The sequence below is a fragment of the Aplidium turbinatum genome, chromosome 1 (genome assembly GCF_918807975.1).
Source record: "Aplidium turbinatum chromosome 1, kaAplTurb1.1, whole genome shotgun sequence".
NCBI classification, from domain to species: Eukaryota; Metazoa; Chordata; class Ascidiacea; order Aplousobranchia; family Polyclinidae; genus Aplidium; species Aplidium turbinatum.
The window spans coordinates 56,403,833-56,463,632 of NC_137472.1; the positions used below are offsets into that span (position 1 = coordinate 56,403,833).

General features: G+C 35.9%; 3 protein-coding genes across 4 annotated transcripts; all 3 read right to left on the reverse strand.

Annotated features, from left to right (window-relative positions):
- Positions 1-8,903: 8,903 nt before the first annotated feature.
- On the reverse strand, positions 8,904-22,834 carry LOC145783542 (uncharacterized). Of its 2 annotated transcripts, XM_082595446.1 has the most exons (9): positions 22,697-22,834; positions 22,011-22,265; positions 19,434-20,759; positions 18,902-19,006; positions 16,170-16,238; positions 14,003-14,071; positions 11,634-11,899; positions 11,218-11,400; positions 8,904-10,876 (listed from the first exon to the last, which is right to left on the reverse strand). In XM_082595446.1, the coding sequence occupies exons 3-9, from the start codon at positions 20,386-20,388 to the stop codon at positions 10,817-10,819; spliced, it is 1,707 nt and encodes a 568-aa protein (XP_082451572.1). In that variant the 5' UTR covers positions 20,389-20,759; positions 22,011-22,265; positions 22,697-22,834; the 3' UTR covers positions 8,904-10,816. The 2 variants fall into 2 exon arrangements, with proteins under 2 accessions (XP_082451572.1, XP_082451577.1); XM_082595451.1 differs by lacking the exon at positions 16,170-16,238.
- A 9,831-nt stretch (positions 22,835-32,665) lies between these two features.
- Positions 32,666-33,748, reverse strand: LOC145767561 (uncharacterized protein F54H12.2-like). The gene has a single exon (XM_082579409.1). It carries the CDS (start codon positions 33,746-33,748, stop codon positions 32,666-32,668), a length of 1,083 nt encoding a protein of 360 aa, XP_082435535.1.
- Positions 33,749-34,887: 1,139 nt separating this feature from the next.
- Positions 34,888-47,515, reverse strand: LOC145783533 (deoxynucleoside triphosphate triphosphohydrolase SAMHD1-like). The gene is made up of 13 exons (XM_082595434.1): positions 47,383-47,515; positions 47,009-47,169; positions 46,499-46,614; positions 46,223-46,326; positions 45,218-45,397; positions 44,261-44,308; positions 43,178-43,411; positions 42,616-42,707; positions 40,248-40,491; positions 39,425-39,643; positions 37,944-38,006; positions 36,297-36,431; positions 34,888-35,861 (listed from the first exon to the last, which is right to left on the reverse strand). The coding sequence occupies exons 1-13, from the start codon at positions 47,407-47,409 to the stop codon at positions 35,760-35,762; spliced, it is 1,725 nt and encodes a 574-aa protein (XP_082451560.1). The 5' UTR covers positions 47,410-47,515; the 3' UTR covers positions 34,888-35,759.
- Positions 47,516-59,800: the final 12,285 nt, after the last annotated feature.

Genomic DNA, 59,800 nt, shown 5'->3' on the forward strand with positions numbered 1-59,800 from the left:
ACTGTGTTGAACAATATCGTCTTGTAAATGAACGCTAAACAACTAATGGTTCGTGCTGTGCTTGCCTCTAACGGGAAAGCCCAATAGTCCTCCAAACCTTTGAAGACTTCTTTAAAGGAGTTGTTTTTTTCCTCCTGGATAAACAATATGCAAAAGTTTCAGAAATAAATTTTGAAAATGTTGATACCAGTGAACGAAGGTATACCAGGGCCAGAGTACAGGCTACCCAAACAGGAAAATCCGTCATTTTTACATTGATTCAACGTCTGCGGACCTGTGACCTTTGTGCATGTGCAGTTTGTGTATTATTTCGTTGTTTTGTTTTGGGTATGGACACTGGACAGCTTTGTCTGACGCAAATAAATAATAGTAATGTAAAAATGACAGATTTTGTTGTCTGCGAAAGGGACATAACATTACCGTACTAGCTGTTCCACATTTCCGGCCATATTAGAAGGGTCAATTGCTAATTAAGCAATTTTGTTATGCCTCGTTACAAATTGATTTCAACAAAAAAACTTAAATTACTTAAAAATCAACTTCAGTACATTCAAAAAGCCCATACAAGAAAATAACCCTTCTAGTGTGGCAGATAAGCCGTAAATGGATGTAGTTTCGCAACCCTTGATCTAAAATCCTCGTACCGGCTTATATCATGAAAATCTACAAAAACAATGGAATAAAAAAACATAGAAGTCTGACTATTTGCTTCAGAGCATTGCACGATGCTGTAGTATTTGCAATAATATTTTGGAAGTACTGCTGATTGCATTAAGCACAAGGAATGTTTGATATTGACCGTAGCCACTTCAGCATGTTAATTCCCAGTAAGATCCCAACTACAGAAACGACATCAACAACCAATCAATAACTTTAAAAAAATGTCCACTTGTTCTTTTCACTGCTGGTTTAGTAAGCAAGGCAACAAAATAAACTATATTTTATTTGACATTTTAATATACAAATGGAAAGTCTGAAATGAAAAGTCATAAATCATGTAATTGACTTACTATCCACATATCAACCTTTGATTCTACAGTGCTAACGTCTTCACTGTTCTCTTCTTTGGACACTTTGTCTTCAGGAACCTTTTTAGATCCGATGTAGACATAATAGTCGTGATCGAAAACTTATCTCATCATTTCTCGAGCTTTTCTCCTTGCTTCTTTTTCGTCATCTGAAGCATCATTTGGGGCGCTTGAATAATACATTTGATGGATAATCTAAAGTACAAAATCATCTTTTCATTCAATTTAATTTTTGTTTGTCTTGTTTCGCTGTATTGTATAATGCAATGCATTTATGTAAATAATAGATGTATTTTAACACCTGTAGATTTTGCTGCGGAAAATCCGACATTTATGGTGAGCTCTCGGACCGCATGCAGCTCAGGTGCCAAGGTTTGGACCACTCTCCTCTATTTCATTCCTATAAGTGTTATAGAGGGATACCCTATATTCTATTTTCTTGTATTGGTTATTATCAGGGTTAAGTTAAATTTAAAATTAAAACTTTCCCTACTTAAACGTTTTGAAAATTATGTGGGAAATAAATGCCGCCTGATTTTCAACGACATGCGTTCAGAATACTCAGATTAAGTTTGTAAAGTCACTCAGTCAGTCTGAAGATAAGTATTTGTACTGCAAAGCAAACAAAGGTATCGTAATATTACATTATCCGTGAGCTTTTCAAAAGCTTCCATGTCGTTTACAGACTCATCTATTGTCAATTCTTTTCCATCTTCACCCTTCAGCTTCATGTGGTCATTCACCAACACCATAGCATCAGATATCCTGTTATACAAATATGCTGAAAATAATTAGTTAGTTAGTGCCGAAGGCTTAGTACAATGAGAACCTTATCTACTCATCCCCCGATGCTTGAGTCAAGTATGGGACCCACCTTTACCTTACTTTTTTTTAGTTCTGCCAGTCCTTTAGAGATAAATTAGAAGTGTAGTGTAACTTTTTTATCCCCAATAACTGTGTCTTTGAAGGTTGCATAATTATGAACAGCGAGCTTTTGATAAATTGCTTTTGAATGGAAAGTAGCTTTCTTTGGTAATGTAATTTGTTAACTACTATTCATTGGCTATACAGTAGAGTAATTATCTTGCTTAAAGAGATAGCAAGAAGATTTTTGGGAAATATCATAGTTGTTGAATTCCTAAACAATTTGCAGATGAAGCCGCTCCAAGCTATTGAGTCATAACAATATGTTGATTTGGACTTTTGGAATTGATTTATTGTTTATGACGTAAAAACTTTGGAATGAATTTAACAAATTTGTTATTCAAGAATTTCTGCTTTTTGTTGAAAATTTGGAATTTTAAACCAAGTGGAAATCTGTTCATTATGAGCCTTTGCATGAAATTTTGCCAGAAAGTGCATATATCTAAGAGTTGGTGCTTGTTTTATGCAATGATAAACAGTTTTGGTGATCAACTGGTGTGACAACATTTTGTTAGCCAGTTCTAAATCTAATTTGTAGGCTACATCTAGAAGTTATAATTAGAATAAGCTTAACCAGTTTTAAAGACTGCTTCATGTTATTGAGTTGTAACGCATGAGAATTGTGTCTGTTTGGCTAACGTATGAGAATTTCAGAATGTTCGTCGTGTGAGCCTCTCAGGCCGAGGGTCTATCCATTTACCACCCCAGATTCACGTTGATACGATACGTTACCTGTAGCGCACCCAGCATGGGGCTAAGGGGGCTCAAGCCCCCCCCAAACCCGCCACCAAAAATCAAGTTTTTGTATGTTCCCCATTTATACCTTTTGCTTACAGGTTAGATATGAATAAGACACAACAATATGACAGGGCTGATCATTATAACAATATATTTTACATATTTACAAATAGTTTTAACACCAGAACGTTTTCGGCTTTACTTAAGCCCTCATCAGGAACCTGAAAATGTTTGTAAAAATACAATAAATTTCAACTATTAGGAAAAGGCAACTACATGAATAACTACAAAAAAATTTGCACCACAGCGAACGTGATACCTACATCAAGTAAATGTTGAGGAGAATAGACGAGCCTCCAGCAAATAAGTTAATTTTTTGTTTAAATTTGGGTTGTAGCTTTTGATTAACACTGCTTCCTGAATTTTGATATCAAATTGAGATTTGCCTTTGCGTAAAATTTTAAATGAGTCAGCAGAGAATTTTCGATCGGTACAAAAAGAACACTCTATGATATGGTCTTTGATGGCACTTTTAAAGTTCAGATGCTCTCGTCGTCAAATGTCTGGTGGGCATAGCCTACCGATGTACCGTACGTCAATGCTGAATCACACGGACATGTAAAACTGTATACGTAATTTGAGCAGAAAGACGAAGGAGTTTAGGACTTTTTATTGAACATACGAACTAATTTTGAATGTTTTGTAAGTAGGAAAAACGTTTACATCAAATTTAATGTTTACAAATTAGTGTTTTGTTTCAAACTGTTTTCGTGCTAGTTGTTGTTTTCGCACTTATTTGTATTGGCAAACAGAAAGTTAATTCTATCTTGTCATACATGAGGAAAAAGTCAAGATCTATACAAGATTGCGAGAGTAGACGTAGGAATGAGGATGCTAATGGTGCTAGTAGCATGGGGTTCACTCCCCGGGGTTCACTAGGCCAACTTGTAATCTCGTTGAGAGAACAATATCGGCAACCGGTGGGTTGTGGGCCGTGAGTGCCTTAAATATTAATCAAAGGGATGGGTATTGGCCTATTGTCACTGTCACTCAGGGGAGTATCCTCAATGGAAGCAAGGGAAGCATTGCTTCCCCTACCAAAATTGAAAAAAAAAAGATAATATTTTTCAGTAAAACGATTTCGTAATTTCTTTACCTGAATACGAATTAGAACAGTTTCTATCTCATGTCCCCGTCTAGATTTTAATTTTAAAAAAGTTGGAAGCTTACGGAAGCAGAGATTCGTACCGCATCCATTGTTCTCGTTTTTGCTATACGAAGAAACAAGGTGAGAAACAAAGGAAAATACCAAAGCAAAGTTTACACGATTTACGTTCTATTAACTAATCTGTGGAAGCAATCTCAGAGTTGCTTCCTGTTGGGTATTATTCCGGTGCGTAATGAGAAAATCTAAGGCTTTGAGGTTATCTGCCTCGCAAGGAAAAGCTTGAGCCTAATGTTAGATTTACACTGTTATCCTGGCTACTACAGCAGTAGGTAGCTGTAACTGAGCAGTTAAGCTGAATTTGTGGTGTTCTCTAATTTGAGCCGCAGTTTTGGCCCGTTCGTGTAAGAGCTACCTTTCATTTTAAGTTAATAGCTGTTCATTTGCTAATAAATTTTATACAAATATTATCCTAAAAATGTTTCCAGAAAGCACTATAATCCATTATTTGAGTGTAATTTTGCAAAAAATTTTCGGGGAGGCATGCCCCGGACGCGAAATTTTTTTCCCACGAGATTTCTGTGTCATTGATTCTAGTCACTCTAAAAGTAAGATTTTCCGAAAGTGTTTTGAGAGATTGGTTGATTCAGATTGTGAAATAACTATTTGCCAATGAAATTCTGCAATGATAATAAAATATAAGCTTTAAATAACCCTACTTTTTTTGCAAAGCTCTTGTGCACCGCAAAAATTAATTTAAAGAAAAAAAAAGTCTGACTTCGACGGGCGTCGAACCCTCGTTCTCACGATCACTAGTCAGAGAATGAAACCACTGAATCAACCGTGCCAACGTGAAAATGAAGCATACACACGGTTTTAATACAAACTTTAACCAAAATATGTAGCCTAAATGAGACAGAAATCTCGTGGGAAAAATAATTTTGCGCCCCGGACCCCCTAGAATACGCGTGTCTTCGGCACGCTTTTACCCCCACGACTTTTATTGCTTTACCCCCACGACTTCTCTTGCTCAACCCATCAGGATACGCCACTGCTGTCACTATTGTCGCAAATCACTCAGCCGACATTTCTGATGTAGCCCCCCCCTAAACTTTTTTCTGGGTGCGCTACTGTACGTTACTATGCTGTTGCTACACTGTTGTCAAAATTCAACCAGCTTACTTGGCAATGAAACGGTATATAAACGTATGAATTGTTTTATGGTTTACTATTGATTCAAATGCTGCTATTTCCTGTCGTTTGTGCTTGGCAACTACTGGATTTGTGCTTATGTATGTTATTTTAGAAAACCCTTTCACTTTCTTCTGCTGCCGCAAATGTTGACAACAGATGGCAAGCTGCAGTGTAATTTGTTTCCAATTCAATAAATGATTTACAGTATATTCATATTGACAAAGTCAGATTATTTTGTAGTCAGTCTTCTGATAGGATAATGTCATATGTACAAAATAGTCTGGAAAAGTTACAACAAAAAGCCGCCAAAATTTAATTTAAAAAAAAGAACATTTTAAATGAACTTGTGTCGTATGGAGTCTCATCTATCATTTCTTTACTTTGCCATCGCGTAATTGACCTCCTATAAAATTTTGGCTCTAGAAACGAACGTACTATCACATGCGTCTTCTCTCCATATCCAAATTAAAGAAAACCGCTCGATTAAAGACATTTTGGCATACAAAGTCTGCATCTCAAAAACGCTACTACAGTTAGTTAGCTATTCGGTTTAGAAAAACAAAATTTGATACATCAAACTACTTGGCCCAAGGCATTCAACTACTGACCTTTTGTGGCGTTATATTTTCATTTACATGCACTCCACTACGTTGCTTATTTTATGCTTGGAGGCTCGGCGATACAAGATATCTCCTGTGTGAAACATCTCGTAGAGGTTACTGCATTCCTGTTGTACGTTTAAACATAAATAGACAAAGTGGTTATTGCCACTCTAGTAAGAAAAACTTCCCAAGTCAAGTAACACAATTTAACTATGCAAGTTTAAAAAGACGTTTAGTTTACGTCATCAAACACTTTGTTGTAAAGATTCTTCAAAATATAACAAATTCTGAATGTGATCAAACGCTTTAGGCCAGGGGTTCTTAACCAGGCGTGCACGTACCACTAAAGAGTGCGAGACCTGTGCCTAGGCGGTGTGGGGGATGCTGAGTTATCAAGGTTTGTTATGATATGACGTAAGAAGCAAAGTTGTTTTACCAGGTTTCAACAAAATTTTCGACCTGTAGGCGACTATTAGTTTCAGCCAATCCTAGGAGGTGGTGCGAGAACTGATTGGTAATTTCAAAGTGGTGCCGACAAGGCAAAAGGTTAAGAACCGCTGCTTCAGGCTATCTTGGTCAGTTCGCAAAATAGCAAACGCTTGTTAGTTGTCAGTATTATACTTTATTACTTCAGCAGCAAGCAATCTAATAAGTACTCATCACTTACCTTGTCTCTTACGCATATCTGATAGTCTACATTTCTCTTTTCTTCCTCATTCTTGCCATTGATTTCAGCGCAGTTGAGCACCTTCATGTTCTTCATAAATCGAACATGATCGAAGCTGTTTGCGACGCTCAGTTGGTGGCAGCCGCGGGCAAAGTAATTCCACTTGTCAACGCCCACTCCATTCCGTTTGTTTGCAACGACCTGAAAGATGGAAAGCTGGTTACAGGCAGAAGTGATTTGCATGTGACGAAAGAAGGATATCAGTCTCTAAAGGCCAACTGCTTTATTGCAGGCTTTGATCAACTGTTAACAGCTTTAAAATATTTGCCGCTTCATATCAGTAAACTGTGAACCCAATTAATCGAACTGTGTGAAGTGTTCCGACGGACATACTGTACCAAGGTTTGATATTATTGTCTTTTACGAAGTTTTAACATTTGTAATACTCGTTTTAAACTAAATCAAAAACCAGACTTAAACTTGTCTGTAAAAAACATAAATCCTGTAACTTAGAATTGTAGCCAACACAAGCCCTTGCAATAAAAAGTATGAAAAAGACCTTTTAGAATCAAAATGGTTGGAACACCTGGTCAACGTAATAAAAAACAAGAAACCTAAAATGTAGATACTAAACTCATGTTCAGCAAACATTCAAAACCTACACTGTTTTTATTTGCAGTGTCATTATTTTTTTAGAATATCTCAGAGCAGTATATTTTTAACATTTAATCAGCAACACGTACAATTTAGCTGCAGTATTTTTTCAGTAATGTCAGCTATGTTTCATTTTGAAGCAATAGTGCTCGAGATTAAGACAGCATGACTTAGCCTACTATGCATTGTTTCACTAGAGAAAACAATTGCTAATAAATGCCATCATAAACCAATCCTTTTATCAAGCATTTACCTCGTAGAGAAATCCCTTTTTTATATCCCGTGCTTTGTTTCTCCAAATCTGCATATACAAGACCAGATTTAAATTCACAGAGACCCTAAGCTGCGAATTTTGGAGTTGATTTTGTATTGGTTGATCTATTTGTGCTAATTTGCTCAAAGTAAAATGTTCAAAATGTTCAAATTATTTCGTTTTGAATTTCATTGTCTTGAAGTAATAACAATGATAGTAAGCTTTGCTAGAGCATTAATTTTCTTAACAATTTAGTTAGCCTACCCTCTTTCCAACAAGCTTTTGTTCATCGTCTTGGAAACCAACTTCCGATATTTGTCCATTATTCATTTTCTGTAGATAATAAAAACATGAAATATTTTATGTTATTTTCATTGAGGCAACTCACACATATTATAATAATAATTACATGCTGCGCAATGTAATCACAGTTATTTCAATGTAATTACAATATAGAGATACCGAATCAAATATAGCCTGCTCTCATGTTGGGATTTCACTACTGTATGTGCCAAGCATCACGGTACAGCAGCTTTCCTCCCAAGCGGTGTCGAACCGCTGCTCTCCTTCCATTGCAACACCGTACTTTTTGATAAAAATGACATTTTGATGATAAGCAAACGTAAGCTCTGCCTTCGTCGAGATTTAAAAGTTCAATAAACTTTATTCAAGGATTTTTTCAAATTTTATCAGCCTGTAGTTCCTAATTTGGACAACATTGATTTCTTCGCTTGAGCATTCGGGGATCTAGGGTGTAGGCTAGGGTTTCTAGCCTAATTGGCGATGACTTTTCTGACTAAATTGAGAGGCTGCTATACTGTGGAGCAGGGTATCTCAACTAATCTTAACAAAGGTCCAGTTTGACAAGACTATTTTTAGCGGTTTGGTGAATAAGTTAATTTACACGCAGCCACAAAAGTTAAACTATATATACCCAACCACTTTTTTAGGTAAAATGTAACTCGAATTGGATTTCTGAGAAAGTGTTGGAGAGTCTGGGAGTCGAAGTCCCCTCAGCAACTAGGATAATCACAGTAAAAATTGTTTCTTTCCAGTAGAAATCTGTTTAAAGAAGCCCTGAAACGTGGCAGTGAGGTTATTCTTCCAAAAGCTCATAGATAACGTTGATACAACGTAATGTACTCTACAATACATTTACATCAACAAAGCTAAGTTCGAACGTCACTTTTATTGAAGATAGTGTCCAACAATTTGATATATTGTATTTAAAAAAAAAAGTAGCCCACAGTTTCCAAATTAATTATTTTATTTCACAAAGCCACTGCAAGTACTGATATGATAACCCAGTTCAAGCAGACCGCTTTCACGTACAAAACCTAACCTAGAATCGCGTATTGTGTGGGGGGATGTAAACATCTTTACATGGCAATACAAGTAACCGGTAGACTACAGGAGCACCGCCTCAAGCCACCATAGTCCATATGCGTCCATGAGGATTCAACACAGCTCCGCTTTTGGCATCCAGATCAGCAATATAAGCCTCTTCTGGATAAGTCTCCCGGCAGAAAAACAATAAAAAAAAACAATGGAAGAAGGAGGAGGGAAGGTGACATCCCCCCCACTGGCGCTGGCACACAGACTCGGCACCCTGTGGCACAAGATACCGTTTTAGAATGAGGAACAAACTGAATATTCTAGAGCTGCAAGAGACGTTTTAGATCGTTTATTCGTTAAGCAACCAGCAGTAGATTCATATGTTCAAAGCGTTACGTTATGCAAAAGAAATATGAGATCACTAAGCGCTTCAATTGAACAAGATCTACTCAGCATAGTAAAAAAATAGATAAAGTTGTAATCGTTGCTAACATGCAAGTGCCTTGAAACTTGTGAGGAATCAAGTTAGAAAACTTTTAACCAATAACTGACAGTCGAACATGTGGCATCGGATACAGTTTCTACACATCAGATCACTTCCTTTGCTTGCAGTTCTCAAATGCTCACTTGCTGCATACTAAGCTCCCGCATATAAAATATTTTTTTAAATTTTTGTTAGTGTAGATCTATATTCAATTATTCATACTTCTGTTGTGATTGGTTAAGCTCCGTAGGTTGGTAGTAGTTCACAATTACTTCATGCTTATATAGTTTCATGACGATTAAACCGAAAAGTGTGCTACTTTGCCTTGTGAGTTGAGTGACCGGTTTTCTGTCCAACAACGTGGCTGCAAGAAACTTGCAGCCAAGTTAACATGCACAGAGTGCACGTACTGAGGATTTTATACAGCATAGGGGGGCCCACGTAAGGGGCCCTTTAAAATTCGGGGGGCCGGAGCACCTGCCCCCTCTGCCCCTCCCTAAATCCTGGCCTGACCACTCCACGAGTTGGTCAAAGCGCGAAGAAACAGAAGCCATGGCCTGATCAGTGAGAACAAGAAAAAATTGCGATTTGAATTTTTCTTCAGCAGAAAGACGACTCGAATCATCAACACATTCGTAACCAAACATTCTCTTCCTACGTTGTACCGTGTTCTTTGAAAATACCTGCTCAATACCAATAAGCTCTGCTATTTCGCGTGCATTTATGACCACGTGGTTATATCCTATATTTCAATAGTTTTCCAAAATCTTCGGCGGAGGGGCCCTCATTTCTTGCGGGGCTCCCTCCGACCGGAGGGCGGTTGCTACGCCTCTGAGCCTATATATTTTCACAATATATTCATCAATACAGTGCTTATTGAAGCAAAACACGGATGACAGTTTTGAAAAATGCATTTTTTCTTTTTAAGTTGTAGGCCTATTCACGTAATTGTTCGTTGTGTCGTAGTTTCAACTCGATAAAGTTTGCTAAGATCGATTTCATGTTTGAAGTCACAAGAAACCTAACGGACGTTTGGATCACTCTTGAAATGAGAATAAACATTCAAACTCGCATTCGCTACCACGCGTTTTGACTTTGAAGTTGCTCCGGAAGATAAGCCGCCGTTAGCTCAGTGGTAACGCGCCGGCTCATGATCACGCGGCGCAAGTTCGACTCTCGGGTGTGCTCTTGAGCAATGCATTTCAGGACTGCTCTCCATTCAGCGGCACCTAGTGAATGGAATAATTCCCCTGCAACAAGACTTCAACAATCGAAAAACGTCACTCTGCCAATCTCGGTAACCGACCCTGTGTCAAGAGCCTCTACAAGTATGCGAAACTACCAGGAATAACCAATCAAAGCTTTATCAGTCCGAGGATAAAGATTCAAACCAACCAACCAACACTAAGCAGTGTGTGACTGTGAGCGTGCGTGCCGTGCGCATCTCAGTAGTAATTCACGTTCCAGAGAAAGTCATGCGATCCGCTGCTGTTTTGCGGGGAAGAGCAACGTAGGCTGTTTTTCGCTTTCTGCATTTTTTAAGTACGTTTAAATGATCTAAATCTCTTTCGCGAAGTATTTCATCTTTGAAACACCAATTGTAATAGCCATTTTTGTTGCCCCGCAACCACAAATTTACGGGGGGCCGCCCCCCCGGAAGTCGGCGTGTATGTTTACGTTGATACAACGTCGTCGTTGTATAACAATAAACAATAAACGGATAACATTAATTTAACAAAAAACGACATCAAATAAATAAACAACAAAATCTTTCAATCTTCTCGATCCTTGTGGATGATGACGTCATCAATCCAAACCGTGATCTTCAACTTCTGTAAAAGACGAAGCGAATAATTAAATTAAAGAAGTTACCAAACTTGGAATACTTTGGATCCTTTCAACTGTTGACCTTGTGCATTGATGGAACGTCGTTGAATCAATGTAATGTTAATGCAAATACTTCACGTTGATTTAATGTTTATTGACGTAGAATCAACGATAGAATAACAAACCTTGGTGAATGTAAGCTAGCTAGGCTACAATTACCAGAAGTAAAATATTATGAACAATTCGAGGTTAGAGTTTAGTACATGTGACGTTAGATAACGTTGATGTACAACGTAATGTACTCTACATATTATGTTAGATAACGTTGATACAACGTAACTTTCACCTTGTTGTCCGACCCATCCAGAGCTTCCTTCAACATGGATCGTTCCATCATGTTCACAACTCTCCTCTCCCCATCACCATCATCGAGGCAATCCCTCATCACAACTTCCTCCTCAACTTTGCTCATTACCTCGATGACGTCATGGGCAGATAAGAAGTTGCCTTCGAGATCCATCCAAACAATCTAAACACAAATAATTATGATGCAACAATTATGCAACAACAATTGTTGTTTGTGACGTTTTGTTTATTTGTAGAAGTTTAACAAAACTTAAATAATTAAAATTAAAAACTGGAAACTGATTTGGAGTCGGACGATAAAACAATGTAAATTAACGTTAAATCAACGTAACAACCGATGTTAATGCAACCATGGATCAATGTAAACGTTGGTTATAAAAGTTAAACATGACTTACGGATCCAGGCATCGAATTGATCGCCTCCTTCCATGGACAGAATTGGTTGGAATTCATTTCGCATTCGTACAGATCAAGCTTTCCAATCCGCCCTGGCATCGATTTGAGGAATGACGTCACCGCATGAATGTCATTCTGAGCGTCGGAGGATTCCATCCGTATCCTCCCTCCATCAAAATGACGTCCTGAGGCCATGGTCACATCCTCGTCGTTGCCTTCTCTCAGGATTCTGCTGATGGCGATAATGGAGCGATCATCTTTGTGTTCTAATAATGAAGGAATAATATCAATCAATATTAGCTCGGCTAACCAAGTTGTAATCTAAAACCACAGTTTGGTTCTAACCATAAAATAATCGAACATTGAATCCAAGTTGTTTACTTAAGAATAAAACATGAATTTATTTACCCCTAAACAAAATGCAAACAAATATTTTGAACAACAAAGTGTTTATCATCAAAAATCACAGTTTCGTGACAAGTGTTGCCAGAGTTGGGGTTAGAAATGTTCTCTGTGTCTGTTATATTGATAACAGTACCGTCTATTAATTTGTTACTTACTATAATAATTTCAATTAGTATAATTCGGTAGATGTTCATTGTTATGGCTGTTTTACTTTGAACATTAAGCCTGTTCATAAAACACTTAAGCGAGTAATGTCGGTCTGGAATCATATGCAAGAAATTGATTTTCTGATATCTCTGGATTTATTAATATTCAATTGAACACTGAGAATATGTTTTTATAACCTTTGTAATATATGTAATGGGTTTTAAATTGTATTATAACGTTGTTATTACGTGTTCAAACGTAGTTGCACTGATGAGAATTTATTATTCGAAAACGCGTTATGCAACATTGCTTTGCACGCTCCAATGCCTGATGGTAATTTCTTGTAGGTTTCCATCACGCGTTGAAGCAGTGTCTCATCATGTGTTTCGTTTTTCTTTGTTTATTGCATTAATCGGTTAGTGCAGTGGTTCTTAACCTGGGCGCTACCGCCCCCTAGTGGGCGCTGTTAACTTTTAGAGGGGCGGAAATATTCAGGGGGCGTTATAGGGGGCGCTACATTCAGAAGGTGTAACGATATTTTCCTCACTGCAAATTTGCTTTAGTAGTTCTGCTGGGGGTACGAGAATCCACCGAGGATAAGGAGCTATATACAGTATAGAGATTGTGTTTAACAAGGGAAGTAGTGATTCTCTCTCAGAGCATTCTATGTTGGCCTATACAGCACAATGCACAACACCATCCGACAAGCGTGGACGTCGGATGGTGTTGTGCATGGCCTTTGTTGTTGATAATGGGCATTGTTTCCCTTTCCTTGTAGTAAGTAAATGGCATTTTGTGGTCAGCTTTTGGCAGGGACAGCGGGCAGGCAGTGCAAGCAAACCATAAGGACTGGTCATAATAATAGTCAGTCAATAATGGTTATTAGTGTAACTCTTACTAACTACTAAAAAATCAGCAGAGATGTGCCTTAAGACTTTTAAGTTAAGAGCCTTAAGGCACATCTGTGCTGATTTTTTAGTATTAAAACTAACATCTGCTTAAACTAGTTTTTTCTTACTAACTAATAACTAATTACTACTGGCTGTAGGCTAGCCTTATAGTCTTGGAAGAAAATGTCATTAGTAGGCTACAGCCCTTATATTATGGTGGGCGCCAGACTATGGAAATCTCTGAAAAGGGGCGCTGGGGAAAAAAAGGTTAAGAACCACTGGGTTAGTGCCTGCTTATTTGCAGACATTTCTGAATAAATACAGTTTGTTTGCAATGACTAAAGAAAAACAACAAGTCGAAGAAACAGAAGTCTCCATCTTCCAGCAATCTAATTAGTCAGACTTGGAATTTCTCAATGACAAGCGAAAAAAGTTTTCTCCGCTTACACGACAGTAAACGGTAGTTTTCTTATATCAAATATTTAATAACTTGTGTCAAGTTCGGTCTTATTAGAAAAATCTGTTTGAGTTACTTCAACTTTAAAAGTTCTTGCTGCCTTAAAGAAATGAGTACCGTTGCTTGAATATGAACTAGAGATCACAATTTTCCACTTTATTTTGTATAAGCTACAGTTTACTTGTTATGCTCTAGTCTTATGCTTACCGTGCTTACATTCTACACTAATATTTTAGTGATATTTTCTGCTAGAACCTTTGTTTCCTAACCTGGCTGATTTTATTCACTTGGCAATTTTTCATCTTTTGATCGTTTTTAAACTGAAATTTAAACATTTTTATAAAAAATTTACTTAAAAAAAACAACGATGCAATATTGGTTTTCAGTTGCCTAAATATAGGCCACCTCAAAATTGGTAAAACATCCTTAGCATAAAACACTGTGTTGACTAGGTAAAAACATTTACTTACCAGCAGCAGCTTTTCGGGGTTTTTTATACAGCTCTGAAAGAAATACTTTCCGTTTTTGCAATTTTTCACCTGAAAAAGATTGAATCTCTCATGTAAAACATATTCATTTTTTTATCACGTCCTATTTACGTTATTTATCACTGCTCGAGTGAACCAGCTCAGGGGCCAAATGGTTTTGCTTTTTGCTCTGATACTGGTGGATCTGATTCCCATTTTGTTCAGACAAAATTATCCCGACAGCAAATCAACCGTTTTTTTGCATTTGCAGACATCGAATCGAAAAAAATTGGTTGATTTGCTGTCTGGGCATAACATTATTTTTACTGATGGACATAGGTCACAAAAGCGCACACACGCTGATTGACATCGCAGGAACAAGTCTTGAGGTTTCCCCGCAGAACAGTGATCAATATTTTGAGAGTAGCTGAAAGATACCCTCAAAGAATGAACAATCACATTCTTCACCTTAACTCAATTGGAGATTATCATTTCATCTAAATTGAAATGTTTCGGTTCCTCTCAAATTAGATCAAAAATATTTTTGCAAAAAGTAAAGAGCGAATTAAACTTTATTTTTGAACGTCTATACGTACATGCGTGACATTTGCAGTCTCAGCAGAAAAACATCGTGTAAATCGACCATTTCGGTGCTTGAGTTAATGTCATTCTGTACTTCCAAGAAAATGAAAAAAAAAAACGAAAAAAAATAACCGATTTGAAGCGATTCTTCTCAGTTCAAAGTTTGCGACTTTGCAACTTGTACGTAAATGCTTCACCGAATTTGAAACTAAAATCCATGAGGCTTTGCTCATAAAATCTTGTAATCCTCGCCTCAATAGGCAGCTGTTTCCTATCTGCTAAATGTCTTCAAGTAATTTTTGCGTCATTGATTTGTGGTTTTTGTTAGGCAATTAAGCGTCATGTGATTTTCCCTCTCCTCTGCCTTGCCGTTTCATGTTTATGCGTTTCTTTTTTCGATACTCTGTATATAGATCAGATCTGTAATTTCAATTTATGAAGAACATCAGTCAGTTGGTTTTGCCGAAAACGTTTGTAATTTTTAGTTTATTTTCATGTAATTATGTTAAATGCCGTCTGGTGGTTAGGTATTTTTTTGTGTAATATAATGCTGTTAATTTAATTTATTAAAGTCAACGTATAATAATTAGTGGGATGAAACGTACAGTATTTGGTTTGTCTGGTCAACTCCACTGCGGTAGGTATTGGTACGATATAATAATCATTTGGTTTACTAACACTTTAACAATAAAATTGATCTGCATTTTTCTTGCGTGACACACTAGATAGAAAAATCCGTCATTTTATATTGCTTCAACGTTTGCAGGCGGTAAATTAATACGAAATCTTTGTCTGTTGGTTGGTTTCACTTCGTTTGAATAACTGTATTATATCAATGTGAGAAAAATAAAATCTTGTCAGTGGATGTCATGCTGTCAATCGCTGGAATACTGGAACAGAGACTGCACTGCGTGAGTGTCCACATTATTATTTTTTACTGCAGAGTTAACCATCAAACTGAGACAATGTTTAACAAGAATAGGTTTGGAAATCTATGAACACACCACATCATTTATTTCACGTTTTAATGAAGATAATTTGTGCTCCAAACAATACTTTGACTTTACTTGGCGTTTAAATCATTTTCTATAACAAAAATATTTTAAACTATTAAAGAATAAAAACTATTCTGTTTCTGAATGAAACCATTCTGAATGATTTCTGTTTTAACGTTTTCACTCATTGTTTCCATGAAAAATATTTAAATAAGAGCCATTTTTTCACTTTAAGTTGAAAAGTAACGGGCAGCGGGAGTATACGACTAAACAACTCAATGTAGCGCCTATCTATTACCGCTACATTGAATACATAGTCTTATGCTTACCAAGCTTACATCTGCACTAATATTTTAGTGATATTTTCTGCTAGAACCTTTGTTTCCTAACCTGGCTGATTTCATTCACTTGGCAATTTTTCATCTTTTGATCGTTTTAAACTGAAATTTAAACACTTTAAAAGAAAATTTACTTAAAACAACAACGATGCAATATTGGTTCCGTTTTCAGTTGCCTAAATATGGGCCACCTCAAAATTGGTAAAACATCCTTAGCATAGAACACTGTGTTGACTAGTAAAAACATTTACTTACCAACAGCAACTTTTCGAGTTTTTTTATACAGCTCTGAAAGAAATACTTTCCGTTTTTGCAATTTTTCACCTGAAAAAGATTGAATCTCTTACGTTAAACATATTCATTTTTTATCACGTCCTATTTACGTTATTTATCACTGCTCGAGTGAACCAGCTCAGGTGCCAAATGGTTTTGCTTTTTGCTCTGATACTGGTGGATCTGATTCCAATTTTGTTCAGACAAAACTATCCCGACAGCACATCAACCCTTTTTTGTACATTTGCAGACGTTGAATCGAAAAAAAATGGTTGATTTGCTGTCTGGGCATAACATTATTTTTACTGATGGACATAGGTCACAAAAGCGCACACACGCTGACTGACATCGCAGGAACAAGTCTTAAAGGCATACTAAAGGAAAATTTCAAACCGGAATTAAGCATTAAAATGAGTAAACTGAACATTCAAGAATACATTTCAAAAACAATTACCGAAAAAAATTTGTTTTCAATGGCGCTGGCAAGGCCCAAAGTCCAGAGTTTCATTTATTTTCATTTTTTTCAAAATGGCCAAAACGTGCAAACACTGCTCGAGAATACGTCATAAAGGCCAGCAATAACAAAAGCCACGTTACCAATCTGATGTTTTGAGCAAACTGTCTGCTGTTTTGATGTTAAAATGTGCTGTTTTGATGTAAATACATACATAGCCTGACTTTTGACTTTTGCCCACGTCTTTTCCATCACAGACTGGGCCTCCAAAGCCACATACGACATCACCATCCAAAACCAAATTCAATTTGAAGACAAAACCAATGCTCGGACACGAGCTGGAGCCGACGATACATAGCCTACAGTCAAATCGCCCGCAGTAACAATTATTGCGTGATCGGTTGATTGCTAGCCTTTATGACGTAGACTGCACAGTCGCACGCTTCGTTGCTCAGGCTCAATCTCATTTTGAAAGCTCTGACAAAAGCACGCCCACAATGGTGGTCAGACCGCAATGGGGCAAAATTTTATTGAAAATCGTTTTATGGTAGCATGTTAAACACAAAGAACGTGGAAAATCGCCAAGTCAGGTTTTTCCTTTAGTACCCCTTTAAGGTTTCCCCGCAGAACAGTGATCAATATTTTGAGAGTAGCTGAAAGATACCCTCAAAGAATGAACAATCACATTCTTCACCTTAACTCAATTGGAGATTATCATTTCATATAAAATGAAATGTTTCGGTTCCTCTCAAATTAGATCAAAAATATTTTTGCAAAAAGTAAAGAGCGAATTAAACTTTATTTTTGAACGTCTATGCGTACATGCGTGACATTTGCAGTCTCAGCAGAAAAACATCGTGTAAATCGGCCATTTCGGTGCTTGAGTTAATGTCATTCTGTACTTCCAAGAAAATGAAAAAAAAAACGAAAAAAATAACCGATTTGAAGCGATTCTTCTCAGTTCAAAGTTTGCGACTTTGCAACTTGTACGTAAATGCTTCACCGAATTTGAAACTAAAATCCATGAGGCTTTGCTCATAAAATCTTGTAATCCTCGCCTCAATAGGCAGCTGTTTCCTATCTGCTAAATGTTTTCAAGTAATTTTTGCGTCATTGATTTGTGGTTTTTGTTAGGCAATTAAGCGTCATGTGATTTTCCCTCTCCTCTGCCTTGCCGTTTCATGTTTTAGCGTTTCTTTTTTAGATACTCTGTATATAGATCAGATCTGTAATTTCAATTTATGAAGAACATCAGTCAGTTGGTTTTGCCGAAAACGTTTGTAATTTTTAGTTTATTTTCATGTAATTATGTTAAATGCCGTCTGGTGGTTAGGTATTTTTTTGTGTAATATAATGCTGTTAATTTAATTTATTGAAGTCAACGTAGAATAATTAGTGGGATGAAACGTACAGTATTTGGTTTGTCTGGTCAACTCCACTGCGGTAGTTATTGGTGCAATGACTGAATAACTGTATTATATCAATGAGAGCAAAATAAAATCTTGTCAGTGGATGTCACGCTGTTAATTGCCAGAATACTGGAACAGAGACTGCACTGAGTGAGTGTCCACATTATTATTTTTTACTGCAGAGTTAACCATCAAACTGAGACAATGTTTAACAAGAATAGGTTTGGAAATCTATGAACACACCACATCATTTATTTCACGTTTTAATGAAGATAATTTGTGCTCCAAACAATACTTTGACTTTACTTGGCGTTTATGATTTTCCTTGACAAAAATATTTTAAACTATTAAAGAATAAAAACTATTTTGTTTCTGAATGAAGCTATTCTGAATGATTTCTGTTTAAATTTTTTACTCATTGTTTCCATGAAAAATCTCTAAAATAAGAGCCACTTTTCATTTTAAGTTGAAAAGTAACGGGCAGCGGGAGTACGACTAAACAACTCAATGTATCGCTTATCGCCTATCTGCCTATCGAGCCACCCTAATACACAGCCTTATTAAAAGATTTTAGTCTTTTGTATGAATTTTTTTTAGTTAGGAAGCCGACCCTTAGTGCGACACCCTTTGAAATTTCAAAGGACGCACCACGGCGTTGCGTATTACAGTTTCAAAATCGTTGTAAATACACAAATAAAGCAATACTAATTTTTTAATGTCGTAATTTATCAATCATGCTGCAAATTCGAAAACTTTCGCGGACCCCTGAAAACGCCTCGCAGATCCCTTAGGGGTTCATGGACCCCAGGTTAAGAACCCCTGCTTTTAAGTGGTCTAGTAGATATTCTTACTTGAAGCAATTTGTGAAGGCAGAGGTGGTGATTGAAATGGTGATTGCGTCAGTGCTGACGTAGATGCATCTGAAGGAAATTGATTCATTGCAGAACTAGATTGATCTGCAGAAAATGTTCATAATTAGTTTATGAAACTATACAACTTAGTTCAACAAGTTGCTGCTTCTGTAATTTATCATAATATTTATACAATTGCGTATACCCACATAGTCTTTGTACCATTCCAATATCTTGTACACAATGTTAAACAGAAAAAATAATTTAGTAGATTAGTTTAACAGAGTTTAAGTTGGTACAGTGGTTTTTATCCTTTTGCCATTTTGGTTCCACCTTCAAATCACCAACCAATTCTCCCACCCCTTTTTTTAATTGGTTGAAAAGTAACAGTCACCTACATTCCACAATGTTTTTTGAAACCCTGGTTAAGAATTCCTGATTTAATAGAAAACAATTTATTCAATTATGGACAATCACAATTGCATTCGATTTCAATGCAATAATAAAGCCGTTGTTTACAAAATATAATTACCTTCATTCATGCATGAATCCAACAGAAGTCCGGATAAGATTTGAACAACGACTGACCAGTGACCGACCAGTAGGTTAGTTTGTACAAATGATGTGAAATTATCTAACGTCATTTGGTGGACCATGTATAAAGAGCTAAAAAGCTCTTGAAAGGTTTGGTGTGAAAAATACAATCGTTGGTTACCCTGGAAAAGGCCACAATTTTTATTTGAAGCAAATAATGTAACGACAATATCTTGCACGTCTTTACTTAAAAGATTCTCTTTTTGAAGATCTTCAGTTGTGATTACTACGGTTCCATTTTTTGTTGCATTGTACGCGATTCGTGACAGTTTAAGGACAATTTCATCTGTTAAAGCAACTGTGTTTTCTGATGTTCTGAGGTTTCCTAGCACTCTTTGAAATATTTGGGTCATTGTTGAAATATTTACAGCCTCATGCGATAAACTAAGAGAAGCTCTCAAGTATAATTGTAACATTAAAGGATTGTGGCACATGGATTCTAGATGAGGAGTTTCTACAGTTAGTTTGTCAAAAATTTTACTTGATTTTGGTTCATCATTTATCAAAGCAACAAACAATTTTTTCATGTTTTCGGACGTTAAGTCTGCAATAAAGTACGTTTGCTTAGGGCGACATATTTGAGGAATTTTGTGCATGGCGTGTGGTCGTGAGGTGAATACAATGTGGCAATTAGGTAAAAAAGTTCCTCGACATAGATTTGACACAAGTTCCTGGCAGGTGAGTAAAGAGTCATAATTCGATCTTTTCACTTTATCCATCAAATTCCAGTTCACCTGGTCGAATCCGTCAAAGATTAAAAAGCAATTGTGGATGTGATTTTTTATCCAATTGAAAACAGAATCCTTTTCTTCTGTATTCAGGTCAAAATTTACATCTCCAAGTAGAAATTCCTTCAAAGTTAATTTCTCGTCATCGCAATCATTCATGCTCATGAAAGGTATCCTCAGAACGAGAAAGTCTCTAGTTTCATCTAGACGCCTTGCCAGGCGCTTTGATAACGTTGTCTTTCCCGCCCCAGGGTAACCGACGATTGATATGAAGCTTTGTGATTTAATACGTGAAATTAATTGATCAATCGAAACCTTTTTATCGGACTCTTTAAATTTAATTTGTGTGGTTTTGGGATCATACTGGTCGTCGTTGGGAATGAACCTTCCTTCGTAGAAGTCCACCGACAGAAGTTCTGGATGAACTTCTGGGAAATTCGACACTGGATTATCAAACCTTGACACATCTACATCAAACTCGGATTTGTAGAGTTGTCCAGTTGCTCCCTTGAGTTTGTCGAAAGCTTTGTTGAGATCTAATGACAAAAAGAAGTTTTCAAAATCACACTTTGTCAAAATTGACGTTCCATTAACCGAACGTTAAAATCAGTTTTTCGAAAAAATCACAAATGATTTTTCCCTAAACCAAGTGGAAATTTCTCCAATTAGTTGCGTATTTTTACGAATCCAACTCAACAAAATGTAGCTCAAAATGCTTATTTTGGAAATTTTTCATTCTCCATAGGAAAGTTTATGTTCTTAGCAGCTTTCAGTTTTGGCATCACTAGTTGAAACACGGCTTTGTCTTATACCGTATTTGTTTTTATAAAGATGGTGTTCTCAGTGAATTATTCCCTCTGCTAGGTGCCGCTGAAAGGAGAGCAGTTCTGAAATGCGATACTCAAGGGCAGAGTTCGAGAACCGAACCAGCGCTTCTTGGTCTTGATTCGGGCGCGTAACCACTGAGCTAAAGGGGTAATTTTCCCTAAAACTAAATTTAAATTTCTCTAACTAGTTACGTATTTCTACGATTCCAACTCAACAAAGTATCACCAAATACCCACTTTAAAACTTCCAAACATTTTCCACATGAAATTTATGATCCTAACAACTTTCAAATATGGCAACATTAGTTGAAATACAGCTTTATCTTGTAGTTGCTTTAATAGAGGAAGATTCACATCACACCTCGTACCGTAAGACAACGACCATACGCAATCAATGACATGTCAGCATAGCCCAAATACATTTTACCTTCGCTCTATGTTATGAAAGCAACTAAAAATGTCACTTAATTGTTGCAAACAATCAGCTTGTAGAGAAATCCAAATATTTAGCTTCGCTAAAAAATTTAACATTCTCATATAATATTATTTTAGTGTAAAATGTTGCTAGTTTCCAATCACAAATTTTAAAATTATATAGAAATAATGGAAAAATTAGGTCAATTTTGTGTAAACTCTATGAAAGGGCAACTTCAATTGTTTCGCTCTCTATATGTAACGCAGCTTATATTCAATACAACTGACACATGCAACATTCAATTGACCCAAGCAAAAAGTTTTTTTAGCGGGGAAAAATTGACCAATCAAAAATCTACTATTGCAAAAAAATTTTGAGGTTTACTTTATCAATTTCCTCAAAAATGTTAAAAGCTGAGCAAAAGAAAATGTAAAGTATTTTCAATTAAAATCGGGACAATTTTTAAAGCCCACTTCTGCGAATAAAAGTTTAAATATTAAATCTAGAAAATTATATTTTTGATATGAACATGAACATCTTCAAACCTTCCTGATCTCCAAATGGAACATTGCTTTGTTCGGGTTGAGGAATAATGTTGGTTATGTTTTGCCACTGGTCATCCTGGACCAATTGGTGATCAATATGATGATGAAGATGATGATGCTGATGGGCGTGATACTGCCGCTGGTCAACCTGGATCGACTGATGATCAACATGTTGATGTTGATGGTCATGATACTGCCGGTTGTCTTGCTGAATTACTTGCTGTTAAAGAACAGCTATGTTGCTTGGAGCTTGTTCTGTGAGAAACAAAACAGTTTATTATTATTTATAGTTATAATGTCACAATTCAATTCTCCTTTTTAGGGGTGTCTAATGCTTACGATGTTTATTTAGAAACAAAACTACTGAAACAACGACTCGAAAATGTCAGAATATTTTAGCATTTAATTCTTAGGTTAGTTTATTTTGTTATTACTGTTAAATGTCATGAGCAAAGAAGTCAATTTTTGTGTCCACCAAGCACCGTTATTAAGCGTCCTACCAAATAAACATCAGCGTGCTCTTCAGTGGTGTCGAACCGGCGCCCTTTCGACTGTCGTACGAGGGTTTTCACTACTCGGTCATGCAGCCAACCATACAATGGTAATATAAAAGTTCTTGCATACACCAGAGGACGTCATGCGACATTTGAGCAGTCTCTTAGACCAATTATTGAAAATGAACTTACCAGGATTTCCTGGCGATGGTTGTTCAGTTTCTTCAGTTGAAGTTGTTGCGTTTTCTTCTTGATTTTGTTGGAAAGACATTGTGTATTGGTTTGTTAACTGCTAGTCAGCAAATCAAAATAAAACTTAGTAAGGTAGTAGAGGCTACAAAACACAATTGTGAGTCATAAACATCAGATTCATATTTTTTTTATCAAAGAAAACAAGACAAATCAAGCAACATCAATTTATATTGAACAAACCAAAACAAACGCATGATTTGAATAATAGTTTCGACTGTGGATAATTAATTGATCTCCACGTTTTGTGTCGACAAACCACTTTGTTTAACATCAAATGGTACAAACACATCTACGCGGGATTCATATATTATTGTTCTAACTCTAACTTATTCTCATCACCGAAACAACACAGCAAGTTATACTTTGATGTTTCTAGTTTGACCAACACTGAATTCAAACCCAGCCCAACCAACTCGTCGACTGTGCAGAAGCGCTCAGCATCTCTTGTTTTATAGCCGAATGATCAGGTTGGCAGTGCGTGGTTGGAAGACAGTAGAAAAGAAGAAATGTTCTTGGTGAAAAAAAGTTTTTTTATTTCAAAGAAATAAACAAAATGATTCTTTGCTTTACAAAATTGCAACGTTAAAAAACGTTAAAACATTGTTTAATTTGCAATTATTTTTATTTTTCAATATTTAAACCATAAACATACATAACCCAGCAACAACACTACATTTAACATTATAAAAACAAAACCAATAAGCGAACATTTTCGGCTAGTCATACAGCCCTTTTCAAGCCTGTAAGAAAAGTATTTTTAAAAGAAAGACTTAAGAATAATACACTATCGCAACAAAAATATGGACAAATCTAAACATTTGAGAAGCTTGCCTAGCTCACACAAAATGATAACTGAAAATTAGCCTACGCAGCACAACGGGTCAAGTATTTGTGAAGTAAAATTAATTAATTGTTCAGAAAAGGACTCAAGCAGATTAGGCAAGATGGACAGAAGCACAGCACGAGATAGTGGCACAAACAAAGTAAAAATACGAGAAGCACAAGACGTGACAAATCAATTATAAACAGTTAAGAAAAGTTTGAGAAGCTGAAGTTTTTTATTCAAATATTTTGTCTTCAGCATCAATAAAATGGAAGAAATGTTTATTGTATCGCTTTGTAGATCAAGTTTAATTAAAAATGAAATTATAACAATAAATTTTTAAAAGAATGGAAATACTTCAAGTTTTGTTTTGAACAGATCTAAACGAGAATCAAAGACATTGAAGAGTTTTAAAAGAAACAAAACTTATAGATGACAACTTCTTTGTGTTTCATTTGATGAGCAAACAAGATGCTTTGTTGTTACGAGGATGAGTTGTGGAAACGCCTGTAAGATCTGCACGATGCTTGCAGGAAGTATGGGCTTATTTTACGTGAGCAAAAAGTATTTTATGAGCTATTTTAGTTTGCCATTGGGGTATTGAACTTGTTTCAAGGTTGATTGAGGTTGATTAACATCCAAGCTATTCTGTGAATGGTCATTGGCTTGATAATCGGTTCAAATTACATTTCGTTTCGTGGTCTCAATCTCAGATCAACTTTTACGCAAAACAAGGAAAGCCACTTCTATCTTAACAAACAGTGGCCTACCTGTCACTGAGTGCAGGGGTGGTCAATAGGGTGGCTCGTTTTTGAACTTTTTTTTTAAATTCTCTCGGGGTAGTGGGGAAATGGTGCCAATGAGTGAGAAAACGCTCATGACAAAATTTGAGATTTGTAAAAAATTGTCTTCAGCCTCCTCATGGGGCCCAAAAATCGAAAAAAGGGGCCAAAAACGCAATTTTTTTTTTAATATTTTTAGTTTGGGTAGATACAATACTGTTTAGATATATCTAATTAACCTAAGAAAAAAAATTCAAGTCATTTGAACTATTCCTTCAGCTTCCTCACAGCTTCCGAAAATGTTCATTTTCCTGAAAATTTTGCATTTTTGTTTGTGGTTACATAACTACAAACTTCGTCAGTGACGTAAATTCAAATAAAAGACGTCACTTTTTCCTACCAAATTAACCCAATTTCATTAAGAAATGACGCAACAGCTCAGGGCAGGTCTATAAAGAGAAATACAAAGACGTTTTATAGCTGGCAAAATGTCTAACGCAATTATGTATCATGTAACCACAAACAAAAATGCGAAATTTTCAGCAAAATGGAAATTTTCGGAAGCTGTGAGGAAGCTTAAGGAATTGTTCAAATGACGCCAATTTTTTTTCTTAGGTTAATTAGATATATCTAAACAATATTGTATCTACCCAAACTAAAAATATTTAAAAAAAAAATTGCGTTTTTGACCCCATTTTTCGATTTTTGGGCCCCATGAGGAGGCTGAAGACAATTTTTTACAAATCTCAAATTTTGTCATGAGCGTTTTCTCACTCATTGGCACCATTTCCCCACTACCCCGAAAGAATTAAAAAAAAAAAGTTCAAAAACGAGCCACCCTAGTGGTCAACCTTTTTTGCATGAAGGTCATTTTGGCACCAAAGAATACTGTGGCTGGCCGCACTAATTTTTTAGATAAGTTGACTCTTACGTTACAAAACAACGCATTTCGTTCCCAGCATCTAGCCCTACATGTTGTTAATGTTTATCTTAGAATATCGCAGCAAGAAAAGTAATTAATCAAACATCGCTCCTGCCATTTCAAGCTCCTTTGACAACACGTTTGATTTGTTTCAACAAGAGTACTTGCTTTGTGGACAAGCAATTTTAATAAAACATTCATTGCCAAGCAAAAGTAGTGTTGTCTCTTTGCTTCAACCAGCTGAACTTCGTCGCGAAGAAGCCACCCTGTCTCTTTCTTGCCGCGCTATGAACTTCAACCACTTGCTCCAGTCAAGTCTCCACGATTCTGTATATGCGAGCAACCCTGGCGAATGAAATCGAAACAGCCCTTTGTACACGCCGCACAACTCTTGATGAAAACCGCTTCAAAACAATGTATCAGTGCGGCTACCTGGTCGGACCACTAATGGAGCTCGGAGTGGAAGAAGAACTTCTCAAGACTTCAAAGTTTCATCTCTGACACCGGCCCCTATCCAACCGGAATACAATCATGCTTTTCAACTGCCGGAAACAAACGTTTACTTTGTAACCTGCACGTTTTAACCAACCCACTGCGATAGTTTCTCTGCAGCCGATTGTAGCAAGAATCGCCGACAATTTTTGCTATAATCAGCTCCAGAGAAACTATCCTATAATGGGTTGGTTAAAACGTCTAGGTTACAAGTAAACGTTTGTTTCTGGCAGATGAAAAGCATGGACGAAAACTCCTTGTTGCGTCATTTTAAATTTTGTGAAATTTCAAGACCTGGTAGCTAGTGCAGTTGAGTGTAATGATGTTGGAGGTGATGGTGGTGAATGGTGATGGAGTTTAAATTGAGTTGAGTTTAATTTTTACTACACTCAGGCTGCCGATAAATATATAGTTGATTGAATGGTCTAAATCAGGGATGTCCAACCTGATTGCTGATGTTGATTGGATGGCCTAAATGGCTAGCATAAAAGCTACACCGTTATGGTTAGAGAATTGCAATTGCTCGTTGTACTAATGAGTGCTCAAACTTGTGCGGATGGTCAAGAAGAACTCTTCCTTCTTCACAACCAGGATAGTGTTGCTTGATACCGCATTTGAGTAACTTTAACAACACCCACCTAGAACTACAACCATATTGGTATTTTTAGTTGTACTTGTATGTTGATGCCTTCCGCCAGCCCCATATAATATCGTGGTGGGTCGCCATAGTTGGTAACCCCGGGTTTAGTGGATTCAAACAAGTAATTAGTTTTCGCAAAGCATTAGTTGAATACTATAGATACTGCAGCGAAAAAAGTCATTAAAACAGTACAAAGAGACAAAGATGCTTCAAATTTCATGTTACTTGCATAGGCTACATAAAAAGTACAGCCTATTAAAATTTCAACAGGGTGACTTGTCCCCTTTTGAAGTTGTAAAGTCGTGAAAAATAATATATTCTGAAATATTTAATCTGTTTTCCTTATTTGCGATGGGTCGATATTTTATGGGCCTAGCTCCAGCTTGTTTAACTTTATGGATAACACTGGTCTACAAATTTCAACTTTTTTTTTCAGGTTTGGGTTTTGACAACTGATTTTGGCTAATTTTGGGGCGCTGAATCCGAAAATGAACTCAGATTTTCTCTATCACATCAAGTTTTCTTTCTATCGTTGCCATTATTTTGTGAAATTGACCAATTTTTGCCCTTTTTAGTGCAGTAAAATGTCAAATATAATTATTTTTTGACAGCTATAAACTTTCAAACATTGAGATATTTTTACACTAAATTCATAAATTGGTTCAGATTTCCTCTAAAATAAAAAAAAATTCCTGTTATGATAATCGTAATAGGACATAGTAGAGATTGGTAGCGTTGAGTTTTTCCATGCTGACTTGAACTCCCTGTCTTGGCTTCTCAGGCGTTATCTGTGGGTCAGCTGCTATCTCTGTGCACTGTGCAGATGGAATATCGTAGGAAGACAGCTGGTGGGAGTAGATTTGACTTAGTAATAAATTCTTGCTTAGTAAGGAAGATTTATTTAGAAGTTTCATAAAGCACATGTACATTGTACAGACCAACATCAGAGTTCAAAGTGAAAAGTGGTTTGTAGAAGGAAAAGGTATTTTCATACTTTATAAGTTTGAGTTCAAGTCGGTTAGAGTTTTTGGTATAGTGGTGTTTCTGTGAAAAAACTTGCTCTTAGAAAACTACTAACAAAGAAAGGTTATATTTGATCTCAAGCTATGTCTGCTTCCAGCAAAAGAAGAAAATGTTGTGATGATCCGGATATATTTCGTTACATTTGTGGATGCTTCATGTTGAAGTCTCAACTAAGATGCAATATTACCACGTTTGTAAAAAGGGCATATCTTGCTTACTTTAAAGTCAAGTTGAAGGACCAGGACAAAAGCTGGGCTCCTCATAAAGTGTGCAAGACCTGAGTTGAATGTCTGAGAAGTTGGTCGGAGGAAAAGGTTCACAAATGAAATTTGGAATACCCATGATTTGGCGAGAGCAACGAAATCATATTGACGATTGTTATTTTTGTCTTGTTGGTGTGAAAGGGTATAAAAAAAAGAGTAAACATCGTTTGAAATATCCCAATCTGGATTCGGAATTGCGCCCAGTTCCTCACAGTGATGAAAAGCCACTGCCAGTATTTACATCACTTCCAGAACTACACGAAGAGGCTATTTCTTTTTCAGAAGCATCGTTTAGTGAAGGAGAAAGTGAAATTTTTTAACCAGCACCCGAGGATCTGTCAGACAAGCCTTCCCAGTTTAATCAGATGGAATTAAATGATTTAGTGAGAGATTTGTATTTGCCTAAGCAATCTGCGGAGTTATTGGCATCAAGGCTACAGGAAAGGAAACTTCTCAAAGCTGGTACAAGCGTGACATTTTATCGCAAACGAGAAGAACTGGAGACAAAAATATCATACGTGATCAGTTAGTTGATATCAAAAAGATCTTCTTGCCTCCTCTTCACATCAAACTTGGTCTCATGAAACAATATGTAAAAGCTTTGGATCATGAAGGAGAGTGTTTTAAGTATATATGTTATGCTTTTCCTGGTCTCAGTGAACAGAAAAAAAGAGCTGGGATTTTCAATGGACCACAAATCAGGCAATTGTTAAAAGATGAAAATTTTGTAAAATCAATGTTGCCATTCGAGGCTAGAGCTTGGAACGCTTTCGGTGCTGTTGTGAGAATTTTTTTGGGAAACAGAAAAGCAGAAAATTATAAAGATCTCTTAAGGGAGCTACTGCTTAGTTTTGAAGATTTGGGATGCAGGATGAGCATCAAAGTTCACTATTTGAAGAGCCATGCGGATAAGTTTCCAGAAAACCTTGGGAAAGTTAGTGAAGAACAAGGTGAACGTTTCCACCAGGATATTAAAATTATGGAGGAACGTTATCAAGGTCGGTGGGATTGTCATATGATGGCCAACTATTGCTGGAGTTTTAAAAGAGAAATTCTAGATGCTGCTCATAAAAGAAAGTCCCTCAAAAGAGCATTTTTAAGCTTATAAGTGAAGAATTCATATTTTATGAAAGCTCTTTTTTTGACTGTTTCTGAACTCGCCCTGCCCAAGTCCCTTTGAGTCAATCTTTGGCACTTTGCTATTTCTGTGTGTGTCTTCAGAATTTCTGCACTCCATTGGAATGTCTGTGTGCATATTGTGTGAACTGTAGGCTATAATTCAGATAATACCTTGTCACTGTCCTATCGACATGTTCGTCAGCATAATGTAGCGTTTGATGTTATTATGGTTGCTCTTTTGCATGCCTATTTTTTATTCCAAGGCATGAAATTTTAATAAAGACAACGCAAATTTGTGTGAATATAATATAGAATGCTTGTTTGCTAATTAAAGCTAAATTATTGCAGGTAAAACAGTGTTTATTGCATCAGAATTCCTTGTTTTGACAACAGAAGGGGGACAATAATTGATTTTTTTCAAAAATTAGGGATATTTCATATCTCAAAAACGTGATGTGATAGAGAAAATCTGAGTTCATTTTCGGATTCAGCACCCCAAAATTAGCTAAAATGAGTTGTCAAAACCCAAACCTGAAATTTTGTGTAGACCAGTGTAATCCGGCCCTGGTTGTAATATAAGCTAGATACAGCCTTCTTCAAACCTTTTGTTCAAGATAAAAGTAGTGTGTTCAACATGGCTAGACCTACTAACGAACAATACAGGTGTAACCCAAGCTAGATACCGCGTCTTTAAAACTCTTTGTTCAACATCAAAGTAGAATCTGCAACATAGCTAGACCTGCTAACGAACAATGCAGGTGCAACACAAGCTAGACACGGCGTCTTTCAAACCGTTTTCTCACGATAAAAGTAGTTCTCATAAATTACCAACCTGGTATCAGATGATGTTTTAGATTAGAAGAACTGGTAAAACACAAATGCCAATCACAATATTATGCCAAGATGCTGGTGGGAAGAAAGCGTTGACCAGCTGTGACGTGGTAGCTTGAAGATTCATGACGTAATATGTAGAACAACGACCAGTTACATACGACACCGATGTTGCTATGACCTTCTTACATGATTAGCCTACGTGTGTTTTTGTCAAAGGAGTTTCCATTGTAACATCAGGGTTCTGTAAATGAAGAGCTTGTTTCCAAAACCGCTTACATCCACTTTCGGTGATTTCGAGAAAACCACGAAAAACGTTTATGACAGTTTCGCTTGGTAAATGTAATGCGTTTTTGATTTCTAACGATGTATAACTACCTACTGAATTGAGCCATGACGTTTGTCCAGATCTAAGGAATATTAGAAGGCTTAAAATCGCCTTTTTATAAAATTAAAAATGTGGATATAAGCGGTTTTGGAAATAAACTGGAGAATAAAAACTGCCAGAATGAAAGAAACCAATTTTTGAAACCATTTTTCCAAGCTGACCACCACTAATTCATCACCACAATCCAAATCCACTTTAAACAAAGCAAAAAAACACAGTTATAAAGCTCAAGTAGGCTACTAAGCACCGTTGGTAACTGCAACAATAGGCTACAAGCCTACAACAGTGCTTATCAGTGTTGCCAGATAGTAGATGCTTCAAACTACCAAACACATTTCAAACTTTGCCAAACTGACCAGAGACTGACTGACAACTCACCAAAAATGTTGGCCAAAATTCTGCCAACTCAAAATTTTACTGCCAACAACGTAAAATTCTGCCAAATCTCGAATTTGGTAGTGAAATTTGCCAAATGGTAACACTGCTGCTTATCACGAAACGATGACGAAAACAGTTTAACAATCAGCGATATGTCACGTGATACAATGGCTTAATATGATTGGTTAATTGTGGATACAAGTGGTTTTGGAAACAAAGTGTGATGGCGCGTAAGCGGTTTTGAAAGAAAACGCAATTTTTAGTGTCGAATTTGAAGCAGAAAGAGAAGGTTTTGGAAAAAAAGGAATGGATAGTAGGTACCTATGGTAATACTCTACCTAATGACACTCTAAACTCAATTTTGGTAAAAGTGGCGCCTAAGCGGTTTTGGAACTGGGCTCTTCAAATATTAAATTATCTACAACTTCGTCAATTTTTATGAGGGCATTTTGTATAATTTTTTCTTTCCTTATATAGGCTGCACAAAACACTGTTATTTTGCTACTTCATTTCAATACATAATGTTGCATGATGAAAATGATGCAGGTTTCGAAAAAAAAAAAGAGAAAAAAAAAGAGAGACATCTAAATGTTGTGACGAAGTTGTTACACAAACTCGTCTTCATCAATTTCTCCTCGTACCAAGTTGACGTGTTGCTGATGACAGCAGTCATCGTCGATTTCTGCTGTGTTCCAGTATACGACAGTCAAGTAATGAATCCTATGCGATATACAACCAGGAGATCGAGTTCGATGACCTTGACGATGGTGAACAATTTGCGGCACTCCTCGCACTGCTCAAACGGTCTCAGGTCAAGCAATGTAACACTTCTGACGAGCCCCCAAGAAAACGTCGCCACAACATATAGATGTCTCTCTCTTTTTTCTTTTTTTTTTCGAAATGAAATTTCAAAAAGAAAATTGTTTCTTTTCACCTGCATCATTTTAGCTTTTTGTGCTTTGCAATAAAATAAAATTGCTAACTTGTATTTTTTTTCCTTTTTTATTGATCAAATTTCGAAAAGAAACTTATTTCTTTTTACCTGCATCATTTTAGCTTTTTGTGCTTTGCGATAAAATAAAATTGCTAACTTGTATTTTTATTTTTTTTATTTTTTATTGAACAAATTTCGAAAAGAAACTTGTTTCTTTTCACCTGCATCATTTTAGCTTTTTGCAATTTGCGATGAAATAAAATTGACAACTTGTATGTTTTTTTTTGATTTTTTTATTAGGCAACAACAGCAATATAATTTTAAGTGCAAAGGTAGCATTAAAAAAAAAATGCATGGAAATGTGAAGCAGGAAGAATTTTTTTTTTCTAATTTCATTCCCAAAGAAGAAAAAGAAGTTGAGGTAAAATTGAAGCAATGGTGTAATAGACACGCATAGGCTACATAACACAAAAAAAAACAACTAGCTAAATTTTAAACCGTTGCATTGAAAGGGGAATTAGAAAGTTTTTTTTCTTCTAACTTTATGTCGAAAGAAAAAATATGAAATTGAGGTGAAAATGCAGCAGCTGTGTAATAGACACAAATACATCAAAAAAAACAAAAAACTAAACAAATGTACAAATTATATTTTTATTCTATAACGCTGACGTACAAAGTCTTCAATAGCACGATCGTTTGCATTAAGATCAGAATAAAAATTTGATACAATCGCCTTCATGGGTACACCGCGACAGCGTTTTAATAGAAAATACATGCAATAGTGACCACAGACAAGAGACAAAGGTCCTTGAATTGTGGTGTGGTTCCAAATCCATTCGATCGAGTGGAGATGCATGAAATCGATAAATTCACGCTGGTAGGGTCGGATACCAAAAGAATCGAAAAATTCGCCTTGCTCGTGACCATTCAAATAAACAGCAACCCAGTGTTCACCCAGTTGATCGCTTTCGTCGGTGTTGAAGACAAAGGCAGCAGGGGGAGATACGTCTTGGGGCAACATGTCTCTCGCGTACACATCTTTGAAAACAGGCTTTAGACAAGAATCGTTTAATAAAATCCTCGAAATCTGATCCGAGTTCATGCCGAATAGTCGAATATGACACTTTTGTTGCGATCAATTTCTAGAAGATTGTCGCGCTCTGCATAGACAATGACGTTGATAGTTGGCTGTAAGGCTGTCGCAAAGTGAATTTCCAATCGCAAGTTGCCATGCTTTATTAATTCGAAATGACTCGCTGCCGAATCAAGGTCTGGTGTCAAATGAAATGCAAACAGGGTATATCCGCCTAGATATTACGCTCTGGACATATCATTGCCTTCATCCGCGTAATATTGATTTGTTCCTGTAAATAGGGAGAGGTAGCTGCGTATATATTTTCCATTTCCAAAGTCAGGTTGATATGGTTTGGAAGGAATCTGCTTTCCGTCACGATACAAAGCCAAAAAATTGACAGAGTTATGTTTGAAATCAAACGGGTTTCTAGCCGACAGACCGTTGAAAGAAGCATTGTCCACCATGCTGATCACCACTCTTCTTGGTAACTGACCGAGAAAGAGATTTTCTTTGGTGACGGTGAGATTGCCTCTTGTCACGGTGAAAGCTTTTGTTTCTACACGACGGATTGGATACTTAGCTGTTCCATACTGGAGCGCCTTGATGTGGGCGATTCTTACAGGGTCACTGGGTTTGACCTTTCTACAGAATAAAACCACTTCTTGCAGCTTGATCTTTCCTTCCCCCATGAGACAAAACGCGTCGGAGGCTCTAGTCAATTTGAGCTTCATTTTGACTCCATTGAGTAAATATCGATTCTGAAAGGTCATATCCAAATGCAATTTCCCGATCATGTCCACCGATCGACTTTGTTCCGTCAACGCCTTGCGTCGATTGAAGCCTGCATTTGCAACAGCGAGCGTATCAAACTTATCCTTGGAGTCCTTGTACCATAAGTTTGCAGAGAGCTGTGAAGATTTTGCAGGTCCTCCGAAACTGAAGAGAGTCTCCAAATAAGCTCTGTAGGGATACGTGTGGTTCGATTGGGAAATCTGGGTGTTGTTTAGGCTTAAGTTGATCTGTGACCACAGACTGTGCAACCAATTGCAAATCGGAGCAACGGCATCGTCTGCTGCTAAATTTGTGCCGCCGTTGTTGACCACTTTAGCATGAACGTAGAGTAAGGTGTTGGCCAAATCGATGTAGTAGTCACCTTCCTCGACAATCAAAAACTTGACAGGACCACTGTCGGTAAGAGTAGATTGTGGGCGGTGTTCCACATAATGTCCACTTTCCAAACTGGTTTGGGTAGGCGGAACAGCAAACAAATCCAACTCGGATTTCAACCCTTTACAAGACTTTTCATGAATCAAGCTAGCCATCGAAAATGTCTTTTGGTACGACTGCTTTCCGTCTACGTTTTGTCAAACTGTTAGATTTTTTTATTTTCTTTCGCCTTTTGACAGGCGGAGATGAGAAAAAGGTCTCGTATGGTGGGGTTCGATGGACCGGGGCCGCGACGCGTTTCAATAAATTGACACCAGCCTGCTTCGATCTTTGTAAAGCCGCTTCTTTCACACTTTTTTCCAGATAACACATCCGAAGCAAAATGTGCACCTGACCTGAGAACTTCTTTTCCAACCGTTTTTGCTCCTGACTTGATCAAAGGTAATATCGCTTTTCCGAGTTTAGAAAATATACTACCCAAACCATAACCGTTTTGATATTGGGCACCGGAAAAAAAAACCTGGTGTACCGTGACCAACCTGGGAGACGTAGTAGTTTTCATAGGCTCTTTGCAACAGAACGCGGGTTTGTGAGGCATTATAGTTGATGAAGACGTCTTTTCCGAAAGTGAAGCGTGACCACTACTTTTCCCGTCTCAAATCGAACTGGCTTGCCCTGATCGTCTCGCAGCGATATATGTACCGTGTCAAAGTTTTTCAATTGAACGGGGTGATAATGCACTTTCTCACTTCTTCGATCAATGTAATCGCCATCTTTTCCTTCCACAGGAACTATAGCCAGCAAAGGAGCTAAGGAACATACCTACTAATTCATCGGGTGTGGTGCGGATGAACCTAGTCTTGTGGACAAAATGCATGCCTATTAATGTCAATTCTTGCAACACTCGGCTGTCGAGAAACATTTGTTTTTGGAAAAGTTTTATTGGTGCCTAACATGGAGGTTACACCGTATGGTTTGCAAAGCGCAGTGCGCGTTGTTCTATCATAAACCTCGTTGTGACATCAGGAAGGCAACTTCATATTGTTGGCAAAATGTTGGACACATTTGCCAACCTTGCGCCAACACACACTGCAAATGGCCAATGTTGGCCCAACAATCAATGTTTGTTGAGTTGTTGTGACACCAGGAAGATTGTTTCTTCTGAACAACTTTAGATCACTTTGACCATACGCGGTGGGTTTAAAGCTGTATACAGGCCAGCAGCGTTCTTCTTCGTGCGTAGCAAGAAACAAATCTACAAAGTGAACTATAATAATCAACACAATGTCTATGATCATGTTATTATCAAATCATTTGTGAATTTTATTGGATTATAGTTTTTAATAATCAATCAATCATAACTACAACCATGACAATAATTATCATAAATAAATGCTAATGTTGGTAAATAAAAAAACAAGTTTATTGAAACATGAAACATCCTTCACATATCGATTCTATAATTTAACAGTCAAGCAAAACGAAAGTTACGTTACCACAAAAATTGTTTAAAAAACTTTAAGGGTGTTTGGTCCTTATAGTGCAATGAGCATCTACACCTCTTTTGCTAATACTGAAATAAATCTTCATGACAATTCAGAAGTGAGTACAATATAAAGTAAGACTATTTGCGCAAGATTATGCTAGCTTTTATATTTTACACAGAATTAAAAACCTATTCACACACAATTAAAGTGCATAAAAACTAAATGCATAGATTTTACATATTGGTAAAAGTGTAGTTATAAAATCTATTGAAACTTAAAAAGTGTCAAGCAATAGCTATGTTGCACAAATCTACTGACCCACAGGCAAATATATTCAATCCCTTAAACTGGAGTGCTGATTTCATTAAAACTTTCAAATTCCAAAACCATAAAACCAAACTGTTTCAAATTGTTTAAAATTTTACCATGAGAATCATTAATGCAGTTGATACTTTATTGTCTAGTCTAACTAAACACAACAACGTAATGACAGTTACTTACAACAACACAAACTAAGTCTAAGCTACTATATTGTCTAACTGATTACAAATAGTATAAGTGTTGGTAAAATTGCAATTATTAATGAAATATTACTACTAGTATTGATTTATGTGATTAATTAATAGGATAATAGATATATTTTTGAAAGTTGATAGTGATCAATTGTTGATAGTGATGATCAATAGTTGATAGTGATCTTCTTTTTCTTCCACTCTTGGAACTTCGCCTTACAATCATCTTTTGATTCCTTTTTCTTGCAGTAAACCTCCAACACTACATCCTGTGAATGATCATAAATTACACCATTTAGTCTTAAAATCAAAAGGCAACAGAAAGCAATAAAAATGGCATAAAAAAATTTTGGTTTGTATAACACAACACAAGTTTCAACCAATGCGGGTTGCATAAGTAGCCAAATCCGACTTGAATAAAATCGTTACACGATATTGAAATACTTTCCTTTCATACTTCTTTTCATACCTTCATGATGATGAAATAATTTTATTAGATACATATCGTCGTTAATAAGCTGAACTATCGTACGTCCAAATTTTTTAAAATTGCCTTTTTGATTGATTTGGTATCTTTATAGACAACAGTTTATTTTGTTAGAATCGCAACTTCATCTATTTTAGTTTTGATGATACAGATTTACAGAAAGATGAACTATTAATAGAGGTACGATAGTTCAACTTATTAGCGACGATTTACATACCATAAACTTCCTAGGGAGCATATGAAATCTTTCCTCTTCAGGCATCGGCCTAGCACAGTTTGGTTGTTCTTTGGAATAAAACAAGAACTTGTCAACTGGATCCTCGTCTTCTTCTCCGTAGTCGAACGTCTTTGCCTATGAACGTATATACATTACAACTGTCTGAAGTAAATACAAAGTTGACTGCTTTTATCAACTAATGGCCTTATCAAGTATTTGGAAATACAACTGTTCAGAGTTATCAGTTGTGTTTTTCGTCACTGTCATCATTACTAATATTACCTTCAAAATTTGACTGATCGCATTGACTAGTCTTTTTGAATCAATTGAGTCACGGAAAAAAACCCTATTGAATGGGCTATTGAACCTACTTCAATCCGGTTTAAACTTAGCGATGTGTTTTTATGAGTTTATTTATTTGTTGGGAAATGTTTATAGCGAGAAGATGGATTTTATACAGCTAGGGTCGAATTCTATCAGCAACATCAGGGCGGAGGGTGTAATGAAGCAAAAGTAATGTAGCAAAGACAACTATAACCATCTTATACATTACATCAGGCCACATCACGCAACTAGATATGACAGCATTAAATAAAGTGATTTTTTTATGTTTTTGCCGGACTGGAGGCCCAATCTCCTCTGATCACAAGATAGCCCACCCCACTGAATGTACCTTAGTAACGAACGGTCAAATATAATACAAAGATCAATGAATCGGCAAGCTTATTACTTCATAGAGATATAGCAGTAACTAAACACAATTTAGCAGAAATATCGCATGGTTTGTGTAGCCAATCGGTAACCATGAATTTTTTGAAGTAACATAATTTTAGGAATCTCTGCCGTTGAAACGTATTACAAAATATTCTATAAATGTCTTCTAGCTTAAGGGTGCTTGGTTGTCTAATCTTGCAACAACATACAAGTTGAAACCAGTTTCGCATCTAGAAAGAAGATTTTAGGAGAGCAAAAGCAACTTTTGGGGGTCAAATGTCATTCAACTTGAATTACAATGGGATTAAAAAATATTAAAACTTATTTTTTGAAGAAAAAAATCCCCTCACAAACCCCTCCAATAGCAACATCCCCAGCCGAAACACATATTATAATTTCAACAAGAATATTGGTTTATAAGCCTTATAGAGTTTTGTGCCATACACAAACAAAACAAAGTAACTTTAGCGGGCTTAACATGATGTATTACATAATGTAACTATTATTGAAACATAATATAATGTATTATGATTGAGTAATAGGCCTACATTATGTTAAACCCGCAAAAGTTACTTTGTTTTATTTGTCTATGGTTCAAAAAAGCAAACTCTCTACCAAAGCTTTATGTAGTTTTATATAAAAATATAAATTGTCGGTTTGACAAATGAAACTGTCTTTTATTACAATGCGTACCCTCGTGTTTCTTAAAGAGCAGTGTAGCCTGCTGTTCATAATCAAAAGAGAAATCAAAGACTATAGTCAAAGGGGGGCCACTCCACAATCGACGGCAGGCCTTTAAGTGTCTTGCCAAAGACACTCCTACATGCTCTTGAGCGGTGTCAAACCTGGGCTCCGTTGAAAGTCGACCCAGGGCCCTCACCACTAGGCTATGCAGCCGTTAAGTTAAATTACGTTACTTTTTAAGTTACATACTCGTAAAATGCAATCTTCCTCCAATTGTCCAAAAATCTCTTTGAAGCTCTCTTTTTCTCCTTTCTAAGTATATCAAAAAAACAACGATTAACATTAAAGCAAATAAAGAAATCGAAGAAAGATTAACATTGTTTTGTGATTAGCCTAGCTAGCAACAAATTACATACTGTATATAAACCCATTTTTAGCTTTTTTCAGTCAATCACCCCGCGTTTGCCACTTAATTTTACTCTACAGAACAGCATGCAAATAATATGCATAAACGCAAGCTATAATTTTAATGATTCAAAAAAGTGGAGATTTCTATATAATAATATTTTTATTTGGTCTAAAAATGCGATGCATGTTCATCATCAGCAAATATTTACAAACTAAAATAGTTGCCGTAAATATAACGCTTTTGATTTCGATACGGTCTTCAAATGCATGATCATCGGCTTTGCTTTTAGACTTAACTAAGGCTAACTAAGGCCTTGTAGATTGGATTAAGTTTTTCACAAATGGTGTTATGTTTTACAGTAGCCTACCTACAGTACATATACGAATATGTTTTCAAATGTATTGTAGCATACATACTAAATACATTACAACAAAAGCATTTTTAAAACTAATTGTGGCTATTTTTTCAACATCTTTTTAACTGAAATTAATTGAAAACCGTAGCTTTAACGCCCAATCGTAATTGCTAATTAGAGTGTTTGTTATCTTTTCATTTGTGAAAATTTTTTCAATCACCATGCCAAATAAATTAAGAGTTGACGAAAAAATTTGCATTTTTTCGAAATATTATTATCGTAAAAAAATATAAAATGGACTAACGTAGTTGGAATTATTGTTGACAACTAGATCATTATAAGAGTTGATATGTAGCCTAACTGGTAGTGCAGTGTAGATGTGAAAAAATTAAATCAAAAATTACTTGTTCGTTACGTCAGACGACTAATATTGCATGCTGCTAGCAAGGAACGCCGTTCAACAATAACCGAATAAGAAAATCATATTGACAGCCAATCACCATTTACAGTTGAGAACGTAAGAAGAGCTTTGATGGCATCGCTCAATCCAGGTAAACAGTCCGGTTATTTCATGATAGTCCAAGTCACCAACTTACAACGCTTGAATTACATACTGTACATTATAAACCGTTGTTTAGGCTACAATAAAATAAAAATAGGCTAATGTTTGTTTTTATATTGCACTGAATCCATCGCAGAATGTGTTGCTCCTTAGCCCTTTACAAAGCAGACAGTGTCAATGCAGCCATATGGAGTCGCAACTGAGTAGCCTACATTATCACCCGAATCCATTCCATCACTCAGTGCCAAGCAGGAATTTGAATCAGTACCATTTTTACAAAGTCGTTGGTATGACTCGAGAGAGTATCGAACCCATGCCTACCGATTCAGAGGCGAACGCACTAACCACTAAGCCACCCAGCCGGTTTATACTATACATGTAATAGTAAGAAAATTTAAACTTACTTTCCATATATTTATTTTTTCTTGCACAGTTTTAGCATTTGGATTTTTTTTGTCAGCGTCTTGAAGAGTAGCCACGTTTTGTGGAACAATTTTGTGTCCAAGGCAGGTGTAGTAGTCGTGCTTGAAAACTCGATGCAGGATATCTCGAGCCTTTTTCATGTTTTTCCCTCTTTCAGTTGCATTGTCAGAGTCATTTGAATGATAAATCTGTTCAATTACCTATAATAATAATAATAATGAAAATAATAATAATAGCAGTAATAACACTGATAATAAAATAAAATACTAATGCAAGAGATTTAAAGCAATTTCTTAAACTTAATCTTAAACAAATTCTGTTTTTTTTTCGCGCATTTTGTTTTAAGGCAAAAAACAAAAAGTTATTTAATAATCATCAGAAAAAGTTGCTCAAGGTAATACTTTGCGTAAGGTTACAAAAATTTGCTTCACAGAAAGCACTTTTGAAAAGAAAACTTGTTTTTTATCACATTTGCCTTTGTGAAAAAAACTTTGCAGTACAATTATGATTTTTTCCGATTTCAATATATTGTAAAAATCAAAATTCAATACCGGTATCACGCTTGATTCACAATATCAACAAAAGCATAAGCAGTAGGCTATGACATACAGGTATATTATTTCTTCTCTAAGGATGATTAAAATTAACGTCATTTCATATACAAAACTATAAACATAAAAAATTGTTATACAAACATCAGCTGTTACTAAATTATTTTATAGATTCAAGCAATGCATTCGGTTAGTTTGTATAAGCACGCACGCAGGCTACCGCATACAAACGTTAGTCTAACTCTAAGATTACATTGTCAGTGATCCTTTCAAACGCCACCATGTCATTAATAGACTTAGCCATCGTCTTCTCGTTCTTCTTCGCTTCTCTTTCTTGTGCTTCTCCTTCTTGTTTTCCTGTCTCCTCTTTTTTGTGTTCTCCTTCTTGTTTTCCTGTCTCCTCTTTCTTGTCTTCTCCTTCTTGTTTTCCTGTCTCCTCTTTCTTGCCTCCCTTAAATGTGATGTAGTCGTTTGCCAACACCATTGCATCACATATCCTGCAGTGAAATAAATCAAATTTTTTTGATGATAATAAATGAAACTATAGAAAAGACGTTCAGAGGAGGTTGAAAACTTAAATTCTCTTTGCAACACGTGTGACGTCAAGATGCTTGAATCAATGATAATAATGTTATTGAAGCAACTACAAAAATAGTAAAATTAATAGCAATAATAACAATAATTATAATAAAAGCAACCAATATCATTGTTATTATTGATCTAATAATTGTGAAAGCTCAGCAGCTTTTTTGGTGCCATTTAGGTATTTTTGAAATTGCTAGATTTATAACAAGGTATTTATTTAAAAACAAGAGTGCACAAGATAATTATGTTTTAAGGATCCTTGTATAACTATGCATCTTCAATAATATCAAGCATTCAGACAAAGATTGAGAAGCATCAGCGTCCATTTCATTACTTTTGTTTTAGAGTTTTAATATCAACTAATGAATGTACAGTATAGGCCTATATCCGACATAAGATTTGCCACGAAATAAAAGTGCAAAATTATTTTCTTAAAAATAATGTATAAACATAATTTTAAATCATGAAAAGGTATTTTATGGCAAATGTTTTGATTGCAGATTATAATAACAACGTCAATGTGCAACGCTAGAAAATACTGTTTAAAATTATCACAAAATGTTGATACCATGAGGATCATCCATAGCCCTAAGAAGAGCCGAAAGCATTTTTCTATAGAGCAGCGTACTATCTATAATCTTGAGAGATCAAAGGCTATGGCCAAAGGGGCGCCACTCCGCAATCGACGCATGCCTTGTGTCTTGCCAAATACACAATCACATGCTCTTGAGCGGTGTCGAACCGGCGTCCTATCAAACGTCGAACAAGGGTTCTCACCACTCGGCTATTAGGCTTTTAAATGTCAAATGTTGGTGAATTGTTGTTTTGACCGGAGATTCATAAACTTACGGGATGACCAACTGGGCTACGTTATCTGACAGGTGGAGAGTAAAGTACTATACCAGGTATTGTTTAAACTTTTAGTAAAAATTTAAAAAATGTTTTTTGACATATTTAAAGCAGTGGTCACCCAAAGCGTGCTTGTTTAAAACTAACCCGAAAATTAAAGTTGCACAAAATTGGGATAAAGCAATTTTTAGTTGTGTTGCCTTGCATTGAGAAATGGAATTTACGTGCAAAACTTAATCGAATAAAACTTGCACGTTTATAAAATATATTACGAAGTATTTAAAGACAAAAAACTTAATAAACTTAAAATACACCTATTTTGTGCAATTTTAAACTTCGGGTTAGTTTTACTCAGGCAAGCTTTGGATGACCATTGCTTTAATAATAAATAAATAAAACAAAGTAATTTTAGCGGGTTTGACGTGATGTATTTCATACACAAATATAACATAATTAAAAAATAAACTCTAACGTTTTCGACACGTACGTGTGTTCTCATCAGGAAATACATATCTGCAATATATATAAAATGAAAATTGTAAGACAAATTTGACTTTGCACTATAACTGTATACTAACGAGTAACGACACTCCAGACTGACAAGCACAAACTGAACAAGTGATACAGGTATGATTACAAGTAAATTATACGGTGGAAAACAGATCACATGAGGTGTAAACTACAACATTTGACAAACTAATAGAACACACACAAAAGGAGCGATGAACCACTGGCGAATATCTACTGGTTGAGAGACGGATTATTACGTTTGATTCTTATGGATTCCATGATCTTAGTCTGAAATTCAGATCTGCCTCTAGAGATGATTTTAAATTAGTCGATTGAGACATTGTCAGTGCACGTTTCACAAGAAGCGATGTGCTCTTTAATTGCACTTTTTAGTTGTTAGGTTTGGGTTTAAGTGCTCCCCTGTCCTTGTCAACAAATTTTGTATTTTATTTCAAAGTTTATATTTTATTTCTCTATGGTTCAACAAAGCAAACTCTCTACCCATGCCTTAAAAATGTCAAAAAAATGTTTTTTTTAATTTTTTCTAAAAATTCAAAAGGTATCTAGCAATTCTTTACCCTCCACATGTCGTCACTTTAAAGATTTGTTTTTGCAGCTCCTTTTATTGTAAAGTTTTTCTCTGTATAGCTAAAATGATTTCTTGTGTGTATACTTACATGGCCTCTACTGCAGTACTGATTTTATGTTGGTATGCTCGTCGGTGCAAGGCATCTCTGGTGTGAAACATCTCGTACAGGTTTTTGCATTCCTGTCCAACATCGTTTAACGTAACAACAATGAAACTGCTTTAGGAAAGATATATTATCAATTCTGATGGTAGGCTACTGCTATTTTGCATTCATCAAATGCTGGTATTTGCACAACAATCTAACTTCATAGTGTAATTAAGTCAATCAATTCAATTTTGACATAAAAACATAGCCATAATTCTGAATTTGTAAATATTAAAACGTTTGAAGGTTTGCGCTTTGCAAAGTAAAAGAAATGCTTGTTTGTTTACGCATGGTCATGGCATTAAAGGGCTTGTGCATGCCCCAAGTTGAGTTGATAATTCTTGCTATACCTTCTATAATAGGTAAATAAAGTTTCTTTTTAATAATGATACAAGAGTTAACTTTTCCGCCCTGCAAAAGCCACGTAGTCGGCCACAGCTTTCATCAGTTGTGAATATAGAAACATAAAGTAGGTGATAGAATACTGCAAAATAATTTGTGTTACCTTGTCTCGGACGCAAATCTGCAGGTCTATGTCCTTTTCATCACCTGCATCGCTGTTATTGCTTTCATTATTGCCGCTGTCACATTCTTGTTGTCGGGCACATCTTTTGAGCACTTTCATGTTCTTCATAAATCGAACATGATCGAAGCTGTTTGATATGCCCAGTTGGTGGCAGTCGCGGGCAAAGTAATCCCACTTGTCAACGTCCACTCCATTCCGTTTGTTTGCAACGATCTGTTATAGTTCAGTTTAGTTTATTTATTTTCTACCAAAGACAGGCAAGACACAACAATACCACAGGGTTGAGCATTACAACAGTATATATTTTACATATTTACAAAATAGTTTAACATTCAAACGTTTTCGGAAACGTTTGAATGTTAAACTATTTTGTAAATATGTAAAATATATACTGTTGTAATGCTCAACCCTGTGGTATTGTTGTGTCTTGCCTGTCTTTGGTAGAAAAAAGCAAACTCTCTCCCGAAACTATATTTATTTTCTGCTGACGAATAAACAAAAATATACAAAACACAATCAACACAAATAATTCGTACAGCAAGGATGGCAGCGAAAGGTCGAAAGGTCACCAAAGTCAGTATTATTGTTACGTAACACACATGGATTGACGTGTTGAATAAATGTTAAGTTGTTTGAAAACCTGTCACCAGTTAAAATAACATTAAGAATGATCATGATCATGTGCCTGGTGTGATGCAAAGGTTGGTTCAAAATGGTCTTTGAAGCCGTGTTTGGACATTTAAGAAGATTGAAAGACCATGATTGCAAAGGCATTTGAGATATTCAAAATAAAACAGTTTAAAGGCAAACGTTTGAAAAATTTAACTTACTGTACATAAAATTCAACAGTGCTATTAAAATAATTGACAGTATTAACAATTTGATCACAATTGTTCGAATTTAGACACTCGATTATTTAAGAACAATTTCCATCTAGTTTACATTGCGTGTGCAAAACTTTTGACTATGTTTTGAATGACAAGCAAACTAACTATTAAACTATGTGTCAGAATAAGCTTACATTAGCCTACATTTTTCGATTTCTTTCAACTAGTATTATACCTCATATAAAAAACTTTTATCTCTTGATCTTCCCTTGAACTTCCACCTCTGAAAAGAACATATCTCTATGAGGTTTGAAAGTTGTTTATGGGAATAACCTATTTCAATTTGTTGTAAACAAACTCTGCTGACCAATAAAACTAAATCCACGTAGTAGAACTGAAAACTGTAATGACTTTGAAGGACGAATTCGATGAAGTTTATATTGATAGCTTTACAGGAAAATCAGCTTTAAATTGACAAAAACTCAGTTGTGAGAGAAGGTTAGACATAAAATTGTTAACAATTGAGCAGTAATAGGTTTGGAAGATGTATTTTGGCTGACACTGGAAAAAGTTTAATGCGTTTAACTCACTGTCTACCGCGCATTCAATTCAAAAACATAGCAAGCTTTTGTTGTAAAAAAAAGTTAAACTATTATAAAATGTTGCAAGTGATAACCTACATTTATTCTGACGACAACTGACTTATTTAGGAGACTGCAACAAGCAGTGACGACCTGTCTAATATTGCAGAACACGAAACCATTGTGTTGTAATATAACTAAACGGTGAAAATGAAATTTAAATGCGAAAAAAACTTGGCACGCAAAGTGGAAGCTTCTGTAAGCCTATAAAAAAAGTTAAATTCTATCAATCAACCATCAAAAAGAAACTTCACAAGAAAGCGAGAGAAAAATGACCAGTATGAGTTTTGAACAATCAAATTCTATCCGTACCACTTCACGGTTTACAATCAGCATGAAACCATACCTTAAATTTTTCACAAACGATTTTACGTTATTTTGTTTGGCAAAGAGCAAAAATAAAATACAGTACCATCATTTCTGTTCATCACATAAAGTTTTTGAAGAATAAAACAACTTTCAGAAAATATTCGTTTACTGTAGTCAATTGAGAAAACAATTTTGCAAACCTCATTCTCCTAAGCTAAACACTATTAGTAAAAAGGACTTACTTCAGAACTCGGTTCTGGGTTTCCCTTGATCATTTCTTTTATGAAAACTGCATTGCGCCACTCAGTGACGTCAGATCCGTCTTCACCATCTCCCAAACGTCTCCTGAATTCCTCTTTAACATCAACGTTTCTTTCATCTTGGAGAATGCGATTAAACATAAGACGAGATCTCTCTTCATGCTAAACGAAACGCAATTTAATATAAAAAGAATCAAATCATTGAAATGCCCAAAACGAAGGTTTTGTCTTATACAGCTTGTCATCAACGTAAGTGAATATCACAAGCATAGTCGTATTTTTAAGCTTATGAAATGTCATTGGTTGAAAAAATATGTAAATTCAAACTACAGTAGTGGAAAGTTGGTTGTGGGTTGTATGATTTTGATGTAGAAATAATCTACTCAAAATATAGGCTACATTGCTTAGTCCTTTGTAATCTACCATGAGTGTAAAACTGCTTGGGGTACTACTAGATTGATGGGTGTGTGCATATTCCGAATAAAAAAAAAAAAACATATAGAAAAGTATTTATTAGTGCTGCTGCTTTTTTATAACTTTAGGCTAAGCGGTTGTGTTATCAAAAATATCGTCACTTAATTTTATTCTTTGCCTTACAATGATTTGTAGCCTACCCACTGCATTTCTGGATAGATTTCTGAATAAGATTTAAATATTTATACTTGTATAGCTTACATCAACAAAACTATACATCGTAAGCAAAGTTTCCTGAGGAAATCATAGTAGCAAACGCATACGGAAACAAAGTAGTCTATTCCTATTAAGGCCCAAACACGGCCAGAATTATTTTTAAAGTTAAGGTCAATTCTGGCCTAGACCCTGAATACAAACGTCCAAGCACCATTTGTTGGCATGAGGCAAATTGCTGTTCAAGTTAATGTTAGGAACTTTGCAAAATAATGAACATAGCCTGAACTTTTGAGTTGCAAAGTAACTGTTAACTATTGTATGTCAATCTTTCAATATAAAGGCATTCAGTGTACTTACCTCAAGGACAGAGTATTCTTTGTCGTTTGTATTTTTTATCTCTTTCAAGATATGGTGGTCTTTCAAGAAATGGTGGTCAAACATGTGAGAAAAAGGTCCGTGTCCTGAAAACAAAATCTTAACATTAAAATTTAGGAAAGTTCATATGGTAACTCACTTTGTTCTCAACGTTTTTGATTTGATCCATTGTAGCTATCTAGTCTAAGACATTTCTTACTGTTTTTGGATGTTGTAAAAACAACTTTAGTTGAAAATTCGCTTGAAATACAAACAAACCTAAATCATGACACAGTCCAGCTAACTCAACGCATAAAACATCTTTTTCATCGATATTCAACTCTGGCTGTGTGGACTGTAAGTGTCGAACGAGCTCTCCAGCTAGATGACAAACCCTTTAAAACAAAAATTGCACAATTTCGAAGCATCTTAGCTTTTAACATTTAAAGGTAGTAAAAAACACGATGTTTTACAACCTAAGTTGCAGAGTTTTTATTGACCAATATTTTGCTGAAACTACTGTAGCTTACAGGATTATGAAAATTTTTCCAGTAGGCCTATAGGCTATGCACTGTAGGCTTTTCATGCCAATTTGTTGTAACGATTCAAGTTAATACATCCTTAATAAAAAAACACTGCATTGATGTAACCGATAAAACTTAAAACCGACGAAGGCTCTCATCATGGTGTGATATCCACTCTAAGATGTGTGATTGCAAAAACTACTTTTTAGTGGCAAAAAACAATATACCACAGAGTAAATAAATAATTTCACTGTAAACTAGTTACCCAATGGAATGTTCAAATCTGTTGTGAGAGGCTCCTGGGTAAAGAAAGTAATTCCCTCCAAGTTGTTTGATGTTTCGGAGTCTTTGAAATTGAGGAGTGTTGATGAAATTCACCAACAAAGAATCGAGCTCTATGTGTTTATGAATCGGGTCGTTGAAGCACTGAAGCAAAAGTAACATTATTTTTCATGTATGTCATATCACATTACATTTCACATTATACTTCATATCAAAGTAATTTACATGATAAATAATTCAATGTTTTTAAGTTCAAGTTTGGTGTAGTAACTATAGTTAACAGCTACCATGAATCAATATCTCTGAAAACAAGTCTGATAAAGTTTGCTTGTCTTACTGAGAAACAGTCCGTCTTACTTTTTTCTTTGCTGGAGATTCTCCCATTGCATTAATTTCCAATCGTTTGTTATCAGGATTGTTGTAGAAACAAAAAGTTTTTTTGATTATTGTGCAATTGCAAAACAAACGGAAAACAGTTAGCCCTAGATAACTTTTTATTTTGGTTACACCTGCAGACAGTAGCACATCGTTACGGCTTTTTTTGCGGAACTTTTGGCTGCTTTTTTCGGCAACTTCCCCTTTGGCTTATTGGCCTTCTCAGCGCAACAAACTTTCTTCTGTTTTGCTACAGTCTTTAGTAGCCTGAATGAAAAAGTTAAACACAAGCAATCCCTGTTTTATACATCTCACATTTTTTCTTGTTACCTTCCACACCTGCACTCAGAACATACTCAGTGTTTTAAATTAGAAAATATTGACGTTTTTACTTCATTGATTGCGTAAACCTACTGTATATTTGAAACAATATGTCGATGAAAAAAACTTTGCTTCAACCAAATTTAACTGTTCGCTACTTATAAAAAAAACATGTCCAAACGCAACTGGCATTATAACTAGTTCAAGCTATTAGTTGCACCCTGCAAGTATAGTGTTATGACAGCAAATCATATCTGCCTATACTGTAGTGTTGGGCAGTTTTAAAATATTTCCAATTTTGGCTATCGAATTTAGAAACTAGGAACCTACAGTGCTCACCAGTGGCGGCTCGTGCCATAGGATGTAGGGATGCAGGGCTGCAGGGCTGCAGCCCCACCTGAAAGAAAGAGAAGAGGGAAAATATGCTTTCGTCTGTGTTTGTCCAACCCGGTTACTTTTTTCACTTAAGAATTGCGGATCGAAAATTAAAATATTAAAAGTTTCGTTTGGCAACACCGACTTTGGGCAAACTTCTCTGCAGCTAGAGATTCTGGATTTCAAGCGCTCTGATTGGCTAAAAATTATCCTTAAAGCTCCGCCTATTTTGGTATTTTACAGTAATTTTTGAATCTGTTGGGGCTGCATGGAAAACAGCCCCATCCTAACCAAATAACTTTACAGACTTTTTAAAGTTAGGTTTTATTTCGCAGCGTAGCGATGAGCCATGAATGTAGAAGTGTTAACTGTAGAGTTAGGGTATTCAACAGGTTATAGGAAGTGCTAAACCAGCCTATAGGGTATATCTCAAAACCACTTCAACCTTGCAACGGCTAGGCTAGTCACGACTATGCTCAATACTAGTAAAGTTTGTCTCCAAAGCAATACTGTTAGTCTTTTTTAATTACAGCTTAGGAATTTACTTTTCAACAAAGTTTGAATGCATTTTTTCAATATGTGGGGTAAAAACGTGCTCAGAACGCAGCAACTTTAATGCGATTTTTTAAATTTTTCTGGGGGGAGACTTCCCAGACCCACGCGAAGTCGTTCGCCTTCGGCGAACTCAGCGACGGGCTTCGCCCCCCGGACTATATATTGCAGCCCCACTGCTCACAAACAACACAAGCCGCCACTGGTGCTCACAATAGGTTGGGTTCATACAATATTTGTTATCTAACAATAAGTCTCTGTATCAACCTGTAAAATCAATTTGCTTATATATATTTCCGTCTGCTATTTTAACTTAATTAGATAAAACAAAGTAACTTAAGTTTAACCTATTTTATTACACTAAGGAATAAACATAATTAAAATAAATTTAACCATTTTTGCTACATGCTGAAAGGGTTCGAGTTTATTTAATTTAGTTTAATTATGTTATATTCCTTTGTGTGATAAAATATTGTAAACCGTTGAAGTTACTTTGTTTGTCTGTCTATGGTTCAACAGAGAGAACTTTGTACCAAAGTTTTATTATAACTTACCTGCTGTTCCCTACCGATATTAGTCTTATCTGAGTTACAGGATAGGCCTACTACACGGAAGTTGAGCGAGGCACTATGCTGAGTGTGAACATTACTGTACTGCAAAGGCAAACGTTTTCACTACTTTAATCGAAATTCTAGGGTTATTAAATATGATAAAAGTCCATCACTGAAAAAAGGTTTAGCAATATTGACCAACTTGCTATTGTTTGCATTTCGAATCCTTTGCAAGTGATTATCACGAGGAAGATTTGTGATTTCTGCTAATTTGGTTACTATAGGTGTTGAGGCTTAAAACTATTAAGGGCCACTGCTTTGTACGCATAGCCTACGCAGTGTTGGAATATGGCTGTCAAAAATACTACGCTGCTTTTTTGCAAACAGTAGAAGCAAAGGATGATCAACAACAATCAGGTTTTAGATCAGGTACTGCATACCGGAAATGCGAATCTTGCAGACTCCAATGATGAAGTTGAGTTCAGTTTATTTTGATTCAGTTGGCAAATAAACAAAAATCTACAAAACACAATTAATAAACACAAATAATTCGCGACACAGCAATAAAGTAGCGCTCTAGTAAAAAGAATCGAAAAGACGAGTCACTAATTTACTGCCTTGTAAACCAGAACAACCAATTAATAGTAGGTCTGGATATAGAAAAAAATCTCTACCCAGACTTTATAGTAGTTGCAGAAAGCAATGAAACGCGGAAACTTTTCCAACAAAACTAGACGCCCAGCAATTCTGCGGCCTATCAAGCAAGATATATTTTATTCAAGAATAAAACATATATTATAAAGGTCTATTTGATAAATATTTAATTTTACACATTTTAGCGGGCTCCAGTGACAAAGTAGGCTCTTTTGGATGACATGCTGTTTAAGTAAACTTGCCATCAATTGTTAAATAAAGTTGAGTTTAAAGTTGGTTGTTCATAAGGATATGAAATGTAAAACGTCATGAAAAATAGCCTACCTGAAGTGGCACAAGTGATTTGTTAGCTTTTGCTTTTTGTTCTGTAAACTGCCCAGTCTGAAATGCGCATGCGAACTTCGATACCTAGCATATCAATGCTAATTTATATGTTGCTTTTTTAGGAATCACACTTCAAATAAATACGTTTTAGTTAAAGTCCAACATCGGCAAACAAAACACACAGGCGCATACTGTATGAACACGTCCAACAAAACATTGCACTTTCACACCGTACGATCATGCGATTCCATCACATACGTACCCAGGACGAAAACAAAAGTAAACTGCTATTTTTAAGCTACGTCAGCGATATTGACCAGTGAGATAATGAAGAAAATAGCTTTTGTAATTTGAATGCAGTTACTTGTTTCACGATCGTCAATGCCGTTTAAAGAGCGATATGGCTTAATAGACAAATCTATGCAGATACTTATCTTCTGTTTCAGGCTACCTATTAGGCTAATTACAAGTTAGATGAACTCGACCAACCTTTTCCTGATTTTTCAAACAACAGCAAAACAAATTGCAGAAACATACTTTTATATAGTCATGTGTAACACGCAATTAAGCTACTTACCTAGGCAATAAAGCGTCATGTTATTTTGCCTCTCCTCTGCTTTGCTGTGCCTGTTTCATTCTTATGCCTTTCTTTTTTCGATTTTTGTCTCCCTGCAAAAATGTTGCCCCCCTGGGTAAAATGATGTTAATTAGCTCTTTTCAATGACTTTTCAGTTTTATAATCGATTTTCTTGTGTTGTTTAATTGTAAACATTTTGTGCTTAATGGTGTAGTCGAATGTTGTGTTAGACAGACAGACTCGAGATTTATTGCAGGTTAGATCCAAAGTAGCCTACACCAGTTTCCAACTGGGCTAAGCAGTGCGATAGCCGACCAGTCTCCAGAATACTGTGCAGTTGACTGCCACTATAAGTGTTATTAACCTAAACAACTACCTTGGCATTTGCGTTCTAGATATGCTTATATACTTGCTATATACTTGCTGACAGGTGTGACGGCTGCAGCTCTATTTGATCATAGTTAAATGCATATTTTCTATAAATACAATAGGCTACATAGTAGGCTACTGATATTTTGCATTCATCAAATGCTGGCATTTGCACAACAATCTAACCTCTTAGTGTAATTTCTTAACCAATCAATGTAAAACTGGTTCATAACCTAGTTTTGAAGTACCGTGAGCTCGAAAAATTTTCGTAGTGGCAACAAAAGGCTGAAAGTTTATTATTAACATTCATGCAATATATACAACATGCGATCCAATAAAAGATACAGTAAAGCAGTCACGTAGCGAGAAAGAAAATTTTGGGGGAGGCAAAGGCAGCTATTGAGTAGAGCAAACGTCATTCAACATGAATTGTATTGCAATAATATTAAAACGTATAATCGAATTAAAACATTTTTTTGGGGGCAAGATAAAAATTTATGGGTGATTGCCCTCAAGAGCCACCGTGGCTACTTCCCTACAATGAAGTTCTGCGTCTTCGCTTGAAAAGCAGAGTCATCTGACAATGGCATGAAATGAAACAATAACATTTCGTAAAGCTGACCATATCAAAACAGGTTACGAGACCTGGTGGAGAATGAAAAGTGATTAAGGCCTATAATGGTTGGGCAGTCACGCGTAGTAATACACAAATGAACAGTTGTGTAGGATTTGACTGAAATGTTATATGCCATATCAGGGGCTTTTGAAATGATAATTTTGGCCGGTTACTCATGAAATCCTCCGGCCCCAAATCAAGACAATTCCAAGAAAAACGCAATATGTCAAAAAATACGCGTGGCTTCTTCAAGTTTCCAAGCCTCTTGGAAAGGTTACGCCATCCTAAAATTATCCATGGCCAGGGTACAAAAGCACCCCTTGGACCCCTGACAAAGCTACTGTGCCAAAATCAGACGAGACAGAGACACAAAACAGTTAGACATGGAACGGAGAATTTGAAAAATTAAAACCACAATGTTGGTGTTGTGTTGTGATGTTGGGTTTGGTATGAAACATCCTTCTATTTCAACATAATGAAAACACGTGGAATCGATGAAGTGATAAGTAACAATGGCATTCATTTTACAGTTTGACAATCACAAAAATGTGGCAGTAATACAAAGTTTAAATTAATTTTGATTATGAAACGTCTAAAACCGTTGTCATGAAGTTCAAATCGTAAAAAAACGACCACGGAAATAGCCAAATCCATCACAACGTAATAGACCGGACAAAATAAATGACCATGAACACTGAGATCAAGTTTTCGAATTAAACAGGAAAAGTATAACTCGATTCTAGAATCACGAGCTAGGCTCAAGATCACACGGCGCAAGTTCGACTCTCGGGTGTGCGCTTGAGCAACGCATTTCAGGACTGCTCTCCATTCAGCGGCACCTAGTGAATGGAATAATTCCCCGGAAACAACACTTCAACAATCGGAAAACTTCACTCTGTCAATCTCGGTGACCGGGCCCTGCGTCAAAAGCCTCCACAAGTATGCGAAACTACCAGGAATAACCAATCAAGGCTTTGTCAGTCCGAGGATAAAGATTCAAAACCAACCAAACATCGTTTTTCCTATTGCCGGTCCGCAAGTTTGTTTTGATTTTAAACCGGTGCGTGATAGGAAAAAGTTTGGGGACCGCTGGTGTAGCCAACACCAAACAACAGCCAAATTAAGCTGCTATTGGTATATTTCCTATACATATAGGCTACTTGTAAACGGCAAACTAAAACGTTGTTTGAATTCTGGCCACCTTTAACTTTTAGGTGAGCACTTTTCAGCCAAGGTTGTTCTGTGCTACAAAGCACCAGCATACTTTCAAGATATTTTCTTCAGTATTTTGATGTGTGATCACCAATTGTTTTGATTAACCACAAAAAGCACGAACATAAAATGTAGATTTTCTATCGCAATTTTTAAGTAAATGCATTTAGCGTGAGTAATGGGTTTTTATACAATGATTTAAAACCTCACAAGTTTTATTTACCAGTTCCATAAAAAGAAAAAATCAATTGCAAAGATGAGGAAAAGTATAGCCTAGTTGTAAAATTCCTGCGAACAAACGGCGGTAGGCCTATATGCATTAATTTCTATTATTCACATGTCAGCAAGATGTGTTTTCAATATTCATTTTAGTGGTAGCCTATCTACTATATTAAGATTGGAAAATATCTACTATACTAAGAAAAAGCACTGACTATTTCACTATTCGATAGTGCCCAAAAAAGCAATGACTTTCCGCTATCGATACTTATAAAAAGCAATTAGGCTAATAGCAATTACTAAAAATAATTAAAACAAAAATAATAAATAATTACTAACATCAAAAACAAGCCCAATATAATTTGCAACCAATACTAATAAGCATAAAGCACGCAGTTTAGCAGTTCAAAATTTTCGAAAATATACAGCATTAGGTTCTCAAAGAAGCTTTTCTCAGTCCGAGGATAAAAATCCTCAACCAAGTACAATATTATGGTTTCTTTCATTTTCATCGCACAGCGTCTCCGTTGCGATAGTAACAACTTTACAAGTTCCATTTCATGTTTGTGTTGGTAATTGCATCAACGATTTGTAATAAGAATAAAAATGGGCTTTTAATCTTTCTTAGTTAAAAAATACATCTGTGATATTTTGAAGTCTTTTTGGATCAAACTGATTTTTGATTGACCTTGGTCTAATTATTGCAAAGTTTTACTGAATGATGGACAGACAAAACAAAATAACTTTAGTCGGTTTAACATGTTTTATTGCAAAAAGATATAACATAATTAAAAAATCAACTCAAACGTTTTCGACATGTAGCCTACATGTGTCTTCATCAGGGATTACTTAAATTTACAATATACAAAACATGAAAATTATTAGATAAATCTGACTATGCACTATAACTGAAACGACACTCCGGACTGAAAAGCACAAACTGAACAAGTGATACAAGAATGATAACGAGTAAATTATACGGCGGAAACAGACCACATGAGGTGTAGGCTACAGGCATGTGACAAACAATTAGAACACACACAAAAGAACGATGAGCCACAGCCGAATACCTGCCTGTTGCTTTATTGAAAGACAAATCAACGCGTCAAGGCATTTGGAGTGAAGTATTTATTGAGAGTTCTTTATTCATACCGTTTTTTTGTTTGTTTTTACTGTGACGAAATGAAAAAAATGTGCATTTTTATCATGGAGCAAACTTTCTTCAGTTTTGCTACAGTCTTTAGTAGCCTGAATGAAAAAGTTAAACACTAGCAGCAATCCCTGTATTACACATCTCACATTTTTTCTTGCAACCCTCCACGTGTGCACTCAGAACATACTCAGTGTTTTAATTTAGAAAATATTGACGTTTTCACGTCATTGATTGCTTGAATCAAACTTGATTGCGTGAACCTTACTGATTGCGTAAACCTACTGTATATTTGAAACAAAATGTCGATGAAAACAACTTTGCTTCAACCAAATTTAAATCTTCGCTACTTAAAAAAACATGTCCAAACGCAACTGGCATTTGCTAGTTCAAGCTATTAGTTGCGCCCTGCAAGTATAATGTTATGACAGCAAATCATATCTGCCTATACTGTAGTGTTGGACAGTTTTAAAATATTTCCAAATTTAGCTTATTGGGTACACTAGTAACCTACAGTGCTCACAATAGGTCGCCTGCATACATTATTTGTCATCCAACAATAAGTCTCTGTGTCAGCTCATGAAATCAATTTGCTTATTTATTTCCTTCTGCTATTTTAACTTAATTAGATAAAAAAAAAAGGTAACTTAAGTTTAACTTATGTTATTACACAAAGGAATATAACATAATTAAAATAAATTTAAACATTTTTGCTACATGCCGAAAGGTTTGAGTTTATTTAATTTATTTTAATTATGTTACATTCCTTTGAGTGATAAAATATGTTAAACCCTTTGAAGTTACTTTGTTTGTCTATTATGGTTCAACAAAGCCAACTCTCTTCCAAAGCTTTATTATAACTTGCTTACTGTTATTAGCCTTATCTGAATTACAGGATGCTACACGGAACTTAAGAGAGACACCATGCTGAGTGTGAACACTACTGCAAAGGCAAACGTTTTCACTACTTTAATGGAAATTCTAAAGTTATTAAAAACATTACCAAATTGTCAATGGTGTTGTGAGGTTACAAGGCAGATTCAATTGCATGCTTTTGTGGCAACAAGCCCCAAACAGTATACTATCTTCTTATGCAACAAGTGGGATCTTTCAGCATACAGCACAACTATGCCACAAAAGATGCTTCAATTTGAGAAGTATCAACAAAATTTAAACATTTCAATAAAAGAAGGCGCGTGCATTAACGCTTACATAATTTACCAGGAGTGATAATTCAGCAACAAATTTTCTTGTCCAAAATTTTAACACCCGCAATTACAAGCAACAGTGACTCCAACGCGTCTTCGTAGCTAACCGATTTTCGTTTTTTAAAAACAACATATGTCATGATGGTTTGTCTGACTTATCAGTCAGCATATATGGGAAATTTGAAACGACAGAGTAAAGTATCTATCATTGCAATGTTTTCTAACCTGCACACAATAGCGGTTCTAGGGAGGGTACGCCACAAAACCGAGAAACATCATGTAAATTTTATTTCGTTTGTTTCATAATTTTTTTTGTTTGCATCCCTCGTTGAATTATATTTCATGATGTTCGGTCCCTAAATCTAGACATTTCTAAAAAAAATGCACTATATTGTTCAAAGCATACGCGATAGCATTATCTTTAAGTGTCGGACTCCTTGTTCAGGTTACTGGCTTTTTCATTTTGATTCAAATGGTTTTGATAGGTCAAAGATTTCAATGGTTAATTTAGGTGGTAGCGCTAGATTTGGGTCTGCTATTATGCGTACAAACACACTACGCAAGTAGCGCAGCCTACGTATACAAAAAAAAACGTTTTTTCCTTGAAGAGTTTTTAAGCGGTATGTTCCGACGGGTCAATTGCCCTCTAGATTATAATTGTGATTAATTTGTAAACGTTAAATTGGCGTTGTTCCTGTGTTCTACGTGACGTGGCTTGTCTGACTACCAAGACATTCCACATCTGATTGTCGCTTGTCGCGTGCCGGAGCCGTTGTTTCTGCACACCATTTGCCTTTGTGTTGGGATTCAGCATCGGTAAACCAAGCTGGAGGAATGTGTGATTTGAGATCTAAGTTAAATCGTTAAGAATTACACCTGTGTACAAAAATTCAGCTTTTATCTCAACTCACTAAATCAAATCATACGCAATAAATAAAAATACAAGAAATGATTGCAAGCATGGTTGAGGCAGGAAGAGGAGGGATAGTAGGAAAGCATTGAGCCCCAACTCTTGTAACCACGGTTTAAAAAAATAAGCGGTTTAGATAATAATTTCTTGTATGGCTTCGGGTTGTAGTAAGCAGAGAATCGTCAAAGAGGTATAGTCAGTTAGTTAGTTACCTTCAAGAAGTTGAAATTTACTGCATTTTTATAAATATTTTCAGATTCCTGATGAGGGCTTAGCTCGACTTGGACAAGCTATCTAACATGGATTTATCACATTTTAATTTTCTTGCTTTGTTGTTATTATCCCGATAGCATATGTCATGTTTTAAAGCGATAGCATCAACTTGATCGTAGGGTTCTTGACCTGGCATTGGATTGTCGTTTGCATCCAGTTGTTGATCTAAAGGATTGAACGGACCTGTGTATTTGTGACTTGGTAGAGTGAAACCACCTTTTGGTCTTGATAATTTTCCGATTGGTGAATGAATATCAATATTTTCACCAACAGAAACAAAACTTGTTTTCGTAGTTCCACAGTTAGCACAAACACATTTTGAAATTCGGTTATATTTTATTTTTTCAATACGCAGGGAAACAGTTTCATCAACAAGTACTCATCAACAAGTCAGATTCATCAACAAGTCAGTTATCATCAACAAGTACAACTATCACAAGATGTATACAGTGACAATCTGCTTTTATTCCGACGTTTCGTCAATCAGACACGATTGACTTCTTGCTTGCACTCAAGTTCAAGAAGTTGAAATTTACTGCATTTTTATGAATATTTTCAGATTCCTGATGAGGGCTTAAGTTAAGCCGAAAATGTTTGACTGTTAAACTATTTGTAAATATGTAAAATATATTGTTGTAATGCTTAACCCTGTGGTATTGTTGTGTCTTATGCCTGTCTTTGATACAAAAAATTCAAAGACTCACTTATTAACAAGCACTGCCGTGTGTGCAGCGATCATTTTCTGTCCAGCGATTACAAATGTGATCTAAGAGCAAAGCTACAAAGTTGGCTACCAAACCCAAACACTTTCCCACCCCTGAAGTTGTACCTTCTATCTTTCATTTTTTAACTTTGTAAAAGCCACTGCGAACGCAGTGCCCACAAAACTTGATCGACCTTAGTCTGCATGTGTAAGTACGAACGGGCGTTTGAATAGCAAAGCAAGAAATGAATAAGACGTTGAAACAGGTCAGTGAAACATCGATAGGGTATAGGCAACTCGGAACACATACTTTTGATATATATAAACCACTTGGTTCAAGCCAGTTCTTTTCCTGCATTTTTTTCCTATTTCACCAGGCAGTGGATCAACAACTGAAATCTAAGCCAACTCCTCATTCTATAAACCACCTACCCCAGCAGAACCTACACTTTCCAGCGGTGTAAAAGTTCCAAAAAACATAAAGCTGTTGTCCACTTTATTACTAAATAATCACTAAAAAAATTGCACTTCAGGTCCCTTTTAAGGTATTTTTTTAATGGTTTGAAAACACTAGCCTACATCATACAGTCTTTTAAACGTGCGTACATGGTGCGTATACTTGCTATATGTGTCCAATGTCCATACTAGGTACTGCACGTATAATTTTGTTGATTCTAGCCCTTTCAAAAAAATCACGTGACCCCCGAGACACTAAAACAGGAAGTATATTGTGACGCGTTTCACGGGGATTTCCAAAACCGTGTCAGACAACGATTTGTTTAGGCCTACATTCCTTCAGAGCACTGGTTTGTTTCTCATATGTTTTTTTCGAAACCAAATGTTAATATTTATATTCAAATAAGATCTATTATTAGACTATCACAGATTTCACAAGCAAACGATTTTCCCGTATTGTATGTTCGTATTGCAGCATTGAATCGTTCTCTTTTATTATCATACATTGTATATTTGATTGGTCGAACGCTAGTCATTTCTTTTTATTTATACGTTTGATCTCCTTTAAAGTTTGATCTCTTTTAAAGTTTAATCTCCTTTTTTTAAAGACCTATGTTAATAAAACAAAAAACGATGTCCATTTTTTACTCTTTTTTTTCGGAATAAAACCTTTTTCTATTTTAATTTGTCAGTGGAATCCAACTGTTAATTTTTTCTGGATATCCTTTCCACTTTACTAAGGCAAGTTTCTTTTTATTCTTACGAATGATTCTTTCTATTCTGAAAGTGTCATCAAGGGTTTGATTAGTTTTTAATAATTCTTGTTCATAAAACGATCCTGGAATTAACTCTTCACTCAAGTCTTCAATCACAAACGTAACTGGACTTGTGTTTCTAATTTCAACAATTTTGAAAATTTCTTCAGTCCAATTAGGTGTATAACCTTTGTCGAAAACCTTTCTTTTGTATTTGCTGATTCGAACAAAGTCACCTACGTTAAATTTTGGTTTGCCAAGTGGTGGTTGGTCCCTGTATCAATTGTAAGCAACACGACCGAAGTTCTTTTTTAAACTTGCTTCAGCCAATGTCATTTTTATTGAAGAATGCTTTGTGTTGTATTTTTCTTACAATTCAGGAAGCCAATGTACAAATCGTGTTGAGCTTGTTTCCGTAAATCGTTTCCACATTTTTTCCTTTATTGTTCGATTCCATCTTTCAACCACACTCGATTTTTCTTCATTTTCTGTTGCGTACAAGTCGATCTTTGCTATTGCAATTCTTTCCCATTAGCAACCCAAAGCATTTATGGTCTTCTCCCAGATTGTTTAACAATATTCTGAAAAGCTTTTGCGGCTGTTTCACCTTTTTTGTCTTTTATCATTCCAATAAAAAAGAACTTAGAAAACACATCAATTACCATCAACAAGTAGGGGAGACCGGGGCTAAAAGTAACAGGGGTAAGTTGTAACACTATCATTTTCTCCCCAACTAAACAGAAAAATGTATTTCTCTATTGCGCCCTCTATCAAGTGTATTGTAGCTAAGTTACAGAGAAACCCTCGTTTCAATATCTCTCCGTACAGTTGAGTTATAACGAAAAGCATTTTTGCCTACTGAAAGTAAAATTTTAGAAAACTAAACTTGCAGTCACTACGACAAGAAAAAGTAAGCTAGAGGGCTGGTCTTTTTTTTTGATATAACCATTTACTTAGGTATTTAAAAAATTAAAGATGACCAAAAATATGTGGCATTTTATTGGTGAAATATCGAACAGTTTATGGCTAACTGATATTGGGGCAAGATGTAACAAGAGCTGTGTTATGTTCTTTGGCAGTAAATGAGCTAGATTACTTGGTAACTGTTACAATTATGCGTAATTATAAAAGAAAAAGTGAACGTGGAAAGATTCCACCTGCATCACTGGAGATGA

Coding starts and splice junctions, on each gene's coding strand:
- LOC145783542 (XM_082595446.1), bottom strand. CDS start 20,388: ATGAGCATGAATGATTGCGATGACGAGAAATTAACTTTGAAGGAATTT. Junction 16,239..18,901: donor GCCTTCACAAATTGCTTCAA/GTAAGAATATCT, acceptor AATCTTTTTCAG/GTGAAAAATTGCAAAAACGG. Junction 11,401..11,633: donor TCAATTCGATGCCTGGATCC/GTAAGTCATGTT, acceptor ATTTGTGTTTAG/ATTGTTTGGATGGATCTCGA.
- LOC145767561 (XM_082579409.1), bottom strand. CDS start 33,748: ATGGCTAGCTTGATTCATGAAAAGTCTTGTAAAGGGTTGAAATCCGAG.
- LOC145783533 (XM_082595434.1), bottom strand. CDS start 47,409: ATGGGAGAATCTCCAGCAAAGAAAAAA. Junction 43,412..44,260: donor ATAAAAGTTTTTTATATGAG/GTATAATACTAG, acceptor GAACTATAACAG/ATCGTTGCAAACAAACGGAA. Junction 42,708..43,177: donor AGATTTGCGTCCGAGACAAG/GTAACACAAATT, acceptor GATGTTGGACAG/GAATGCAAAAACCTGTACGA.